At 47.1% G+C, this 58,056-nt stretch overlaps 1 protein-coding gene across 1 annotated transcript; it reads left to right on the top strand.

The window, feature by feature from the left end:
• Positions 1-32,048: 32,048 nt before the first annotated feature.
• TRIM45 (tripartite motif containing 45) lies at positions 32,049-57,848 on the top strand. Its single transcript, XM_073309954.1, has 7 exons — positions 32,049-32,137; positions 33,446-33,924; positions 37,220-37,953; positions 39,492-39,621; positions 45,930-46,044; positions 54,376-54,502; positions 57,515-57,848. The coding sequence occupies exons 2-7, from the start codon at positions 33,449-33,451 to the stop codon at positions 57,664-57,666; spliced, it is 1,734 nt and encodes a 577-aa protein (XP_073166055.1). The 5' UTR covers positions 32,049-32,137; positions 33,446-33,448; the 3' UTR covers positions 57,667-57,848.
• Positions 57,849-58,056: the final 208 nt, after the last annotated feature.

The raw sequence follows: 58,056 nt of genomic DNA, 5'->3' as shown, positions 1-58,056 counted from the left end.
CAGTGTGATTTGTGGATAAGATCTGATTTGTATATTGACCTGGGTCTGGGGCTTGGTCCTTTGGGGTCGGGAGAACCCTTTTTCTTTTACTGGGGCATTGGTTTTCATAACCATTTGTCCCCATAACGAGTGGCACTGGTGGTGATACTGGGAAACTGGAGTGTCTAAGGGAATTGCTTGTGTGACTTGTGGTTAGCTAGTGGGGTAAAACCAAAGTCTTCTCTGTTTGGCTGGTTTGGTTTGCCCTGGAGTGCATAGAAACCCCAGCCCTGGGCTGGAACTGCCCTGCTTTAATCAATTTGTCCTGAATTGGCACTCTCAGTTGTGTCCCGCCAGAGCCAGCATTGTTACGAGGTCAAATATTTTCCTGCAAACCTAGGGAGGGCTGCACCTGTTAACTCCTCAGGATCATGTCCCAGAGTGAAAACCCTTGGAGTTAATCCCCAGGGCACTTTCTGGGTGCCGGGAAGATCCCTCAGAAGTGGGATGGGGAATCGTCCCAGGTGTAAGCAGCATGAATCTGCTCATGGAAAATAGTGTCATTTAATTCCTTGGGTTGGAATTGCACCAGAAGAATCTGGCATCAACACTGGGTTTGCAGCGCACGATGTAGAGCCCTGGGCACCCAGTCGCAAACACAGCACATGGCCTTCAATGCCAGATACTCTGGCATGTGCATCTGACCTAGGGACCCCTCCCAGGACCCCAGCATGCTCACTCACCAGCAGGGGGTACAGCATGGCATATGTGTCCTGGCCCACCAAGGGAATCCTGCTCTTTTGGGGACAGCTTCACCCACCAGCACGAGGCTTCTCACAAAAGCAGATCTCACCAGTGGGTCCTGGGCTCACAGGCAGGAGTGGGAGAGAACAATGAGGAAACAGCCACAGGCAATGGAGAGCTGAGACACAAGGCTACAGGGCAAGCCTCTACAAGGGAGCTGCTGTCCTAGGCTGGATTGCCCTCATGCCCTAAGGGAAAGGATCTGGCTTGCCGAGTGGAATATCTTTGCATTCCCTAGGGGAACATCTCTGGAGATGGATGCAAGGAATGGGCTGATTTCCGGAGGTGCTGAGCACTTGCGGTTCCCAGAGCTGTCAATGGGCCCTGGGGCTGCTCAGCTCCCCTGACAATCAGGTCATAATTGTCTGATCTGGGACAGGAATCTGCTGCTCTCTGGAGCTGGCTGGGCTCTCCCTACCAAGGCGTCCATTCTCCAAGGAGAACATTCAGTTAAACCAAACTAGCATCCCCTCTCCTTTTTGCTGGGATGCGCATATGGGCATTGTAACCAGCATAGGACTGAACGTCGGCCTCAAACCTCTGACGGCAAGAAAACAACTGAGAGTTATCTCAAAAATCCCCTTCAGCACCAGAGCCTGTCAACCAGGCTAGGGGCCTGAATCACACAGTGCGCCTTTCGTGCCCAGCTACACCATCGACTGCAGTGTGTGGGGAAACAGGCCCTAAATCTTTATCTTCTGATCCCTGAATGCAGCACAAGCCTAGAGGTACCAAACAGGGTACAGTCGTCTCTGGGACAATAGCGCCAAGTGATGCTCAGTTACACTCTAACAAGGCCCGGATGGGAGTCCTTCCATTAGCTTCCATTGGCCTGGAATCAGAGATGAAGCTAATTGAGATGGGGGAGTCACGGCAAATAGTGCTCTGTTCCCATGTCTCCTGTCCCTCCTGGGGCAAAGGGCCAGCCCTCGGAGCCGAGTTTATGCAGAGACATAGCTCTGTGCTGCTGGGCACAGCCCAGGTAGGTGCTGCGTGGGCGGTCAGGGGAGGGCTCTGACTTACGTGTGGGCTCAGAAAATAGTGTTGCCCCATGGGAGACAGGATCTTGCAGCCTATGCTCTCTCAGATGAGATCCGTGGGGCCTGCGTGGACCACGTGCCCATAGGTGAGGAGCAGGAGGCTTCTCAGCTGCTCAATGGAAGCTGGCTCCTGAGAATTGCAAAGGAAAGAGTGAGGAGATAGGAGCAGCTGGGAGCCATCCTAACTCACAGATGGGACCAGGGGAGGATTTTTCACCCAGCTGGCTTAGCAATCAAAGGCTATTCTGCTGAGCTGAATTGCCTGGACTCGGAGGCCCTTCCCAGCTCCCCAGGATTGGGTGGTTGAGGTGACCCGGCAGCCAAAGGGGATGCACTAGCAGCTGCTTTAATTCAGCCTAGCTCCAGAGATGTCACTGGGACTACAGTGGATTGCACTGTCCCAGAGAGTTACTGGGAAGGTGGTGGTGGAGGGGCAGAATATCAGCCCTGGTGAGTCTGCCAGGAAGGTCTATGAAATAGCCCAGTTCAGGGGAAGACCAAGGGTCTGTTCTGCTGAGAAATGTGTCAGCTGGAGCTGATGGCATGGCAATGTCTTTTGGGCCCTCTCTGAGCCTTGTTTATGGGGCTGCGTGGAGCATGTCTGAGCTCCCCAGGAGATACCCTGAAGAGTTTATACAACAGGACCCACCTTCCCCCCTGGATCTACCCCATTGTGCTGTGATTGCAGCTCCATGGAGGAGTAAGGAAAGGGCTCGCTCCACGGAGGCTGAGCCACTGCTTGGAAATTCACCTCTTTGCTGAACAGGCTTCTGGGAAGCAGGGCCCTACCTGGCAGGTCCCTTTACCTGCAAAGGCTGGTGAAGGGATGGATGAAAGAGCAGAGATGCTAGGTGGGACCGTACCTCTAGAGAGCCACCGGCAGAAGGCTGGAGCTGCACCCTGCTGACGAACTCCTCCCAGTGCTCCAAGATGGTGAAAATCTCACCTAGGTGTTGCCTGGCACACAGCCCAAGCGTTCGGGCGAATCTCTGAGAGACAGAAAGATGGAGGTTGGGAATGCTGAGTAACAAGCCAAGGGGCCAGGATGGGCTCTAAAAGTCATTGCCATGGGCATGGGTATAAGGAAGATCTTTTCAATCCACTGGACCTTGTCCAAGGCAGAACATACACATGTAGCACCAGTGGATTGACAAGGAACGAGGGCTCTCTTGACAGTGGAGGAGCAAAGACCGCCCCTCTCTTTCCTCTTCTTCTCAGAAATCGACCATCTCCACCAAAAGCCATAGCTGGGGCTTGATGCTCTCTGCTGGAAAAAACATCAGCCTGGTGCCCCAGCACTTGTAGAGAAAGCTCTGCGAAAGAGACACCATCATGCTGGATGCATTGGGCACGGCCTGGCATGCACAGAGCCCACTGGGTATAGTTGTCTGCTTCACTGGCCCCAAGCTGCCCCTAGGTAGCAACTGCTGTTCTGAACTAGGCACTGAACCCCAATTCCTTCCAGGACACTGCACTTGTCATCAGGCTGCTTATCACTGTGAGCCAGCTGGCACCTGATACTAGCGATGAACCAGCCCAGCCAGGTATGGTCCGAGATGAAGAGAAGGTCTTCCAGGAACTGCCAGGGAAAGAAGAGCCAGTCAGAACCGAGAGGGGCCAAGAAACTGGTCCTCTCAATAGCTCCAGCCAGGAGCCCACCACAGCTGGGAGGGGAGGGGGAAGAGGGAGCGTGCGCTGTCACCCCCCACGTCTCTCCTAATGCTTGTGAATCCTTATGAGCTGCCCCTGGTGCTTCTCCAATTGTATCTGCTGGGCTCAGCCGCTTCCTCTGTCCCACAATGCAGTGCTGCTGAGGGGCCTCTTAATCCTGCCTCAGCGTGGGGGGGCTGGACTAGATGACCTCTTGAGTTCCTTTCCAGCTCTCCATTTCTCTGACTCTTAACTGCAGCAGCTGCTGCTCCCACTCCCTCTGGCAGAAGCAGGAATTGTGATCTGGAAGGGATGGGCAGGTCAGTTTCCTTTGTGTTTAGGCCCTTCTACTGGGGAGCAGCCTACAACATGGCTCTTGTTTGGTGGCGGGTGGGGAGGAGCTGCCGGCTCACGGGCCCCAAGGCTCTTTGCAAATCGCTGATGGACAACAAATGCTCCTCAGACCCAGACCCCTTGATGTGAAATACCCAGGAACTCTGCTTGCCAAGATCCTTCCCCAGGGTGTGAGGTGTCAGATGAAGGTTAGATACGGTTCTGGAAAGAATCCTTTCTGTCTAGGCATGGGGGGGCTGGGCTAGATGAACCAAGGGATATGATCCTGACGTGATCCTCTGATTCCAAGGTCACAGTTGTGGAAGTAGATAAAGGGAATTTGGATGCAGACCTCTGTATTGAGCAGGAGTCAGGCTAACTCTAGCTTCAATATTGCGAGATTTGTAGAAGCAGGTATAGTGCGAAGTGAGTGGGAAATAACTGTGAAAGAGGCTGTTGTGACCTTGCATTAGATAAGACCAGAATGCTGACTCTATGAGAAACGGTAAGAAAAATAAGATATCATGAAGGAATATGTATAAACAATATGCAGTTGTTGCTTATCATCATCATCTGTAATAAAGGTATAAATACTTGAGAGAGACCTGCCTAGGTGGGGGAAACGCTGTGTCCTAGGGCGCTCTCTCCCTCTGTGCAATTGCTTGAGGTAAGAAAGCGTATCTGATTTGCTGCACCCAACCTGAGAGCAAAAACTGTGTTTTTCTCCAACACAGCATCATATTATCCTGGATTCAGAGGGAGGCCCTGGCCTCTCCCTCTCTGAGCCCAGCACCACAGTGTCCCCTCCCTTCGCTCCTGCAAGGGGAGACACTCCCTCCTCACCTTCCACTTAGAGGAGCATATCCATCATGCAGTTATCCCAGAATCGGCCCGACCCAGCCTGGAACATGCTCATCAGCTGGAAGAGGAGGAACATGGCTGCCCTTCTGACTTGCACCATCATATACGAAAATGCACCGAGCACCTGGCAGACAGAGAGGCAGAGGTGGCTGTACCCCTCCCTTGCAAGGCAGTGTGAGAAGGGAGCTCCCTACAGGTGCAGGGGGAGAGCTCAGTGATGGAGGGAAGGAGACAGCAGGGAGGTGGAGCTGACAACCAGGACAAGGCTGCGATGGATATTTTAGTTGATCAGCAACACTCCATGGACCAGCTATTGCTCCTTCCATCCTCTCACTCCTGGGCTGACTCTAGCTCAGATGAAAGGAGACAGGATTATCCAGAGGTCATCAGGCAGCTGCTGGATCAGATCCTTGGCCTAGGTTAGAGCAGCACAAGGGGAGCTTGAAGCAGCCCAAAAGGGGCAGCTGGGCCATAAAGGGAATCCCCAGCTGCCCCTTGGTAAGGGAGGATGCTGGAGGCCAGGGGGCAGGAGGGGGCCTGCACAACAGTCCCTAAGGGCTCATTCCAGCTGGCTTATATTGGAGCTGTCCGAGGGCTGCACTAACTTGTGCTGGCTCAGAGAGCTTGCTGGTTCTGTTAAATGCCGAGAGGCGCTGGGTCGATGTGCAATGAACGTGAGGAATGTGACTAGTCAACTCCTCTAGGGGCTGCAGGAAGAAGAGCCACCACGCATTGCATGCCAGCTCCAGGAGTGGCCCCTTCCCACTGTGGATAAGGAAACCTCCTGGCTGTAGGTTACTCACCAGCAGCCAAGCCAGCAGCTCCTGTGGTAGAGTGGCCCTGGGGCTTGACCGACACCCTGTGAACAGAAAGGGGGGACATCCCATCAAGCTCTGAAGGGATCTTTGCATTCGTCTCTGAGCTTTACCTGTGCCCTTGACGGCTGGCTGTGTCCTTGCAGTGAGCCGGAACCAGAGCCAAGAGCTGATCCCCACCTCCACCTGGGGGCAGACGCCTCTCGCTACAGAAGGACTAAGGAAGGGTAGATAAAATACGGGGACTCGCCTCTGTTCTCCTTGCCAAACCTTCTGGCCAAGGGAAGCCTGCCTTCCTCCTGCATCCTCTTTACCACCCTAACCGATGCCTGCAGGAGGAGAGGCAGGGCTAGCCCATGGGCTGCTGGGCTCAGTTGAAGCAGCAGCCCAGGCCATAAAACCTGCAGAGCAGAGAAAAGCCATCTCAGTATGGAAATATCCTCTTCCTGCACCAGCTCTCTCTTTCCTACACTAGACAGGATCCCTGGCCTCGCCACCGCCAGCCAGACCTCTCTGCCCAGCCTGAGCCATGCAGCGATTCCCACCCCCTCCCCCTTCACACCTGTCAGTGTCTGCCTCCAGCACCAAATCAAGTGACACATGACTGACCCCCCACCTTTTGTTGAGTGTAGCATCATCATTGACAGCACAGTATTTCATAACTCCAGTCCCACTTGGAAAGGCTGTGTTCTCACAGCGTGAAAGCAACACACCAGCTTGATAAATAAAGAGGAGACTAGGAAAACCAATACTATCAAGTGAAACCATAACAGGCGCTCAGGGAGGTTTGAGCTCTGACCTTCACATCCACACATAGACCTGCGCCATTTGAACCACAGACGCAACTGCTGTGTGGACAGGAGGGGGACTTAACACACACTATGCCAGAGGGTTACATTGCTAGACAGTATAGAATAGTGGAGATCAGGAATCCCCGGGGGGTCTGTCCCCACCTGTAGTAACTAAAGCACGTATATTCGGCATGCTCAATCTGAAAGACAGTATAGCTGAGTGCACAATACTTGGGTCTGCCTTATTAGAAATGTGGCTTCTAGTCTCAGCTCTCCCTGAAGTGACCTTGCGCAATGTCACTTAATTTGTTCAGTGTGGGGAGGGGGCTGGTTAATACTTGACTGCTTAGGCTGCCGTTCTGAGGCCTGGGTCAGTAATGAGGTTTGTGCAGTGTGTGGAAACATAAGCAATAGTCAGCAGAGATGAGATTTGGATGTAGTGTCTCCCAGCTCAGTGCCTTAGGCACTAGGGTAGTGTGGGTGAGAGGCAGGAAATCCTGGGCTAGGGTTGGCTTTTGCAAAACAAGAATGTGATGGGCTGTATCAGCCCTGTAACAGCCAGGAAAAAGTTAACAGAGGGACCAGTGAAGAGGGACTGAGCTATGGAAGCTGCAGAACCAGCATGACTGACCACAGGGGATGCTGGAGCGGAAGAGCCCCTGTGACACCAAACCCTGGCATGCAGGGGCACTCAGCCGGTGAGTGTTCCCTGTTCCAAAGAACCAGGTCTGGCTCAGATCTGGGGTCCATTTTACCCAACCCCATGATGTTCTGGAGCGGGAAGGCTCAGATAAATAAGTCTGATTAGGGCCTGTCTCATCTAAAAGCTCAGACCCAGAGAGGCCTGCATCCAATGGAGAGGGGGAGGGTCACTTACATTGGCCATTCTGGGAGAGTCACCCAGGGACTGCAGGGTGTTGGAGCAGAGCTGGCGGACCTCGAGCTCCATGGTGCGCCTCCCATCTGCTTCCTCCTGATGGTGAGAAATAAGGGAGACACACTCGGGTGGCAGAGTGAAGGTGTGAGGGTGGAGAGGCAGATTCTAATTCGCATCTAAAGAACAGGCCAGCAAACTGGATCAGTCTATGAGTGATGCTGAGGCTTCGGGGGCCATGGCTCATGTAGAAGCAGAGTTTGATGGGTCAAGAACCGAAGATGTGGAGCGTTGGAACAAGGTGTGGGATGCTGATGTTCCCGGTCAAAGGGATTGGGGTGGATAGGAGGAAAAGAAACCAAAGGATCCATCACCCAATGGGAACAGGATGAGGCAGGGACAGCAGTTCCCACGGCCTACCCAGTTTAAGCCAACAGGCCCCGGCATTTTGCCTGAGCGAGCCCAGCATCTCTTACCATGGAGTGGAGTGCTGGGAAGCGGCTGCCAATGTCCTTCCTCAGGGCAGTCTCATCCATGTCCCTCACGCTTGCAAGGCTCTGTGCAAGAGAAGAGACACAGGACATGGCGATGACGTGTCAGGCAGACAAGCCCCAATGTGTAGAGTCTCCATCAGCAGCTAGGTTACCACAACCCAGACTTGGAAGGAATAAAGTTATGGCCCTTACGGAGAGCAGCTTCCAGCTGGTGCCGGACTCACCTGTCTCTGGGAGGGGCATTTGACCCCTTTGTTTGCACTAGGCTAGTGTCACTTATGGTTGATTCAACAGGATAGTTGTACCTGATGCCAGCTGGGGTGGTGTGTGCTGAGGGGATGGCGGGGCCTGGTTTGGAAGAGCGGGGCCTGCCCTGAGTACTTATCACTACTGATGTTATGGCAGTGCCCAGAGGCTCCAGTCAGGATCAGGCCCTGTTGCACTGAGTGCAGCACAGTGCAGACAGACAATCTCTGTCCTGAAGGGCTGACAGTCTAGAGACCCACACAGACAGGTCAGGGATAGGGAGACAGCATCCGAGGGCTCCTCCCTGCCCCCATGCTGGGGTGAGGAAACCACGGGGGAGCTTGGAAGGGAGAGCTTAATGTCCCTTCATGCGGCCTTACCAAGGGCCAAGGATCTGGCCCATTGTCTCTGCCTGCTCAGCTCCTACAATGGTCACTTCCAGAGTGTACCAGAGATGTATACTTCTGGTTTCTGGCCTTGGGCCAGCCACTTCCCCTCCCAAAGCCTTGCTCTCCGCAGGTATAGGCTGGGCTAAAAGCTAACCCTGCCCTGGGCCCAGGGAGAGGTGAATGCGCAGGACACTCTGGGGAGAGGTGAAGCTCATGACGATAGTTATTATTTCTCTCCCTGGTTCCCTAATGCAGCCCATTGCTGACTAGCCAGCAAAGAAGAAAGAAAACAGAGCCAGGTGCTGGGAATGGAGTAGCCTCTCTCCTCCCATCTGCAACACCTGCCCTGGCAAGGGTGGGGGGGGGGTCAGAGCATGTTCTCTAGGGCCAGAGAATGGCAGTGACTCTGGGAGCAAGCAGATGGGGAAAGGGGGTCAGAGCATTAGAGGGTCAGTGTGTCGTGGGGAAGGCAGTAGGGGGCAGGAGTCCAGGCTGAGTTGGTGATGGAGGGAACCTTGTACCATCTGTGCCATGGGCACTTCCCCAGTGTGCTGTGGATTTCCCGCTCTCTCCTCACTCACTCTGGTCTTCCTTGGCCTTTCCTCGTCCTCGCTGATTGGGGCGAGCTGTCCCCGGGTGACGAATAGGCCTTTCGTTTGGTGCCTAAAATGGACAGAAGGAAACTAAGTTTGCTCTTAAGCAAAGTAACCAGTCATGGGATTAGAGGGAAGGTCCTCATGGACTGTAGCTGGTTAAAAGACAGGTAAGAATATATTTTCAGTTTTCACAATGAGGTAAATAGTGGGGTCCCCAGAGATCTGTACTGGAGCCTTTGCTGTTCCGGGGTAAAATGGTGAGGTGGCAAAATCTGTGGATGATACAAAATTACTCACCATAGTTAAATCCAACGTTCCCTCTAATTTTTGACAGGCCATGTGTGCAAAAATTTTCTTCTGTGCAAATTTTTGAAGCAGAGTTCAAATTTGTGCATCATGAGGCAAATGCGCCCAAGCAAGTAAAATGCTTATACATTTAAAAAGTTTTAATTTGCAATTTGTGATAATAATAGTTTTACACCATGTTATTTTATAATGTCATTTTTAAATACTTAGAAAAGGGAAATTTAACCATTCTTCATGAAGCAGAAGTTAGTTTTAAGCATTACGTTTTAGGATCTTTTTTATAACCAATCATGAGCATATATCAAGCACATATTAATCATGATCATTATCAGTCCATAGGCTTCTGCCCGTTGGTGTCCACTTTCACCTTTCATTCTATACACGTCCGAAAAGATTTTGATAAACATATTAAATTGTCTTTATTATAAGTATGCCATTATGTCAATTTATATGGGCTTTCAGATAGAGACATCATAAGTAAAAAAAGAAAAACACGAGTTTGTTTTGAATTAACAATTTTCCTAAAAAATATCAATAAATGAGTATCAGCCAAGAATAAGATATGTAATTACAAATGCATTTTAATTTCCTTATTGGTTGAAATGTCAAAAACTGCTAAACTAACCTTACTGTTTTTCCCTGTGATCTTTTTCATTTGCCCATTCAGTATAAACTCTTTCCATATCTATCAGTCCTCCATCCAGCTGGTAACTCTTAATACACATCAGCATGTCCAAATGATCTACTTATAAACAATTCCGTAGTTTGTTTTTTAGCAAGTTCATTAAGCTAAAGCCATGCTCACAGACTGCACTTGATGCTAGGAATGTTCCTCCAATATCCATTAACTCCGCAAGATCCTGAAACTGTTCGCTCTGGTGAGCAAATTTCACCATATTCAGGAAACTTAAAACCAATTGGCTTTTGATTCTTTCGGCTACTGCAAACTTGAAGTCATTGTACTGACTGATAACAATATCTTCAGCAAGAAAGTCTTTGTATTTTGAACATAGGGATTTGACCTGATGAATTACAAATTGAAGTCACACTTAACTATTGCTGCACAATCAAAAGTGGACCACTCCTGGACTTCATCCTCTGGAAACCTGTCTGCTAAATGTGCACACAAGATGTTTATGGAAGTTATTATGGAACCGGTATCAATTTCATTATTTTCTTGAGAGCTCATATCTAAAAGAGCCTTAACTTTGTCACTCCATAAGACTGAATCTCCAAGGTACTGTCTTCTGATCTTGTTCAGTTTACCTCAGGCAAGGTGAAATGCCTCAAGAGGTGTAAGACACCATTTCTGGAGCAGTGTGGATAGTGAAGCCAGCTCCAACAAAACATCACTCAAGACTTCTAATATTATTTGGTATTCAGCTTTTTGTGGCACTATTTAGAAACTGAATCAGTATCTTTGTCTTGCTCAAAATATTCCAGAAGAGGATTATAGTTGCAAATAATTGCTCAAAAGTGCAAAGTGCCTAGATAACCAGCGCACTTCACTGAGTGGCCTGAAAGCCACTGACTCACATTCAGAAGCATCCACTATTTCCTAAAATTTGCATTTTCTCCTGGATGACTGACAGAACACTGTGTAGACAGTTCTCATTAAGGTTTTGATGTCTCTTATCAGTTTGACCTCTTTCCATGCATCAGAAATCCCCAAGTCTTCCTGGTGTGCAATGCAATGTTGCTGAACTAAGTGTGGAATAACACGTTTCAGCTGAGCCACCACGCCTTTGAGTTTGCCCAACATCATGGAGGCACCATCAGATGTGAACATCACCATTTTCATTAGATCAAGTTGGTGTTTTTTTTTATAAAACTCTTTGATTGCAGACACTATTGAAACGGCATCATATTCTTGCAATCATAATAGTTCACCAAACAAAGTTTTATAGTCTGCAGAATTTATGGATCTATATTTAAAGTAGAATATCAAGTATCTGTTAATGGATATAGCAGTGCTTTCATCAACAGCTAGAGTATGAAACATTGCCGATGCTATTTCATGCATGAGGTCATTTTGGAAAATGCAGCTGATAATTTCAAGAAATTCAAAAGCATAATTTTTACTTCTCCAGCTCACTGGTATGCACACATACTTTTCCATATGGTCATTAATATCCTGAACAGAAAACACTGAGTTGTTCATTTTAATAGCCAACAACACATTGTCAATAATTACTGTGACAAAGCTCTGTCCTTGCCTCCGTGGGTCCTGCATTTCCTGGTGGATTTCACTACCCTCAGAGGCTCACTGTGACCCTCCACGTAACCCTTCTCTCTCTAGAGACAAGGGTCACAGTCTACTGAGCCATTTTCATCATAAGCCAGCAAGGGAGGTGAGGAGAAGTTATCCTTCCTTGCACAGTCTCTGTTGTCTCCCAGTCTCAGTGATTAATCAGGGGGCAAAGCAGGGGGGGGGGGAGCCCAGGCCCACCCTCTTCTCCAGGCTCCAGCCCAGGGACCCTAATAGTATCAGCTATGGTAGCTGACCTTTTAGAAACATGACATATACAATTCCCTGGGCTACTTCCCCCACAGCAGCCCTCACTTCCTCAAGCTCCACTTCACCCTTACCTCAGGGCCTCCTTCCTTGTGCCTGATATGGTGTGGACTACTCAGTCTTCTAACAGCTCAACTTCCTCCCACAGGTCCTGACATACACACCCAACTGACTAAATGGGAGGCTTTTAACTAGTTTCAGCCAGCCCCTGATTGGCTTCAGGTGTCCCAATCAACCTAGCCTTTTCCCTGCCTTCTGGAAAGTTCTTAATTGGCCCCAGGTGTCTTAATTGACCTGGAGCAGCTGCCATTTCACTTATCCTGGTACCAGGGATTTGTTTAGCCTGGAGCTAATATATCTATCTCCCACTACTTTTCTATAGACAGCTGGCCTTGCCCCATCACAGTACATTGTCAATAAGTACCTTGATTTCTTCTGGGTTTGAGTGCTTGTGTTCAAGATTAATTTGCCTCCTCTGCTTTTCAACTGGACTTTCAAGAATCATGCTAAGCAATCCGCTCCGTGAGGAAGGGTTTTTGTTTCTAAGCCCGGTCTACCCTAGGAGTTTCGCAGCCACTGGGAATCGTCCCAGACCTGCAACACTATGCGATCCCACCAATCTGTGCTTGTTTCCCGGGCCCAGAATCGGCGTTCCACGGCATGAACCTGCCCCATTAGCACCATGATGCCCACATTGCCAGGGCCCATGCTTTCAGAGAAGTCTGTGTCCATGTCCTCATCACTCTTGTCACCACGCTGACATTGCCTACTCGCCCAGTTTCGCTTTGGCAGGTTCTGGTGCTGCATATACTGCTGGATAATGCACATGGTGTTTAATGTGCTCCTAATTGCCAAAGAGATCTGAGCGGGCTCCATGCTTGCCGTGGTGTGGCGTCTGCACGGAAATAGGCGTGGAACGATTGTCTGCCGTTGCTCTGACGGAGGGAGGGGCGACTGACAATATGGTTTACAGGGCTGGCTTATAGGGAATTAAAGTCAACAAAGGGGGTGGCTTTACATCAAGGAGAAACAAAAACAACTGCCACACAGAATGGCCCCCTCAAGGATTGAACTCAAAACCCTGGGTTTAGCAGGCTAATGCTCAACCCACTGAGCTGTCCCTCCCCCTGGTATTCCAGGTAGGACTTAATCTCCATTAAACTTTTCAAGGTGCCCCTGACACACTTCACCAAAATGATTGTCGGCTGTTGATTTCACAGAGGGAGGGAGGAAGGGAGGGAGGGAAGGGGGGAGCAAATGAATACAAAACAAATCTGGTCTATTTCTTGTTTTGATCCACTCCATCTATCTTTTACATCTTTGGCTGGCAGCAGACGGTGTAGTAGGACTGCTAGCCATCCTCATCTCCTGGCTGCTCGGCAGAAGATGGTGCAATAGGACTACTAGCCAGTCTCATCTCCTGGCTGCTCACCAGAAGACGGTACAATAGGACTGCCGGCAGGACTAAAGAGAATGACCTGGTCGAGTCACTCCTATTTTAGTCCCTGCGCCCATGCCTGCCCAGGTGCTCCTGACCAACCTTACCGAGGTGGCCAAGAGCACCTCGGACATGATGACGATGGTTATCAGGCCTATTGCACCGTCTGCTGCCACAAGGCAATGAGCTGCTGCTGTGTAGCAATGCAGTACCACGTCTGACAGCAGCCAGGAGACGTATGGTGACAGTGAGCTGAGCGGGCTACATGCTTGCCGTGGTATGGCGTCTGCACAGGTAACTCAGGAAAAAAGGCGTGAAATGATTGTCTGCTGTTGCTTTCACGGAGGGAGGGAGGGATGGAAGGAGGGCCTGAAGACATGTACCTAGAACCACCCGCGACAATGTTTTTGCCCCATTAGGCACTGGGATCTCAATCTAGAATTCCAATGGGTGGCGGAGACTGCGGGATAGCTACCCACAGTGCAACGCTCCGGAAGTCGATGCTAGCCTTGGTGCTGTGGAAGCACTCCACCGAGTTAATGCACTTAATGCACTTAGAGCATTTTGTGTGGGGACACACACAATCGACTATATAAAAACAATTTCTAAAAAAACCGACTTCTATAAATTCAACCTAATTTCGTAGTATAGACATAACCTTAGTCTTGTTACATCATCTACATGAGACTTACTTGACGGGTGACGCTTTAAGAAATCCAACTTCCATACATCGTTCCACATTCTTCCTGTTAAAAATTCTCCCGAAGCTCTGGCATCTCAACAAATTACACAAACCACTCCGTTGTCCTTATCATATGTGAATATTTCATGAAGTTTAACAAGCATTACACTATGTGACTTCGGTGTAACCGTGTCTATAGTCTCATCCAGCCATCCAGATTTAAATGAAGTCTCTGGTTTTTTACGCTTTAGACCTCTAGACAGTGACATTTTGGGATTGATTTTTTTACCAGATTGGTTTATTTAAAATTAATACTTTTATTACATGACTACTATTTCAATGCGCTTAACAGTGTGACTGGGCAAAAGGGAGATCATTCAGATCAGGATACCAGAAGTTTGTGTATAACAAAAAAAAGCGGTAAAATGGTAAAACATCACGAGTAAATGTATGAAGTCCAATGCCTTTGAAAGATTTCAGTCACGAAAACAACACTTACCTTTGTTCAGTTCTGGGAAATCTTTGCAGTCCTTAGCAACTACGGCCAGGCATTTTGACTTATTCGCACGTAATTGAGTTTGTACACAGCCAAATGAACAGACTACAAGGAGGTGTGTGGATCCCGACAGTCAGCATTTCGAACGTGGAACACTGATCACATCGGGACGGTCGGGACCCACACATCTCTTTGTAGTCTGTTCATTTGGCTGTGTACAAATTCAAGTACGTGCAAATAAGTCAAAATGCCTGGCCGTAGTTGCGAACAATGTCAAAAGTCACCCACAAATGATATTTCGGCCTGGCTCCTATGTAGTATTTCATTTTTTGTGCGTGCGGTGTTTCACCGTGTGCGTGGGGTTTAGGATCTGTGTGCGCGCTCACACGCGCACAGCTTAGAGGGAACAGTGCTTAAGTCCCAGGCAGACTGCAAAGAGTTACAAAGAGATCTCGCTAAACTGGGTGACTGGGCAACAAAATGGCAGATGAAATTCAGTGTTGATAACTGCAAAGTAATGCACATTGGAAAACATAATCCCACATACAAAATGGCGGGGTCTAAATTAGCTGTTATCGCTGAAGAACGAGATCTTGGAGTCCTTGTGGATAGTTCTCCGTAAACATCCACTCAATGTGCAGCGGCAGTCAAAAGAGCTAACAGAGTGTTGGGAATCATTAGGAAAGGCATAGATAATAAGACAGATAATATCATATTGCCTCTATATAAATCCATGGTACGCCCTCATCTTGAATACGAGTGCAGTTCTGGTCACCCTATCTCAGAAAAGATATAGTAGAATTGGAAAAGATACAGAGAAGGGCAACAAAAATGATTAGCGGGATGGAGCAGCTTCCATACAAGGAGAGATTAAAAAGACTGGGACTGTTCAGCTTAGACAAGAGACAACTAAGGGGAGGCATGATAGAGGTCTATAAAATCATGACTGGTGTGGAGAAAATGACTAGGGAAGTGTTATTTACCCCTTGACATAACACATGAACCAGGGGTCAACCAATGAAATTAATAGGCAGTGGGTTTAAAACAAACAAAGGGAAGTATTTCTTCACACAATGCACAATCAACCCGTGAAACTCATTGCCAGGGGATATTGTGAAGGCCAAAAGTATAATTGGGTTTAAAAGAACTAGATAAATTCAAGGAGGATAGGTCCATTAATGGCTATTAGCCAAGATGGTCAGGGATGCAATCCCATGCTCTGGGTGTCCCTAAACCTCTGACGACCAGAAGTTGGAACTGGATGACAGGGGATGGATCCCTTGATAATTGCTCTGTTCTGTTCATTCCTCTGAAGCACCTGGCATTGGCCACTGTCAGAAGACAGGGTACCAGGCTAGAGGGACCACTGGTCTGACCCAGCATGGCCATTCTTATGAAGAGCCACTGGGGAGCTAAGCTGGTAGAGGGAGCTGCCTGGTGGGTCAGTTCCCCCTTTACTGGCCCCCAGGCTGCCCGGTGGTGATTCCAGTGCTGCCCTATGGCAGCAGGCCTTTAGCCCAGCGTGGGGATGGCACGGAGGCGGGCGTGTAGGGTGGAGCACAGGGCAGTGGCTTATCTGCATGTGCAGAGCAGGGCACAGAGCCTGGGTGGAGTCACTTCTTGCCCTCTCAGCACGGGGGTTTTGCTGTCACTGTGACTACTTTCCCCCCTTTTATTCCTGGCACTCAGTACTGAGCATGGGCCTACCTGGATCAGGAGGCTCAGCACAGAAAGTGCTGCAGTGGCTGCCCACTCCTGCAGCTGGGGTTTGTGGTCCCGGGTCTTGTTTTTGGGCCTCCTTCTGCTCCTCCGTGTTTGTGGCTACAGGCAGAGAGTGGGTTAATTTCCTGCAATCACGGTCACTAATAGAACGCCCTGGGGGCTGTGTGGGAACTGTCTGCACCTTACAGAACCCCTGGCAAGGGATTTCCACCAATCACTGCCTGGAAAGTGTCATATTACTTAACACCGAGATTGGGCATTTCCTCTTCCAGTCCCTTTACAAACATTACCCACACCTTCCAGACCCCAGTGAAGATTGTGAGTCTTGTTAGCCCCGTTATGAAGCTAGGAAAACTGAGGCAGTGAATGACCCTTTGTGCACTGAGATGGAACTTCCTGCCGGGACAGAAATAGAAATGTGGTGACTTGTCACAGCGAAAGGCTGCTGACTCCCATGTGGGGCAGAAGAGTCCGTGGGGCCTGGCTGGCTGGAGTCCAGATTTGTCCTGTCCATTTGGAGAGGTGTCCATCCTGTCATTCAGAAGGGCAGTGGTGTGGTGAGGTGTCATGTGACTGATTCTATGTAAGGGCAATAGGAATCAGAGGGGAACTGGGATAAATCTGTATTGTGCAGGACTCTTCTGGGCAGAATTCCTACTCACCAATAGTCTGAGTCAGCCTTTGTCAGAGACGGTCCAAAAGCCCCATATTGACTCCTAAGACAAGAACCAATGTAAACAGATCACAGGAGTTTCTCTTCTACTGCACAGATCTCAGAACATTCACACCTCCCTCTTGGGAGGCCAAGCTAGCGCTCTGGTGCCCAGTGCCCTGCATTGCCACGTGGAATGAGACCCAGGCTCAATTCCCTGTGCTGGTCTGCGGCTCCCAAGATGGCTGGAATTGCTCCAAGTGGGGGAACCTCCATTTACATGGGGAGGCTCTCTGCTTGACTAGGGGCTCTGAAGGGGATTCCGTTGGGTTCCCCGAGCCAGAAGGACGTAACCCATGAGCTGGAGAGCCCCAAGGAGCCAGAGACATTGCGAGGCTCAGCTGGAGGTAGATGCAAAGAGCTGCAGCACTGAAACGTGGGATCCCCCTTCCTTGGGGATAAAACCTTTGTGGTACCTCTCCTCTTCCTTGGGATTCAGCACGGCGGCACTACCATCATTTGGTTCCATGAGGTATTTGAGTTTATGAGGTATGTTCTGACCAAGAAGTCACCTATTCTGGCCCACCGCATTGCACAGCCACCAAACCAGCAGTGCTTGAGACAGCATCTGATCATGACTCACAAAGCCATTTGTAATATAAATATGAAAAACTCGGGCATCTCAGTCATGAAAAATGCATTGGCGTCTGTTTCCAGCAATGGCGCGTGTGGGGCTCGGTAGCACCCACAGTTCCAGCCTCAGCCGTGGTCGCTTGACACACAGTCAGCCAGTTACAGATCACAATGATCATTTGCACAAGCAGTCACCGCAACTGCTTGGATCATTGCTGCAACCATGCACACAAGTTAAGAAGCAGTTGTGGACATCCTTCTGAATTTTGAGGCTGATGAGACATTTACTCTCATAATAACAGTAGTGATTCTCTAATATAGCACCCTGCGTTAATATACCACTGTTCACCCAGAAGGATCCCACAGGAATTATACTGACAGGTTTCAGAGTAACAGCCGTGTTAGCAAAAAGAAAAGGAGTACTTGTGGCACCTTAGAGACTAACCAATTTATTAGAGCATAAGCTTTCGTGAGCTACAGCTCACTTCCTCAGATGCATATCGTGGAAACTGCAGCAGGCTTTATATATACACAGAGAATATGAAACAATACCTACTCCCACCCCACTGTCCTGCTGGTAATAGCTTATCTAAAGTGGTCATCAGGTGGGCCATTTCCAGCACAAATCCAGGTTTTCTCACCCTCCACCCCCCCACACAAATTCACTCTCCTGCTGGTGATAGCCCATCCAAAGTGACAACTCTTTACACAATGTGCATGACAATCAAGTTGGCCTATTTCCTGCACAAATCCAGGTTTTCTCACATCCCCCCCCCCACCCCCATACACACACAAATTCACTCTCCTGCTGGTAATAGCTCATCCAAACTGACCACTCTTCAAGTTTAAATCCAAGTTAAACCAGAACATCTGGGGGGGGGGGGGTAGGAAAAAACAAGAGGAAACAGGCTACCTTGCATAATGACTTAGCCACTCCCAGTCTCTATTTAAGCCTAAATTAATAGTATCCAATTTGCAAATGAATTCCAATTCAGCAGTTTCTCGCTGGAGTCTGGATTTGAAGTAATGGCTGTTACTCTGAAGCCGTGTTAGTCTGTATTCACAAAAAGAAAAGGAGTTATACTGTTTGCACAAGCTAGAACTAAACATTATATTTGTTTATGTGTCATTATATAATGCCGGCATTCGTAATGTTCACTCCATGTGTCTGAAGCAGTGGTTTTTTACCCACGAAAGCTTATGCCCAAATAAATCTGTTAGTCTTTAAGGTGCCACCGGACTCGTTGTTTTTGTGGATACAGACTAACACGGCTACACCCTGATACTAAACATTATGTTGATTCTGTAAAAGACATTGCAGATGAACAGCAACTTTGGCCTTGGAAAGGAATTCTGGCTGTGTATCACGCCGCTTTCTGCCTACCTGGACCAGGAGACTCTGCGTCAGGTGGCTTGCCATCTCTGGCTGACACTGCAGTCTCTTGCACTGCTGTGTCTGTCAATAGAAGAGAAGGGTTCCATTTCTGGTTGAACCCCCAGGGGAATGCTCTGAATGATAGTGCTGAGGGGAGGGGACTTTTCTGTACCCAAAGCAGCAGGACTTCCCCAGCTCTGCTTGTCCCCGCTTCTCTAGTTAATAACAGATCTCCCTCAGGAGACAAGGAGAGTGCAGACAAGGCCGGGATGGCCCATCAGAGAATTCCCTGCCAGTCCAGAAGGGCTAGAAATGTCTTGTGACACTTCAATGAACCTGATTTCCCTGAATAACAAATACGTCACACCTGGGTCACCAAAGAACTTTCTCAGTTACAGAGAACACCTGTGTGACCCAGAAAGGAGCAATTCTCTAAACAGAGGCAAAGCCACCGCAGCTCTCCTTCTCACTGTCACAGGTTGGTGCCAACAATCACAGCCCCCGACTCCCACACAGACTGCGCAATGGGGTCTCAGCAGTGCAGGGGGTGGGGACTAGCTTGCAGCAAACACAGCTTGGAGGGTTTAGAAATCTACCGCATGCAGTGCCTGGGGAGGGAGAACTGCAGGGAGATGGAGACTCCAAGAGCCCTCCTCATTCAGGCAGTGCAGACCACAAGGCCTCTGGAAAAGTTGAATGCCAGGCAACGCAGAACCTCAGTAATGGGAAGGAGGGGGCTGACCCACTGGAGGGAGTTGGCAAAGGGCAGGTATAGCCTATAGGTAGCGCCCTACCAAATTTACGGTCCATTCTGATCAATTTCATGGTCATGGGATTTTAAAATCATTTTCCGGGTTTCAGATGTTTACATATGAAATGTCACAATGTTGTAGTTGGGGTTTAGCCCCAAAATGGAGTTGTGGAGGATTCGCAAAACTGTTGTAGGGGGGTTGTGGGATTGCCACCCTCACTTCTGCACTGCCTTCCAAGCAACCGGGGTATGTACCCGGAGGGGGGTCTGATCTCCCCCGCGAGGCTGGCCGTGCAGGGGAAGTGCAGGGGAAGTTCTGTCCCTCCCCAGCCCAGAGGGGACTAGCAGCTGGAGCCAGGGGCATGGTAGCCTGCCCTTCCCCGCCCCTCCAATAGCCAGATTTCATGGGGGAGGTCTGATTTCATGGTCCATGACTTTTTCATGGTTGTGAATTTGGCCTACCTATGGGATGGTTTAGGTTAAGAAATAAGTAGAAAATAGGTTTTTGGCCTAAGTTAACTTAAGTGTAGAAGAGTTTAGAAAACTGAAGTTGTTATTGTGAGGAAAGTTAGCAATAAGTTGGAGATCCTGTTATGGGAAAGTAAGAGTTAGCAAGGACATGGCCCGGGGTTATGCTACTGTTAGGTTTTGGTTATAACTGGCTTAAGCAGGGTTTTTAATGCGTGTTTTTGAGAATTGTAACTGTTTTATTAAAATGTTATCTATACTAATAGTATGGGAAGGATATTGGTGCAGATGTTAATGTAAACCACGTGTAATGTAAAGAGTCAATAAGGAGGCGATGGAAATATAATTAGTGTAAGGGGCAGTTGCACGTTCAATAGTATGAGAATGGCTTCTACTGGGAGTTGTTTTGTTAATTCGGTGAGCACTCCAATTAACACTCCAAGGATACCGTTATGTCCCAGGGTTCTAAGGCTATATTTCACGCTGTTGTCAGTGAACTGATCCCGCATTGATCCACAATACAACAGTTATACACACACTCAGTGATGACAGTGTAAATGGTAATTGTGCACCTGTTTGCTTGACTAATCATTTTCCTTTTGAATGAAGTTTGGTTTTATCATTCATAGTGTTGCCTAAATACATTTTCTGTAACCGACCTAGATGGTTGAACCTGGGTTTTGCTGCAGCCTTATCTGTAACAACTTACTATGAATTGGAAACATTTCAACATCAAGGTTACAGAAGGTTATGCAGGGAAAGGGGTGAATCTGAGGAGTCTGTACCCGTTTCCTACTTACCTGAAGCAGCAGGCCAGACAGGGAAGCGCTGCAACTCCCAGTGGCTGCTGTATCTTCCTTCCCCTGGTCTGTGGCTGTGGATAAGTGCAAAGGGGAGGGGGTCATTTCCTCCTTTCCTGGTCACTGATAGAAACCCCAGGGGGTGAGGTAGACAATACAGATGTGTGGGGAACTAATCACACTGCACCACACCTCTGGAGAGGGACTGCCACCAGTCACAGCCCAGAGCATTTATATTGCACACCCATCTCCAAGGCATTTGACAAACACCTAACCCCACAGGTAGGGAGCCAAGATAACATGGGCAGGGGCAATAGGGGCCAGGGGGAAATCTGGGGAGAATCTGCCCCAAATTCTTCCCAAACCAGCAGGATTCCATTAGAGATTTTAGCCCAAGAGGCCAGGACTTCCCCAGCTCTGCTTGTCCCCGCTTCTCTAGTTAATAACAGATCTCCCTCAGGAGACAAGGAGAGTGCAGACAAGGCCGGGATATGCAGTGCTCCATTGGGGTCCCATCAGAGAATTCCCTGCCAGTCCAGAAGGGCTAGAAATGTCTGGGGGTTTAAATAAAGCTAAAATGCTCCAAGGAACCTTGGAGAAAACAAACCTCCTCCATCAGGAGACCCTGACTCCCCAAGCACATGGAGATTCCATATAGATTCCCAGTAGTCCCCTGCAGGTACCTCTGGAGAGGACAGCAATGGGGGGAGAGGAGGGTCCATTTCTGGGGAGAATTCCTACTCACCTCCAGACTGGACCAGCAGTTGGCAGAGGTGGCCTTAAAGATCCATATCGGCTCCTAAAACAAGAACCAACATGAATGAGTCCCTGAGGCTTCCTTCCCATGACACAGACCCCACCCTACTCACACATGGTTCTAGATGGGCCAAGGAGATCCAGATTTAGTTTTTTTGCTGCCTGCCTGGCTGGAGAGGCAAGATCGCTATGGCGAGACCTCAATATTGATGTAAAATTTTTATTAATAGCATTATTATAACTTATTTTTATAATGTTAGGTCATTACAAATATGTTTGTGCCTTTACTGAACATTCAAATATACCTATAAGTATATTATCACCAGGATGCTTGAAAATATAAGAGTAGCCCAGTTTTAGTTAGCTAGGTTATAAAATGTTCATGCTAATCAAAGAAATTGCAGAAGGCTTCAGCTTTCTGTCATCCAGAAACAAGCAAATGTCCGGAAAATAACATCTCCTTGACCATAAAACTGTTTATGCCCCGCAAGAGTGTCTGTACAAACTTTAAAAGGCAGCTGTCCTCATTTTAATCTGCTTTAACTTTTATACTATTTTCTTTTTGTGCTATGTTTAAAATATGTGTTGATTATTGGCATTTGTGCTTTGTACAAAATATTTTAATAGAAGTTTAATTGCTATAGCAAACCACTTGTAACTCTAAGGAACTTGGATCATGAATCAAAGCACCTAAAAGAGTGTTTTATCTACACCAGAACACCTCCCTCTTCTATAAACTGCCAGTTTATTATAGATCTAATCCTTTACCTCAATAAAATAAATGTTATAAAGAAAAATGTTTTAGGAAAGATCTGGCCCCATAGGAGAATGTGAGGATGTTATTTATGTTGGATATTCCAAAATGAATTTAGGAATGTGTTAGAACAATAAATCTAGGCTGTAAAGTGGGCTCTACCAGCCCCTCTTTGCAAGAAAACCCTCTGTTTGTGTCCTTAAATTTTTTAGTGAAAATTGTGTGTAGTTGAGAAAAAGTTTTGTAGAAAACCTTAGTTGATTTCTAAAATATTGAAATGACAAACTGTTTTGGAGGGCATATTTGCAAAGTATTTTAACTGAATGCAAAGTATTTAATGTGGTTTTCTAATATCATTGCTACGTGTAGTAAAATGCATTATGTACTAACATGAAATCTAATGACCTTGCTCAGCTGATTACCAATATAAGAAGACATTTAAGTCTAGACCATTTATTATATTAATGGGGAAGTAATTAGTTACTGGCAGAGCTCTAGCCACTCCTTCCCCCAACTCAGAAAAATAGGAAGAATCATCATCAACAATTGTTCTAGAGAATCAACAACTTCTTCAATCACTATTTAAGCTAAAGACTCGTTAAGAATGATTTAATTTTAAAAGACTGCTTCAAGAACTAAAAATATTTACATAAACCACAGGTTTGGACTTTTTAAAAACAGAATTCCATTTCCTGTTGAACCCTAATGAAACTGAAGAAATATCTCAGAAAATGAACTGAATAAGTTAAGAGTTAAAGACTAAATTTGAAGATGTTCTGAGAATCTCTCCAACAAAAACAAAGGAACTATAACTGTCAAGAAAGACTTACAACCCTAACACATATACACATTAACAAACTACCTATCCATAAGATGAAGAGGCTCCATAAATGTACGGAGCCAATGAAAGGGCAAGAGAGGTGTGTTTTTCTAAACTTGCATAGAAATAGGGAAGAGACGAGCATAAAAACTCTAAGTGAGCATCCTGCACATGCTCTGCTACCCTCCTCAAACTCAACTCATCCTTTCCCTCTCTACAAGCAAGCTGACACAGACAGAAGAGAGAAGACTTGCGAAGAAACCAGCCTAAAGAAACCTCCCTAAATCTTCAGCATGTGTTGGTAAGAGAAGTTAACTAGAACCCTGCCAAGGGATTAGAGTTATAAACTCTTGTAACAGTTTTGTTCTGATATGGAAATGCTGTTGTAATTTAAGATGTTAACAGTTTCTCCTGTTAACCACTAAATAGTTAGACCATGCATTTGGGAAAGAGACAAAGGCCAAACATTGGGAAATGGAGAAATAGTGGGATTTAACTGAATTTAAGATTCTAAATATTTTGTTAATTGGCCAGTCTCAAGACAGGTCCTTAAATGGTTTCTTATAAGTAATTTAACTACTTTCTTCTTTTTCAGAGGATTTAGTTAAAATTGCTTACTTTGCCCATCTATATAAACAGTCTGGTTATTAATAGGATCCGCCTGCTCTTAAAATTAGTTTGCCCATCCATAAGCAGGTTTCAGAGTAACAGCCGTGTTAGTCTGTATTCGCAAAAAGAAAAGGAGTACTTGTGGCACCTTAGAGACTAACCAATTTATTTGAGCATGAGCAGTCTTAGTATCTATGACTCACAAAAATTTGGGGGAAATAAGACCTTGGTTTCAATTTACCAAAAGAAAAGTGTCCCATCAAAGGCAAGCCTGCTCACAAAGGTGTCATCTGTTAAAAGCTCTCCAGAGAGAAGCATACAGATGAGACTGATCAGAAATCAGCCTTTTATCATTTGTGTTCTGTCTTTTGTTGTTTTGTTTAGTGTTTTCTTTTCAATAATAATAAATAGTTAATAACTGTGATTATTTTGCTTGGCTTTAATCATGGTGTCCCCTAAGGTATGTAAAAGAACCCCTGTGACTAAAGTAGTGGAGTAACACCCTGAATTTTCAGAAAAAGAGATAGTAAGAGTTAGCCTAGCATTTCTTGTTTCTCTAAACGAAATATTTTTACTAAGTTGCAATTCTTCAACAAAAATCTTCAAATACAGACTCCAACGAGAGACTGCTGAATTGGAATTAATTTGCAAACTGGATACAATTAATTTAGGCCTGAATAGAGACTGGGAGTGGATGGGTCATTGCACAAAGTAAAACTATTCCCTCCCCCATTTCTCAAAGGTTTTTGTCAACTGCTGGAAATGGCCCACCTCAATTATCACTACAAAAGGTCCCCCGCACCCCTGCTCTCCTGCTGGTAATAGCTCACCTTAAGTGATCACTCTTGTTACAGTGTGTATGGTAACACACATTGTTTCATGTTCTCTATGTATATAAATCTCCCCACTGTATTTTCCACTGAATGCATCCGATGAAGTGAGCTGTAGCTCACGAAAGCTTATGCTCAAATAAATTTGTTAATCTCTAAGGTGCCACAAGTACTCCTTTTCCTTTTGAAATGAAGAAAATATTCTCTCTGAATCTGCAGAAGAGGCTACTGCCATCAAAAGAGGATTTAGCATTTCAGCAAACTCTGGTTCCTTCCAAGTGGTTAGTCAGTGACATCTACCAGATCAATGTTTTTGAATTTCTTTAAAACTCTGACAGCAAGCACAGACATCTAGAATATTTGCTTATTTAATTTCAGTTATGTTAACAAATTATATTAAATTTAAGCCTGAATATAGGTTGTCATACTTTTTACATTTAAATTTTAAATAGATTTATCTGTAAAAATGTATTTAATTTGAAGAAAAAAAATCTTTTTACAATAAAAATAGCCAATATTTTTGACTTTTTAATTGATTTTTTTTATCCACCCTCATTCATGGAGGAATCAGGAAGAGAGAGGAAGGGGGCACTGAGGGAGAAGAACGAGGGTGCAGGGAGATGGAAGAAGGAAGGGAAGAAGAGGAGAGCTCAGATTCCTTTTCCCAGCCCCTCACTGGAATGTTTCCTCCAGATCAGCCTGCGGGAAAACTGGAAGATCCCCCCTTCCCTGTGTAGTATCTGGAAAGGTCCCTCACCCCTGTGCTGGGATGGTCGAGCCACAGAAGAATTTTGATGTCTCACATATAATCGCAGATGACAGTGAGGATGTGGATTCCTCCGCGAGTTCTGTGTAAATAGGTGCTGTACACTCCAGAAAATGCTCCCAACTGACTGAAAAGCAGAGCCCAGACAGCCGTGTGCTCCCTCCTCCAGCTCCCAGAGCACACTGAGCCACAGGGCCTACCCCCTTTGTGGCACAGGGCCTACCCCCTTTGTGACACAAGGCCACTGCTGACATCACAGAGGCAAGGTGGGCTGGGGCTGTCTGGCTAGGGCTCTTGGGGTTTGCATCCCCCAGATTGGATTAAGGGAGGATTGCTCCTGGCTTTTGTTGGGAATTTTAATCCAAGGGAGCCCCAAGGCCTCCCCACAAACCCTGTCTGTATAATGTGTCATGAGAAAAGGAGATTCAACCACAAGGGATCTTGGGATTTTGGAACACACAGACATTGGTCTGCTCAGTAGCACAGCAAACACCCAGTTAAAAATCTTTGTAACCTTTTATTAAAGACACAGAACAAGAAGGAAACATTTCACACATTTGAAATGTAGCATATTGAGTGAGGCTTTTGTTTTAACAATATTCTTTTGCTATAGAGAGTTTTTAGAAGGGAAAAGCCCTGTCTGAAGGTCTCTTTGATGGTATTAAAGATGGTAATAACTGTCTTTTGTTTTTCCCTTTGTTATTTTGGGTTTTTGTTTGCTTTTGTTTGTTTGTTTTTTGGTAAAGAGAAGGGGTTAGCTAAGATGGGCTGGATCTGTTGTTGCAGACGGATGCTATTTCCGAAAAGATGGAACAAGCCAAAAAGACACAAAAGGGAAGATTGAAAAAGCAGCTTCAGTTTCTGGTGTTGACTTTCACTTGCAGCCTTACTGCTGGCGAACTAAAGGCACAGCACACAGTCCGATCAGCCACTCAGCCTTACTGCTGGTGAACTAAAGGCACAGCACGCAGTCCGATCAGCCACTCTGAGACCTGGCAAACTTGTACCAGCATTGGGCTGCTTAGAACATTGCTTTTTGCTGCCTCTTTAGTCACAGGATCACAGCAGTGTAGCAAAGTATGCAGTCTTGGCCAGCTCAGCCAGACTCTTACTAAACAGAAGGCAAAAGGAGATGGAGAGGAAAGAGGAGAAATAGGAGGGAAGGAAAATGACACACAAAGGTGGGGGCGGTGGTGACATCAGGAACCAAAGTCTTACATCCCAGGTGGTGTTTGGGATTTGGCCGGAGCCAGTGGAGGTGGCCGTGTCATCTGGGTCCCTCTCTCTCAGGCCTGGTCTGGACAGGACATTTCTCAGGATCATGAAGGCCCAACAGCATTACAATAGATCCTGAGGTCCCTAGGAGATTGTGGATGTGGCAGCCATGCGATGAAGCTCACTTCTTCCTGTCCACCCTTCTCCCAGCTAGTCAGAGCACTTCATTCTCCCTCGAAGGTTTTTTTTCTAATGGACCCCAAAGGGAGCGATGGGTGGAATAGTCCTTCCTCTTATTATTTTGTCCACCAATTAGACCTCATTTCCGACACACCAGTTTTCGTCCCTTGATTTCCAGCCCCACAGTTCTCTTGTTGACCAGGCATGATCTTAACACTGTCCTTGAGTTACTAGTTGGCCTTTCTGTTTGGGCTCATTTGGTCTGTCTCCCTTTCATCAACATTCCCTGTTATGAGTTATTGGAACATTTAATCAACTTTTTATCCACTTACCCAAAGTTAAGCTTACAATCGGGGTAGGCGTATGAGGCCCAAATTATTACAACAGGCTCCACTAGCCCGGCTGGATCATAACGTGGTGGCTTGTCTTGCTCTCTCCTCCCCTTGAGCCATTTCTTTATCCCTTCTTCTCTCTATGATTTTCATTCCCCCTTCATCTTCTCCCTCTCTCTCTCTCATTCTTTTCTATTCTCTTCCTCTGCACCTCCTCCAACCCCTTTCCCTGGGGCCTGTGAGCTCTTCCCCTGAGTTTGCCCAGCTCTCCTTCCCTCGAGGCCTCCCTGTTTTCTCTCTCTTCTCCCCCCACCTCTTTCTTTCCTTCTGTCCCTTTTTGACTCTTCCTCCCCTAAGCCACTTGCTCCCCATTCCCCATGGGTGTCTTTCCCTCGTGCATGTCTCAGCTCCCTGCCTCCTCTCCCTGATTTTTCCTACCCATATAGGTACACACCCATCTACTTTCTCTCTGTATCCACACACTCACACAGAGTGACTGAGGAAGAGTCTAATTTAGAATGAATCAAAGCTCTTGACTCTCTTAAGGAAAAGTCACCCAATTATAGAATGGTCCAGCTTTCTGATCATCTCAATGTTCCCTTGTAACAAGAGTATCTTGTCCTCCCAACCCCAGGCAGTATTGTCAGGGGCATCTGCTCTTCCAATGTGCCACTGAGGAGCAGTTTAATGGCCATGAGAGATGCAAAGGCAGTCTAGAATTGTTCAGTGGATGCATATTTTCACTGGGCATTCCAGGGACTCAGTCAAAGGGGTGGGAAGCAACATGGCTGCTGATAGGTCTCTTTGATCTGTGTGTGAGGAAATTTCCTCTCTCTCTACAATCTCTCCAAAAAGCACTACCAAGTGTTCATCATTCAAAGTGCTTTAGCAAGGTGGGTGAGGAATATTACCTCCATTTTACAGACAGGGAAATTGAGGCACCGAGACAGGGAGGTCAAAGTTCTCAAAAGCAGCTACTGATTTTTGGGTGCCCTCATTTCTTGTGCCCAACTGGGGGCTGATTTTCAGTGGGGCTGTGGAGCCAGTGCTCCCATTGCCTTCAACTGAATTTGGGGCTAGAGCAGGTCTGGAGGTAAAAGGCCTCTGCATGGAGAGCCCTGGCTTTCTGCAGTGCTCTGGGGATGTGCAGGGCTTGAGAGTGGGCCTTGTGGCTTTGTTCCCTCTTCGCCCACCACCAGGATGATGTGGAGGTATCTCAGCTAGGGTCTCCTCATGGAGATTTCCTCCCCCAGAGCCTTCCACCATGGGTTTCACCATGGGGGTGGGATGACTTAGCCCCAGAATCCCAAGAAACTGCATCCAGAAAACAATTCAGGCCAGATCAAAACCCTCATTGGACAAAGGATCACAGTACAGTATGAGTGAATGGAGAGAACAAGCAATGGCAGTGTGAAACTTTCCGTATTCTGCTACTTTCGGGAAGCCAAATTCTGCAACATGGGAAATTCACAGGGCCCAAATTCTTCTCTTACAGAGATGTGTCTTTAAATGACTCCCCTTGTCTGATTCTAGCCACATGATAGCCCATGCTTATTAAATTCTTAGGGAACAATGTGCATGCCTATTTAGCACATTTGCAGAAGTGCAAATAGAGAGTGTATATTTTAATACATGATTGAATTCAAGCTTCTCTGGCTGCTCGCATTTCTGGGAACAATTTCAGCAACTGTTTTGATCATCAGAGAAGTTGTCACAATGAAGGCCCCGATCTTACAAGCTGATCATTGTGGGTGGCTCACTGCACCTAGGATGAAGCTCACCGAAGACTCCGCAGGCATCCACCTACACGGAGCTGCTAGCAGGGTTTGAGCCTGAGTGTTTGAAATGGGGTCCCCTTTCTACCTATGATTCATTTACAATGCAGCTGATGTAACAGTGACAACATAGTGGTGTGAGTAAAAATATCTGAAGGTGTAAAATTGCCATACAGTGGGGTCAAACTCAGAAGAAGTCCCAGTGCTATCACTAATTAAAATGGATTAATCATCTCTCTTGCATGCAGTGGTGACTATAAAGTAGCACATTAAAGGGAGATGTTTGTAAATGCTGAGATGAAAAAGCTGTATTCTTTCAGAGGTCCCAGTTTTACAATGAGATGAGTGTGGGTGGACCCCTGTGGCTGTATGGAGCTCAGACAAGTTTGGGAGCCAAAGTCACTGATCCTCTAACTGATCCACATGGAAGGACTTTTGTGCATGTGCAGAGCCGCAGTGAAGTCAAATAGACTAGTCACATGAGCAAACTCATGCAGAAGTGACACAATCCTGCAAACGGGTCCACTTGGGTGGATCCCTGCATGCATGTGCAGACCCTCCTTGGCTTCCATGGAGCTCCTTGTAGGTGTAAGGACTCAAGTACATAGGGTAGCTTGTGGAATCCTGGCCAGAGTTTGCAGGGACAGGGCCTGATTTAAAACAAGATGCAACAAGTGAATTATCCATGCATACCTCATTCACACACCTGAACTAAGTTAATGAGGTTACAGCAGGATTTTGCAAATTGAGTAAGAATTTTAAAATGGGGTTTTAGTTACAATATGGAATCTTATTAAAACAAGTGTAATGAACAATTTAGAATGTGGGGAGGCAAACAGGAGTTACAATGTTAGAACAGTGAAGTTTGGTTTGTTCATTTGATACAAAATAAAGTCATATTAATAATAGTAATTAAAGAAAAGAAAATTTCATAAATTCAGCTCTACACTGACCTGCAAATGACCCGTCAATCCAGAGGTATTGAATGGGTCACACTTTATGTAATGATCTCAAGGCTATATAATTTTTTTTTAAACAATCTGAGCTGGTGGTTTCAGCATGCAACAGAACATACCACACATTACAATTAACATTAAATTTATCAGCATAAAGAAAAGAATAATTGGGTGTAACAATTTTTAAAGTTGAAGACCAAGAGGGGGCCCATCCTTTAAGAATATCATACCAATAGTGTGTTATAATTTGTTCTGCTGGTGCAGATACTCCTTATAGTTCAGATCCCTGATGTAAAATAGCCAAACTGCGTGTCTGAACCTGGGCCTGTGTGATTTCAGTCAGTTGGATAATTTGGTTATTTTTCTTCATTAGTTTGTACAGACTTGTCCAATTGACCCACAAAGAAAAGTTAAAAAGTTTATAATATTACTGGTATCCAGTGTGTTAGTTCTTTTATCCTCATGAGTTGGGAAGTAATAGGTTAAGGTGGGAGTTTTTAACATAGTTATATTACACATACATTGCTCTACTGGTGGTTCTTGCCACAAAAGCTCCTCTAATCCAATGGCACGGTAGCAAGGTTGAGACTCACCAGTACAGCACCTCCTGCTGGTCATCTAGGGAATTAGCTCTCCAGTGTACAGAGCGCCTCCTACTGGCTAGTGTCTCACCTGCTACTGGCGCCCATGTCACTGCTGGACCCTGGTGCCCTTTACCTTGGGGTGCTGCCCCCTCAGTAACCCCTTATTCTGGGTTTCCCCTCCCAGGGGATCCCCCCAACCCTCTAAACCCACCTTGCCTCAGTGGCTACTGCCACTCATCATCTAGTCCCCGCTCACTGGGGCAGACTGCACTGTAATGGCCACTCATCATTGGCAAGGTGTTAGGACCTGCTGCCTTTGCCTATCCCTGGGCTGCCCCTCTGCAGTGCCAGTACCTTTTCAAAGGCCTTCATCAAGGCCTGCAGCCTGGGGGTTTAACAGGCTGGAGCTCCCCAGCTCCCTTTCCCAGGACTGCTCCACTTCAGGTACCTTACTCCCCTTCCCACTCACTCCAGAGATAGAGTGAGACTTCTCCAGCTTCTGGCCCACAGCCCTCTTATCAGGGCCAGCTGGGCCCTAACTGAGCTGGCTACAGTTGTGTACCATCCAGAAACGTATGTAAGGAAAAGGTTATTTTCATGTTTTGTCAGCAGAGGAGTTAAGACTGTCATATCTTTAGCTTGTACCCAATCCATCTCACTCCGTTAGCATAATAGCTAATGTTGTTCAGAACACCACAAGGCTAAGAGGTACGGCCCTTCGCAGCACTCAGGAACTGCTAATGGTAAGAATTCACTAAGGCCATTTGATGTAGCTGATTCCTACAGATAGCAGTCTCACATCCTGCTGGTGCGAGAAAGTGCTGTCTGCAGGAATTCGCTTCATCACATTGCAGTGTCACAGGTAGCACATCCCTATAGTTTGCAGGAGCAACAGGTCCAACTTTGCTTAAAAAAGGTGTTTCAAGCAGTCTCACATGTAAAACCAATCTGATAGCTTTCTCTGACAGTGTAAAAAGCCTACAAGCAGTAGATGGGGTACATCTTGCCTTTAGCAAGGCTTTTGATACTGTCTCCCATGACCTTCTCATAAACAAACTATGGAAATGAAACCTAGATGGACATGAGGATAAATAAGATGGGCATGACGGTGGGGTTCTCCAGGGACCAGTTCTGGATATGTTTCTATTCAAAATCTTCATGATTGAGATAAGGACATAGAGAGTACACTTCTAAATTTAAGGTCTAGAAAACATGACCTAGGTAATGGCATAGAGAGTACACTTCACAGAATCTCAGGGTTGGAAGGGACCTCAGGAGATCGGCTAGTCCAACCCCCTGCTCAAACCAGGACCAATCCCCATTTTTTGTTCCCGATCAACTTAACAACCCCCCTCAGGGATTGAACTCACAACCCCGGGTTTACCAGGCCAATGCTCCAACCACTGAGCTATCCAAAACACGACCTATGAGAGAAGATTGAAATATGACAACAGTTTTCAAGCATGGACAAATAAAGTAGCATCTTCTGGCAAAAGCTGTTTCTTACAAGCTGGATGTGTCGCTAACTGCTACACGTAGCAATTTCACACCCGCTACCGTGCAAGAAACTGCGATCTGGAGGCACCTGCTACAGCAGGCAGCAGTTTAAGACAATAGCCGTTTCTGACCACGGGCACGTCTCGAGAAGTGCTACCGGTAGCACATTCCTACTCGCCGGGCCGGCCGCGCCGCTTCCCCCGGGAGGCTCCGCGCAGGTGCCGGCTTCCGGGAGAGCCCCCGGCCCGCCTCTTTGCTCGAGGTCCTGGCGCGGCGCGGCGCGGCGCGATTTCCCCCGGAGGCTGCTGGGGTGGAGAGTCTGAGGGGGCCCCAGGGGCTCCCGCTGCACCGAGGTAAAGGCGAGGCGGGGGGCGGCATTGCAAAATAGTCACCGTGCCCCCGGGGCCGGGGGCTGGGCAGCCCCTCAGAGAGCAGACACGGGGCTGGCGCTCCCCAGACCGGGCCGGGGCTGCGGGGTGGCTGAGCTGGGTTGCGCCGGGGCTGCGAGCGGGGACTGGGCCGGGCCCTGCTCACGCCGCGCGGCCTCGGCGCTCCTGGGTAAGTTGCGCTCTGGGGTTGGGGGCGGGCGGCCTGTGAGAGGGGCCGGACCCAGCCACTACCCCCCGCCAGTTCACAGCGCGGGGCAGGCAGGAGCAGAGCACCCCCGGCACCCCCCGAGAGTGTCCCAGTCACTGCCCCCCGGCAGCACCCCCTGTGCCCCCGAGAATGGCCCCTCTCCCCTGACAGCGCCTCGGGAGCCCCGCCCTCGGGAGCGCCCCTGTTCCCGCTCTGGGAGCGCCCCATACCCACTCCTGAGAGTGCGCCATACCCCCGCCCTAGGGTGCCCCCCCGCCCAACAGCGACACCGTGAGCGCGTCCCCTGTGCCTCCCCCAGGAAGGGTCCCGTACCCCATGCCCAACTGTGACCCCGGGAGATTCCCCCCACCCATACCGCCTTGCCTGACAGCACCCCACCCGACAGGAATGCCGCCAGACAGCCCTTGTACCCCTGCCATCCAATAACGATGCTGCGAGAGCAGCCTCATATCCCGGCTTGATAGTGCCCTGGCTGTACCCCCCATCCAAGAGCGCCTCCCATGCCCCCTTAGAGCATTTTCAACTCCCTTGCCGAGAACACCCCCCCCCCCCGTGCCTCCTGATAATGCTCCCCTAACCCCCACCTGGTAGTGATGGCAGAGGAGTGCCACTGTGCCCCCTGAGAGCACCTCCTGTGCACTTGAAAGCAACACCGTGAGAGCAACCCTGTATCCCGATAGTGATACCATGAGAGTGCTCCCCATAGCTCCCCCCAAAAAGTACCTCCCATACATCCTGCCCAAAAGTGCCCCATATACTCAGAGTACCCCATGTACCCCCACCCAACAGTGATGCTGCGAGAGTGACCCCCACATCCCCTACCTGACAGTGGCACCACGAGAGTGCCTGTCCTCCCCGAGAGCACCCCCATTTCCCCCACCTGGCGGAGATGCTGTTAAAATGTCCCCCACACTTGCCCTGGGATGCTTGGAGACGGTTGCTAGAGCAGGCTCTATCCATGCTGTGAGAGGGGTTCTCTCGGGGCCATGCTGGCAGCCGTGGCACTCTTTCTACATAAATTGCATGGATTGGATTTTATTTTCATTCCATAATCTGAATTTCAGAAGATGTCCAACCCACAGGAGCAGCAGCGACAGTTTGGAATTATGTCCGAAATCCCTGGTGAGGTCAGGGGCCTAGCCAGAACTAGGTGCCCATTGTGCACAGAGCTCTTCTTGGCCCCCAAAATCCTGCCCTGCCTACACACGTTTTGCATGGCCTGTCTTGAACAGCTGGAACCCTTTTCAGTGCTCGGCTTCCAGGCGGAGGATTCTGACTTAACCTCAGATGGATCATGGCTCCAAGATCATAATCAACCGCCGCTCAGCGTCCTTTGTCCTGTCTGTGACACAGAGGTGGATTTGCCACCCGGCGGCATTAATGACTTGACCACTGACCACCTGGCCATGAATGAGGTGCTACTGGAGACCCTGCAGGCGCAAGGCCCAGGAATGCTGTGTGACCTCTGTGTGGATGGGGAAGCTGTGAAGCACTGTCCTACCTGCAAAGCCAATCTCTGCCACTTCTGCTGCCACGCTCACAGGTATGGGAGGAAGCACCAGAGGCAGAGAGCAGACGTGTAATCAAGCCCTTCCAGACATGAAGACTCCATTGCTGTTTCTGGCCTTACACAACCATATGTAATATATATACGGTGCCATCTGTCCACCTATGCATGGTAACCCCTTAGGCCAGAAGTGTCCACTTAGGTGTTTGGTGTCTGATCTGAGCCTGATTTTTTGGAACCTGTTGAGCACCCACCACTCTAAAGGAAGTGAATGGGAGTTGTGGTTGCTCAGCATCCTTGGAGTCAGGCCCTGGATGTCTGAGGTGGGTTCCCAAATATCGAAACACCCAAATTAGTGAACAATTGTGAAAGTTGTACGGTGCCTCGCCCATTGTGGCCACGGCTGTCAGGAACCTGCCCACACATTCTCTTCCTCCTCATAGCCAAGGTGGGGACAAACAACAGAGTGGACCATGTGGGAGAGCTGTGCTCATCTACCTAGGCTGATCTGGTTCAGAGGCACCATCCGCCAGTCAATAAGTCCAAACTTTTGGGGGATGCTCCAACAGATATTGGTTTATTTTACATTTAAATGAATGTAGCACAGCAGAAAAATAAGAGATTGACAGCCCTGGAGACTGAAACCTGCTGTTCCCAGAGCAGGTATAGCCAGGGCAGGGGCAGTGCAAACTCCCTGCTTCTTATCCAGCCCTGTCCTGGAGAGACCCCAGCTCGAGAGGAGAGAGGGCAGTTCAGCCTCCATTGGGGCCTGTCTATTGAGGTTGCCTGCAAAGAGGCAATTTTTAAAGCAATAATTGTTTGTGTGTATGTTTTAAAGTTACTTCTGTGTGAATTTGAGAACTGGTGTGGAAAATTTCAGCCCCAGAGGAGAAAAGGGTAGTGTTGTGCAAGTCCTGATGTTAGCTTAACTACAGGGCTTACTTCCAGTCAACTCAGTCCATGTACCCTCTGGGTGCCCACAAACATTCATGAACATATCCTCACCGTGCCCTGCAAGCCAGGCAGCCAGTAGCTGTAACACAAGCAAATTTCCCTTTGCTTTGCAGCATTTAAGGCAGTTGTAGAATGAAGCTGCGGTAGAGTGAGCGAAAACTGAAGAGGTGTCAGCAGGGGGGAAGAGAGATGTTTCCAGGTGAGGTTTGAAAAGAGCCAAGAGGTGATGAGGCAGAAGTACAGGGTGGCTGCTACAGATGTAGGTGCTGCAGAGGAGGTTCTTGCATCAACAGTGGTGTGACTGTGTGAGGAGACAAAGAAGTGCAGTGCTAGGGGAGAAAAGAGATGAGATCTGTGAGGCCAGCTGGAACATGTATGTACATGGTTGGTGGGGACTGGAAAAGGACCAGTTTAGAGCCATTCTGGCAGCTCTAGACTGGCCAGGGAAGTCCACTGTGCTGGAGTAGCGCTCTGGGCCTGTTTCCTCCTTGTTTAGTGCCCTCCAACATTGCCAGAACGTTTCAAAGTGTCTTTTGCACTACCAAGAATCAGGCTAGATTCTCTACTGCGTCGCCAACATGTAGACACTTACACCTTTGCAACAGGATCTTGATTCCCAGTCGCCCTGCACTTTGTACAATCAGTTACACCAGGGCAAAATGTTACTATTTCTACATGGGTAACCTCTTACACCCAGTTTGTCTACACAAGATACTGGACAGCAAGGAATTGAGCTCCAGAACAGCAGCTTTTCATACTGATATAAATAGCCATCCAAGGTGCAAGGCAGTAGAGATTCTAGCCTAAGGGGCCTGACTCCAGTCTCATCTTCTGATATCACTTGTACACTGGGGTCACTCCATTAATATCAGTGAAGCTGCTCCCGATCTACACTGGTGTGAGATCAGGCCCAAGGAGGACCACTGGGAACTGGGTCATAGGGCGCCAATGGAGTTTTGTGAAGATGGGAGTGCTGTTGCCATGCTTCTTGGTATTACCGGTGAGGGATTTCAGCAGAGGTGACATCCAGGGGGTGTTACAGAAATGCACAAGGTAGCTGTGCAGACATAACACAAGTAAGAGGAAGAGAAGAGTTCAAAGAATGAGGCAAAAGGAGAAGTCTGAGAGCGCCCTGCTCTGCCCTGTGGTGGTTTTGTGGGGCTCGGGTGGTGCAAAGCAGCTCTCAAGCTATCCTATTGTCTCTTGCAGGATTTCCCCTGCATTGGAGAATCCTTGGCTGGTATAGAGCCACCTTAGCATCTCCTACCCCTCCTCAGACACTCACAGCCATTGGTGTAGGGGGTATGGCTAGGACTCCGTAATGCCCTATGGATCCCCCAGCTGCTAAATGTCCCCTGGGGGCTGTTGGCAGGCAGCGTAAAATAGAACAACATTGAGACTGCTTTGCCATGTGTTTGGTACTGGCCTGGCAGCTGGATAGCCCCGGGAGCTTTCTACCATGCCCCCACCTCAGCTGTGCTAAGCAGCCACAAACCCTGAGCCTAGAAGGGAGATGGCATTTGGATTTAAGAATATTTAGTATGTTACCATAGGTCCTTATTTGACTCTTGCCTGGTCCTGATCTCCCATCTCCCTGTCAAGGGTATACAAGTTTGTGTTTGAGTGAATAAAAGGCAGGTAAAAAGAGCCAGATTGACAGGTAAGGAGCCTGAGATCCCCTAGTCGTCCACGGAAGAGGCAGTGGCTGAGCAAACTTATCCATGCTGCTGCCCGCCAGCCCTCACCTGGTGGCACCCACCACCTTCCTGCTGCACTCATCACAGTGGGTTCTGGGGTCATTGCAGCTATCCTGCTTCTGTCAGGCTCTGTAAGGAGAGACTACCTGCACCAATGGTAAAAAGAAAAGGAGTACTTGTGGCACCTTAGAGACTAACCAATTTATTTGAGCATGAGCTTTCGTGAGCTACAGCTCACTTCTCACGAAAGCTCATGCTCAAATAAATTGGTTAGTCTCTAAGGTGCCACAAGTACTCCTTTTCTTTTTGCGAATACAGACTAACACGGCTGTTCCTCTGAAACCTGCACCAATGGTGTGACAGTTACCCCCCTGGTCCTCATATAACATTCTCCCATCTGAGAACAGCATTGCCAGCATGCAGGGAGCCAGAGAGCAGCTAATAATTAGCACAAAGTGAAGGCAGGTTGCAGATGATGTCATCTTTCATATGGAGGTGTGACTCAAGGAGATTAAAGATCTCATCATGTAACATCGCCATCTACTGAATCAGGCTGGAGTATCATATGTTGTGGCTTGTGGTCCATGAAGGTCACAATGTGAGGGGGTCATTGACTGCTCTGTAGGAATCTGCGAGTCACATGTTGCAAGCCCAGGTTTATCTCTTATACTTCCTTCTAGGAGACAGAAGAGAACAGCTTCCCATGCTGTGGTGGATCTAGAGGACCTGAAGGGCTACAGCCGGACTGAGAAGCCAATTCTGTGCCCTTCCCACCCTTCAGAGGACCTGACGCTGTTCTGTGAGCAGTGTGAGCAGCCTGTGTGCCGGGATTGTGTGGTGGGCAAGCACCGGCAGCATCCATATGCCTTTACTGCCAATGTCATCCACAAGCATGGAGATTCCATGCGGGACCTCCTCAAGAGCACCCAACTGCACGTGGACACCCTAGAAGGGGCCCTACGCCATATTGAAGGAGTCAGCAGTGCCATCTGCAATCGTGTGGAGGCAGTGGCTGGGGAGATCCGCACATTTGCAGATGGATACATAAGGGCTATTGAAGAACACCGGGACCAGCTGCTGAAGCAGCTGGAAGGCTTGAAGGTGCAGAAGGAGACCCTGTTGCACTTACAGAAGGCACAGCTGGAGCAGCTACTGATGGACATGAGGACTGGGGTGGAGTTCACTGAGCGCCTGCTGACCAGTGGCTCAGACTTGGAGATCCTTATCACCAAGGGGGTGGTGGCGAGCCGGCTGAGAAAGCTGAACAAAGTGGATTATAGCATCCACCCTGGAGTGGAAGATGGGATCCAGTTCTCTCCCCATGAGAAGGCTGGCCAGTGCTGTGGCTATGAGGTTTTTGGGACCATTCTCTATAAGGCAGTTGATCCAGCCAAGTGTGTCCTGCAAGGGGAAGGTATGGGGACAACTTGATTCTGATTGACCAATGATAAAAGTGGGGGGGATTAGGGTGAACCCTAAAAAACCCTATTATAGATGTCATTCCTTAACTGAAGGGCTGCATAACCACCCTGGGGGCAGCCCTGGAGACCAAAGACCATAGTTTATCTAGGATAGGTGCAGAGCATGCAATAGTAGGTCAAACTTCTTTACCATTGCTTCTTGTCATTGTCCCTCATCTCTGAACTGGATAGACCAACTCTGGCTGAGCAAGTAGTTCGGTCTCCAGGGTACAGATAGTCCTTGGCCTCTGCTGAAACTGACCACAAGTGGGGACCAGTTAGTACATATTGTAATGTAGACAACTGTCCACCAAGAACTTTGTGAGACTGTCAGATGCATTTCATACAGGCCACTGAGCATCTGTCAGATAGAACTAACTTTGGGTCACTCATAGCCTGGGCTAGATTTAAGAAGAAAGGTTCCGTGTCCCATTCAGCCACTTCCGTATTGACTGCAGATGGAAGTGTGGCCTGCCAGGATGACAGTTCCCAGTATGCAATGCTCTGTCTTGATCGGAGTAGAAGGTCACATTGCACAATGGGACATAACATCTGCAATCCCTGCCTCCATGTTAAAGATGGGGAAGGGGGCTGTACTCGGCCCTGGATAGCAGTTAAGCTATCACTATCCTATAGGTTTACTTCACTGTACATCTCTAGTGTCACTACTTTTTAAAAGAAGAAATAACCGCTATTACGTTTCCTGAAGGAAACTGGTGATCATTCTACACTGGTAAGTCTGGGGTTGTGTTCTTTAGTCTAGGATCCCCTGGCCTCTGAGCTGTAACAAGTGAACTCTTTCAGGGAAAGGGAGGGAAAGAACCATGGCTGTCCCAGCCCTTTGCAGTCAAAAAGCCACTCGTGTGCAAGGCCAGCATCCTATAGAGGCAGCTCACCCCAAAAGCCCTCGTCTCTGTTGCAGCCCCTTTACACCAACAATGGCCCTAAGGGACTGGAAAACCAATGGAACCGGCTCTTGGAGAATATCTCCATCTCAGGAGAAAATCCTGCTTCTGTAGAGCAGTGGAATGGCTCTGTATCCCGCCCTGCCATGCAGGGGCAGGGTGTATATTGGGGGTGTAGCTGGGTAAGGGGATGAGACTGGAGTGTCCTTGCACTCTGGCTCTTTTCAGCTGTCACAATGTTTGCTTCGGAGCTGAGCCTAAATTAGAGCAATGCTTGTTCTGAGGACTGAAACAATCGCCAGCCCAATTCACAAACCAAGGGACTGCAAAGGGGCATACAGCCCACTTCTGAGCTGCACCTTCCAATCAGGGCACGCTTGCCATCTGTGGGAGGGCTTGGCCAGCAGGACACTAAAAATGTGTTTGGTTTTACTTTTCATGGAAGGGGCTCAGCGAAGGGGAACCTTGTAAAATCCTGGTTAGACAGAGTGAAGTACAATGGGGAGGTTGGGAGTTGGAAAGCTGCTGGCTGATGTCAAGCCAGCAGCTGTATGGAACAGTAAGGGACAGTTTGCTCTATCTTTCAGATCTCCACAGTGCCCGTCAGAATCAGCTGGCCAGCTTTACTCTGCTGTGTAATGACACATCGGGAGAGCAGATGGGTAGAGGTGGAGAGCCCATCTGGGTCACTATCATCCACAAAGACAAGAAGGACTGGTTGGTACTTTCCGTGGGATGACCAGAATGGTTTTGTTTGCCTTCTGTCTTGCTTTAAAATCTCTGCTACACACTTTCTTAGCCCCTGTCTCTATGTACCTCCATGTTTGCATTCCCCTGTAAGTAAAGAGCTTCCATGGGCAGGCCAGGATTTACAGAGAGAATGACATAATGGTGCTTCACCCAAGAGCTGTGGGCCCAAGTACAGCCCTGGGGTTAAATATGACCTTATGGAGGTCTAAAACAGAGCTACCTCCTCATGATTTTATCACAATATATGGGCATTTTTAAAGGCATAGTGGGTGTAAATCACTCTGATCTGGCAGCATTTTACATCTACTGCACACTGGGTGTTTGCACATGATCCAAGGCAACAGAGAATGAGGACTTTTGTTTCTGTTAACACCTATTTAAATTAAATGAGTGATTAACATTTTGTATACAAGATGCCTTTGTTAAAGCATCAGTAATCTATGTCCTTCAGTTAAGGTGACTGAGCTCAAAGGAAGCTTGGAAGTCTTCCATGAAAATCAGGGAAGCCGAAACTTGCCATTCTAGGTATTACTAAGGCAAAAACACAAGCAAAAGAATTTCTTTTGAAAGATGCTTTGAGGCCATCTTTTGTATCAAAAAGCAGCAAGAAAGGACACAAGCCCAATTTAAAAAAAGCTTTTGCAGGTCACCTTTAAGAATGTAATCTGTTCCATTTTATGAAAGTTAGGTACAAGCAAGGGCAAGTTGCCAACATGGCCATTGTTTTGGTGCCCTGATGTAGAAGAGAACATAATGCTAAAGTTCTCTGTTATAAGGAAGAATAAAATAATTTAGCATTCAGGACTCCAGCTTTTGCCATATATAGTCTGATGTGGGGTTTATGCCTTGGTACAGAGCAACACCACAACAGTTGCAGCATAGTCAAAAATCAGATAAAGGATAGGGAAACAACACTATATACATAGCTATCTGTTGATCAAGGAGCATTGTCAGAGGACATGTCTCCAGTCCTTCCTCCTGCACTCTGCACCATTCAGGATGAATGAGATGTGTATGCCACAATGCTTAGAGGGGAGTAATTTTGTCTGGGGACAGAGATGGATGAAGTCACATTAGCTTGGTTTCTCATTTCTGTGTATATATGATCACTTCATCCACTGCTGAAATCCAGTCAGCCCTAGGGTGAGACGTAACAGCTATGTAGTAACATAAAGCAACACTTATAACACAGTTTATGACAGGAAGTGAGGTAGGCGACTGTATTCAGTTGAACCAATAGGGGAAAACCAAACCAAGATTTCAGAAAGATTATAAACGGTCATGCTTCAGGGCACAATCAATTCTAATTAATGGTGGTTAGGAAGAAATTTTCCCCCGGGCAGGCTGTTCCATAATTGTCTGCTGCTGGGTTTCTTGCACCTTCCTTTAAAGCAGAACAGTACTGGCCACTAGTAGAGACAGGCTACTGGACTAGTTGGAGCACAGGTGTGATTGCGTATCGCAGTTCCTATGTGACTACCTCGTGATTTCACTGGGATTTTCACCACCCTGGTTCCCTGTGAAACCGGAATTGGGTTAATTTCATAAAGGGACAGCCTGCCAGTAATGATCAAAAATAGGGTCACAATGTTAAAGATGAGAGTCATAGCCCACATCTTGATTCTTAAGTTAGGTGACTCAGCCCTCTGCCCTTCTTGTCCCTGCTGCTTCCTAACTGGCTTTTCTGCAAGCAGCTACTCTTTGAGACAGAGGCCTGGTCTATACTACAGAGTTAGGTCAATGTAAGGTGGCTTACAGCAACCTAATTATGTCAGTGAACACACTACAGTTTTGCTCCTGCCGATGTAAGTGCCCTACTATAATGACTCCATTTCCATGAGAGCCATAGGGCTTATGTCGGTGTAGTTGGGGTGATGGAGTGTCTGTGTAGACATTACCTTACTTACATCGGCTGTTGGCTAAACTTCTTGTCAATTCCGCGGCTCCATGCTAGTGCCATAAAATTGACAAGAAAACCGCTCACAGGGCTGTCACCCTGGGGCAGGTGGGGACTCCCCAGGCTCCCCACTACCAGCTGGGCTGCTGCCCAGGCTCCCTGTTTAGAGCCAGGCTGCCCCAGGGGTCCCAACTCCCTATTCCCAGCCAGGTTGCTGCCTGGCACCTCACTCCCCATTCCCCACTGGGAGCCCGAGTGCTGTCTAGGCTCCCTACTGGGAGCCCGGCAACCACCCAGGCTCTGCTTGTGGAGCTCCCCACTGAGGCAGCTGTCCCACTCCCAGCAGGGAGCCAAGAGCAGGGTGGGGACAGCCAGGCTCCTGGCAGGGAGTGGGAGCCGAGAGGGGGAGGAGCAGCTGGGTTCCTGACAAGGAGCTCCAAACAGAGCTGAGAGCCTGGGCTCTCAGCCCCGCACATTGCCTCTCTTAAGTCAGTGGAAGTGCTCTTGGTGAGGATGCGCACCACTGACAGAAGGAGGGCAGGGTGGACGTGACTCATCACAGTAAGTGGTGGCTGTAAGTCGAGCGAACATGAGTCCATTTATTTTGTAGTGTAGTTATGCCCTGAGAAGTGACACTGTGTCCAATGCGTCTTATCTTATGGGATAAGCTGCCTTTCCTTTTCTCTTGTATTTTTCCTCTTATCTCCTCTCTGTCTTTGTCCCCTCCCTTCCTTAGCTCCCTTCCCCAGTTCTTCTCCCACTCTCTCTCTTCTATGTTGAGATGGTAGTAGTAGTTGTAGGGTCTAATTCAAAGGTTTACTCTGGCTGCTTTGTGCCACTTCAGTGATTCAAAACAGCTGTAAACCAGATTAACTGCAGAGTGTCACAAAGCAGCAAGAGTGTACCAGTTTAACTGGGCCCATATGTCTCATGAATGATGCACTGCCAGCACTCAGACATCAGATGCAAATAGAGTTGCTAGCAATCCCACTGAGACAGCATGTGCCTTGCTGTCCCAGGTGCTGGGGGGCAGTTATGCAGAGTGAAATGATCCTTACAAGATCATGGTCTGAGAAAATTAATAGATTCAGAGTTTTCAAGACCAGAAAGGACCATTGTGATCATTTAGTCTGAGCTCCTGTACAATGCAGGCCATAGAACTTCCCTAAAATAATTCCTAGAGCATATCATTTGGAAAAGTATCCAATCTTGATTTAAAAATTGTCAGTGATAGAGACTCAACCACTATCCTTGTTAAATTGACTAATTAGTCTCACTTAAAAATTTGCACCTTATTTCCAGTCTGAATTTGTCTGCTTCAACTTCCAGCCATTGGATTGTGTTATATATTTCTCTGCGAGATTGAAGTGTTCTTTATTAAATATTTGTTGCCCATGTAGATTCTTACAGACTGTAATCGAATCACCCCTTAACCTTCTCTTTATTAAGATAAATAGATTGAGCTCTTTGAGTCTATCACTATCTGGCATGTTTTCTAATCCCCTAATCATTCTTGGGTCTCTTCTCTGAACCCTTTCCAGTTTAATCAACATCCTCCTTGAATTGGAGACATCAGAACTGGATATAGTATTCCAGCAGCAATTGCACCAGTGCCAAATATAGAGATAAAATAACCTCTACTCCTGCTCAATAATCCGTTGTTTAGGCATTCAAAGATTGCATTAGGCCTTTTTGCCACAGAGTCATACTGGGAGCTCACATTGAGCTAATTATCCACCACGACCTCCAAATCTTTTTCAGAGCCACTGCTTCCCCGGACAGAGTCCCCCATCCAGTAAGTATGGGCTACATTCTTTGTTCCTTAAGGTGTACATTTACATTTAGCTGTATTAAAACACATATTGTTTGCTTGTGCCAGTTTACTAAGCAATGCAGACCACTCTATATTAGTGACTTATCCTCTTCATTATTTACCCCTCCCCCAATTTTTGTGCCATCTGCAAACTTTATCAGTGATAATTTTATGTTTTCCTCCAGGTTATTAATAAAAATGTTACAGCGTAGGGTCAAGAACTGATCACGGCAGGACCTTGTTAGAAACACATCTGTTTGAGGGTGATTCCCTGTTTATAATTACATTTTGAGACCTATTAGTTAGCCTGTTTTTAATCCATTTAATGTGTGCCATGTTAATTTTACATCTTTCTCGTTTTTGTTCAAAATGTCATGTTGTACCAAGTCAAATGCCTTACAGAAGTCTAAATATATTACATCAATGCTATTACCTTTATCAAACTTGTAATTTCAACAAAAAAATGTCAAGTTAATTTGACAGAATCTGTTTTCCATAGATTCATGTTGGTTGGCATTAATTATATTACCCTCCTTTAATTCTTTATTAACCCAGTCCCATATCAGCTGCACCATTACCTTGCCTGAGATCACTGTCATATTGAAAAGCTTATAATCAACCATGTCATCCCATTTACAGTAACTTCTCGCTTAACGTTGTAGTTATGTTCCTGAAAAATGCGACTTTAAGCAAAAAGATGTTAAGCAAATCCAGTTTCCCCATAAGAATTAATGTAAATAGGGGGGATAGGTTCCAGGGAAATTTTTTTCACCAGACAAAAGACTATATATACACACACACAGTATAAGTTTTAAACAAACAATTTAATACTGGTACACAGCGATGATGATTGTGAAGCTTGGTTGAGGTGGTGAAGTCAGAGGGTGGGCTATTTCCCAGGGGATGCCTTACTGCTAAATGATGACCTAGCAGTTGGCTGAGCCTTCAAGGGTTAACTCGTTGTTAATGTAACCTCACACTCTACAAGGCAGCACAAATGGAGGGAGGGGAGACAGCATGGCAGACAGAGACACACACCCTGTGTGTGTGAGAGAGAGAGATGCACATTGCTCCTTTAAGTATGCTGACCCCACTCTTAAGTACACTGCCTTTTTAAGTTAATCAGCAAGCTGAGATGGCAGCTGCTGCCAGGAAGCTCCCTCCGTTCTGAGCCTTGTTGTGTGTCCCCCCTGCTCTATGGAAGATGGGGTAAGCGGGGTGGAGGAGCAGGGGGGAGGGGGACACCCTGATATTAGCCCCCCTCTTCCTCCACCCCCACAGCATGGAGGAGGCTCGGGGAGCAGCTCCAAGGCAGAGGGCAGGAGCAGCACATGGCAGTGGGGGGAGGGACAGCTGAACTGCCTGCAATATTGATAGCCTGCTGGGCAGCTGCTGCACAGGGAATTTAGGGGAGTGGGGAACTGATGGTGGGGCTGTGGGTCCACCCTGGTTCCAAGTCCCCACCAGCTCGCTGCAACGGGCTGCTCTTCCTGCAAGCAGTGGACAAAGCAGGCGGCTGCCAAACAACCTTATAAGGCACAACTTTAAACAAGCATGTTTCCTAATTGATCAGCAACGTAACAACATTAACTGGAACAACTTTAAGTGAGGAGTTACTGTACTCTTTTTTAAAATATTTAATATAATATTAAATATTAGCTTTCTTCCAGTCTTCTGGAACTTCCCTGATATTCCAAGACTTATTGAAAATCACCATTGATGGCCTAGCGAGCTCTTCGGCCAACTCTTTTAAACTCATGGATAGAGATTATCCAGACTTGCTGATTTAATGAGTAATGTCAGTGCTGATGTTCATTACATCCATGACTGAGTGGAACAGTGAATGCTTGTCAGGGAGAGGAGTGGTGTGGTGTCCTCGATGAAAGCTTCAGCTTTTCCATACTGGCTGTAGGTGATGTCTCCATCCCTGTTTTTGTCTCCTGTGTGGCCCATGTTGCCCATCACTGTTGTATCGAAGCACTGTGATGATACAGCTCTGAGCAGGGTTTTTTATTGTGAGAACTTGCAGTGGATACAGCTTGCAACATATGCACAATCTTTTGGACAGGCCCTGCTGCTTTCCAGGCTCACTAGTAAGAGTGAGAGCTGGCCTTTAGCCTTTGCTCGTAGGAACTGAAAAAGCTCAAGTTTTCCTTCTTAAGATCAAGAGCTTTGCCACTTCCTCTTGCATCCATGAAGTAAGAAAGAAGACTCCATCTGAAATCCAGATGATGCTCTGACATTGCACCTGTCTTCCTTCCTCTGCTACAGTATTTCTGCTTCTCCTCTTTCCATACTCACGGGGTTGTTGCAAATCATTGCAGTATAACTGATTTTCTTTGATCTTCTTGATATGGTACTGTGGCCTCTGATAGCAGGTATGTGTGTGAAATCTACAGCACATTCATCATCATTCAGGGGTCTTTTATACATGTACACTTTAGATCCCTGAACTGGGGCATGGGGTAAGAACCTTCCTATAAATCTAATTCACTAAATGATTACCTATTAGATCATTTTTTTACAAGTTACTGACCTTGCTTCCCTCTCTTTTTGTATTTATAGTATAATCAAGCCGAGCGTGTGTGATAAGAGGGATGGGACTTACCACATTTCCTACACCCCTGAGGAGCTGGGCACATATACTGTCTGCATCTGTGTTAAAGGGCAGCATGTACAGGTAGTCTTTCAACTTACTGTGATTGATGTAGCTCAGGGGTTCTCAAACTTCATTGCACCGCAACCCCCTTTTGACAAAAAAATTACTACACGACCCCAGGAGGGGAGACTAAAGCCTGAACCCGCCCGAGCCCCGCCGCCCCAGGCAGGGTGGCCAAACCCCAACCCCAAAGGCTTCTGTCTGGGTGGGGAGCCTGTAGCCTGAGCCCCGCTGCCCAGGGCTGAAGCCAAGGGCTGAAGCCAAAGCCTGAAGCCCCCAGGCGGCAGGTCTCGGGCTTGGGCTTACGCCCCAGGCAGTGGGGCTTGGGCTTTGGCTCTGGGCCCCAGCAAGTCTAACGCCAGCCCTGGCAACTCTATTAAAATGGGGTTGCAACCCACTTTGGGGCCCTGACCCACAGTCTGAGAACTGGCATAAGGGGCAAGGCAATAGTGAGTCAAGCCCAGTGAGCTATTCCCGTAGGTAATCCCTAAACCTCCTAACTCCCTCTGCCCTAACCACAGATGCTTTCTGCCTTCTCTATTATGTAATAGGCATTATTCCGTCAGTACTCCATCTGCATGCCCTGTTCTTCCCAGTGGAACTGAGGAACTTGACTCATCCCCTGCACCAGCTTCTTTCCCAATTCCCAGAGCACCTAGTTAAAATCATTCTCCCACTTGCTGGTCTCTCCCAATAAAGGAGCCTACTGGAGCCTCCTGGAAAGCACCCCAACTGTTATACCAATAAAATAATAACCAGCAGGATCTTATTAAAGGGGAAAAGGCAAAATGCCACATTGATTGTGAATACAGAAAGAATCATAGTAAGCAGTTAGTTATAGCTATAACATTCCATTCAATTTCATATTTATTCACACATTCATTCATACACACACACACACACACAGGTTCTGCAAGGTTGTTATCATAGTTACCAGCCTTAGAGTTGCTCATGCCAAGCCACTGTCCAGGTGGCCTGGACATGAGGAGGGAGCAGGGCCTTGTCAGATGCTCATCTGATGCTCCTGGAAGTTGGTTTGCAGAATCAGACCCCAAAGTTCTCACTTTCTAGAGTCCATTTTTAGAGGAATTTCTTTCTATGCCAGTCTATGGGAATTGCTTCATCATGCTGTTGCTGAATCAATCAGCAGATGGCATATTCCTGATGGCTCCATGCTGCCAGATGTTATCTTGTTCTTTGGTTCTCCCATTCCTGAGGCTGTTGGGTGGATTCCAGTCTGCCCCCCCCCCCGGGGGTCCTTTGGTTATTTCCACTTGACGCCTTCTTCAGCCGATGGACACTGGATTCTTAGGCTGGCACCTCCCTGATCATTCAATTATTATCCACACCAAGCATCCATCCACATACATCCTCTATCTCTATTTTAATCACAATTGTTAACAAACTGAGATGAATACAACAAAAGGGCGTGGAGTCTTTGGGTGCTGTTTCTGTTGTTACAGAGTATTGCTTTGAGAACAGACTCTGTCTTAGAATGTACTTTAACACAATTAGCAGCTTGCAAGGTTCACACATAGAGGGAGAGAAACAGTACCAAAAACCAAGAGACCTCTTAATTAGTAATACCCTAGAATTTAAACTATGGGGAATCAAACTCATTTGTGATTTTAGAACTTCTTTAATATGATCCAACATAATCCCCCTTTTGACACTAAGATTTATAATAGTCATTGTCACTTTCTATGTAGCCTATTCAAGAGAAGGTACTGTGAGGCAATTTGAGTTTGTGATTCCAGTTCATCCCACATACATGATCCAAGTGATGTATCTTTACTACAAGGTTCTGGGGCAACAGGCAAGGTGAGGCATACCCACTTTTGAGGAGTCCATTTGGTACAACCTCTAGTGTCCAATAGCTTCCCTCCCTCCCTCCCTCCCTCCCTAGCCCACTGGCTCAAGGTCCAGGGTAGTCAGAAGAATCCCATGTGTAATATGGGGAGTGGGCTAACCTTCAATACCTTTGCCTCCAAGGATTGTTGGTGTGCAATTTTGACAACAATTTCTCCCATTAACAACTCTGGTTTTACAATACTGGAAACGTATTGCATCCTTTCACATTGATAAGTGTCAAACAATGATCTCTTTCTTTGTTTTAACAAATGCATCAAACCCTTAATATTTCCCAATATGACCCAGAACATTTCCTGTTCCAAAGTAGCTAGGGCAAGTATCTGCATTTCAGTGCATCCCATAGCTATAGCTGTGTAGTTTCCTATTTCTAAATTTTTTCTTATGCATAAGCCATGTGGTAGTATTAAGCCACTGCCAAAGATTCCATCGGGCTTTTAGGTTACCCAGACCAATTTGGACCAAGTCTACATTGGCATGTACTTGTTTTTGTATCAGGCTGTCCTGTAGCTGGGACAGAGAGCTTAATTTATTTTTAATTACCTGCAGGTCTTCAGTATTTTTTTTATTTTGTTTTTAAACACACAACAGTGCTAGCAACAAGACAAAACATAGAACACAAAACACAATTTCTATTGTGACAGTAGATTCATGGTATTGGGTTGCTCTTCAGCTGGCATCAGCTCTTCCTGATTTTCTGAAAGACAAAAAGAACATGTTTCTACCCCTTTTTGGGGTGTCAGATTATTGCTTAAAATGTTTCTTTTGCAAATACCCTTGCTGATTGCAGGCAAAACAGAGGAATTACCCCCATATTTTCCTGTTTTTTGTTCTACAGGTGGGCCAGGTTTCAATGGCTTCTATCTTTTAAGGGTTATGGGGAAATTATCCCACTGTTTAGTCATTAGATCCATGAGGTGTGGTACCTCAGTTTTCCTTCTTATATAGCAGACCAAGTTTATAATGTTTTTCCTGCTGTGTTAAGCTTTAAGTTTATTTACAGGTAATAGCTGCGAAGCATCATTATCATATGACCTTAAAGGATTTTTTCAAAAATCATACACACTATACATTGCTACAGGGGTACTTATCATTAAATTTATTAAAGTTATCTTGTTATCCCATGCCTTTTATTTAGACAATTTATTTGCTGACCAGGTGTGTCCTTTATCTGCAGCTCCTTTGTGCTGCTAGTTCTTTCCTTCCTTTATCATTTAGGTAATTTGCATTTTCACAGAAGCTTCCTGCTTTTGCATTTAAAGCCATCAGCAGCTCAGAGACTCTATCTTAAAAGGGACACAATCAACTTTCACCAGAGTTTTGATCACTTTTAACTTCTGCTTCCAAAACACACAGCAATCTGAAAAAGAAAACCCAACCTATTGTGGCTCCCTTTGGAGCCCTAATAGCATTTTAATGAAGTAGCATGGTATATTTGCATTTCTTTTGCCCCTTCTACAATATACCCTGCACATGTTCTGGGGCAAATGCACATTCCTTCCATAGTTTAACTTCTATAACATTATCCATATCAATTTTTACATAAGGTGTAACTATTTCTTTTTTTTTTTTTTTTGCTTACAGAGTTTTCATGTACCTTTATCAAAGTGACAGTCTGATTACTCAGAGCCATTTTAAGGCTCAGTGTTTGTAACATTGCTTCTTTTTGTTTTCTGCACCTCACTCCTGCTGTTGCTTCAGAGGGGCACTGTCTTTTTAAATTATTATTATTTATTTATTTACTACAGCTCTCATCTGCTAATTTGTTACAAAACCAAACAAACAAAAACCAAACAAACGAACAAAAAGAATCCAGAATTTTTTTTTCTATTCTCCTGATTTTGACTGCCCTGCTGCAGCCACAACTTAAAAACATTTTAAATTTTGTAAAGCGTTGAGTTACCTTTTAAGGGTTAATGCCAAATCCCAAAGCCAAACAACACTAATTACCTGTGTCTAGCAAAAAGGTCGGTCAGTTTTGCAACTTTGAATTAAAGAGTCAAATGGATTTTTAGTGGCATTATTGAAAACAAAAACAATTGATCCTTAGAACTTTACATATTTACACACGCACAGATAGATACATACACATTTTCTTTTCCTTAACATCCCTTCCACACTGCTCTGTTTTTTACATCTTACATTCCCTTTATACATTTGAGGCAATTAAGTTCCAATAGAACTCACTTCTGTTCTTTTAGCAAATTTGACTAAATTGTCCAGTCAAATTATTTTAATCAGAGAGTTTATTTTTGCCTGGCTAATTTACAGACATTCCTTTGGCAAAGGGCCCATTTTTCCTTCAGAATGGCTGCAAAGAAACCAAGAATGCTCTTTCTCCAACACTTTTCCTTTTTAACATTTTCACAAAGTTTAGCTGCTTAATTCCCTCCAGCCTCTGTAGAGTTAACTTTTTCACTCTCTTTTCACTATTCGACATTGGTGAGGCCTCATCTGGAGTACTGTGTCCAGTTTTGGGCCCCACACTACAAGAAGGATGTGGATAAATTGGAGAGAGTCCAGCGAAGGGCAACAAAAATGATTAGGGATCTGGAACACATGACTTATGAGGAGAGACTGAGGGAACTGGGATTGTTTAGTCTGCAGAAGAGAAGAATGAGGGGGGATTTGATAGCTGCTTTCAACCACCTGAGAGGTGGTTCCAGAGATGATGGTTCTAGACTATTCTTAGTGGTAGAAGAGGACAGGACAAGGAGTAATGGTCTCAAGTTGCAGTGGGGGAGGTTTAGGTTGGATATTAGGAAAAACTTTTTCACTAAGAGGGTGGTGAAACACTGGAATGCGTTACCTAGGGAGGTGGTAGAATCTCCTTCCTTAGAAGTTTTTAAGGTCAGGCTTGACAAAGCCCTGGCTGGGATGATTTAATTGGGGATTGGTCCTGCTTTGAGCAGGGGGTTGGACTAGATGACCTCCTGAGGTCCCTTCCAACCCTGATATTCTATGATTCTGTGATTCTCTTTGTAATTATGCCTGGGGGTGCCGTACATAGGACCTTCTCCCCCTTCACCTGCTGTAATGGCTGCTACCTGTTTAGAGGCAAAGCCCAATTTTTGTCTCAGACTCTTAATTAGTGATTCACAATTACTATGATTTGCAGGTGCTCTGCCCTACTTCAAGGTTAATTTCTTTACCATACCTTGGAGCACACGATTCTCTCTTTCACTTTTCTCAGAGGCTTTAGCTTGGTCTGCCAGGAATCTTTCTCTCTTTTTTGTATTCCTGGAGTGCCTCTTTCACTATTTTCAGCTGACTTTGGGTATTTGTAGCCAGCACCTTCCAATTGTCTGCTCCCTTTTCTGTTTGTGCCTTTTCCTCTTTACATGAAGACAAGCGGAGGTAAGAATCCTTACATGCCTCCCACAACAACCAAATTGCTGCTGCATCTCTTTTGGCAGCACTAGAAGGTTTGTATATGAGGATATACTGAGCCAATCTATCCTCTAGGTCCAAAATAGTGCAGACATCAGCTAGGGCTTGTTTAGTCCAAGGACTGTGCCCAAATTTTTGAAGGATTTGTTTAAAAGGTGTAATTTTTTTTTAACGAAAGGCGAGGCTGGAGCGCCTTTTGGCTTCATTCCTCCCTCTCCACCTGCTTTACCCTGTGTTTTCTTTAACATTCTAACAAATTTTTAACTTCTCTGTCACTCCTGATTTTATTCAGCGAGTGGCTTCTTTGTCTCCCCTGGTTTTACTCAGCGGGTGACACAGCTTAGATTCCCTGAACCTGCTACTCTTTATTTCAGTGAGTAGCTTAGCCTGGCCCGTGGACCTTCTTGCTGCCCCTGATACCTCAGTGAACAATAGGACTTAGGTTTAGCTTAATCGTAGCTTAATCATACAATCATAGATTTTAAGGTCAGAAGGGACCATTATGATCATCTAGTCTGACCTCCTGCACAATGCAGGCCACAGAATCTCACCCAACAACTCTATATTCTTTCCCCTCCTACCTTCCCGGAGGCCAGCAGGTCTGGTCAGCCTGCTTTCCCCTCCTACCTTCCCGGAGGCCAGCAGGTCTGGTCAGCCTGCTTTCCCCTGCTACCTTCCCGGAGGCCAGCAGGTCTGGTCAGCCTGCTTTCCCCTGCTACCTTCCCGGAGGCCAGCAGGTCTGGTCAGCCTGCTTTCCCCTGCTACCTTCCCGGAGGCCAGCAGGTCTGGTTAACCTAATAGAAATGCCTAGCTCAATAGAGCTGGCGGTGTGCACACCAATATTTACAATAACTGAGGTTTTTTACCAATATTCCCCCTTTCGCAATTCTCCATCAAAATGTTATACCAAAAAAATAATAACCAGCAGGATCTTATTAAAGGGGAAAAGGCAAAATGCCACATTTATTGTAAATACAGAAAGAATCATAGTAAGCAGTTAGTTATAGCTATAACATTCCATTCAATTTCATATTTATTCACACATTCATTCATACAAACACACACACACAGGTTCTGCAAGGTTGTTATCATAGTTACCAGCCTTAGAGTTGCTCATGCCAAGCCACTGTCCAGGTGGCCTGGACATGAGGAGGGAGCAGGGCCTTGTCAGATGCTCATCTGATGCTCCTGGAAGTTGGTTTGCAGAGTCAGACCCCAAAGTTCTCACTTTCTAGAGTCCATTTTTATAGGAATTTCTTCCTATGCCAGTCTATGGGAATTGCTTCATCATGCTGTTGCTGAATCAGTCAGCAGATGGCACATTCCTGACGGCTCCGTGCTGCCAGATGTTATCTTGTTCTTTGGTTCTCCCATTCTTGAGGCTGTTGGGTGGATTCCAGTCTGCCCCCCCGGGGGTCCTCTGGTTATTTCCACTTGACGCCTTCTTCAGCCGATGGACACTGGATCTTAGGCTGGCACCTCCCTGATCATTCAGTTATTATCCACACCAAGCATCCATCCACATACATCCTCTATCTCTCTTTTAATCACAATTGTTAACAAAGCGAGATGAATACAACAAAAGGGCGGGGAATCTCTGGGTGCTGTTTCTGGTGTTACAGAGTATTGCTTTGAGTCTCTTTCTGTGTGAATTGCTTTGAGAACAGACTCTGTCTTAGAATGTACTAACAAAATTAGCAGCGTGCAAGTTTCACACATAGAGGGAGAGAAACAGTACCAAAAACCAAGAGACCTCTTAATTAGTAATACCCTGGAATTTAAACTATGGGGAATCAAACTCATTTGTGATTTTAGAACTTCTCTATGATCCAACACAACCCTGGCCCTTCCAACTTTGCTGCAGCCTGCTTTGACCCCTCTCAGAACTCCCATGATACTCAAGCTCCCCGCTGATCTATTGCACCTCCCCGCTGCTGATTCCCTGGTCTGCCTCCTGCTGCCCACTCAGCCCTGGCTGATTCGCTTTATAATTATCTACCCATTATCACTACCAAGTTTTTAATTGCCTTTTGTGAGGGATTTTGTCAAAGGGATTTTGAAAGCCCAAACAAAAGGGTTATCAGTTCTCCTTTATCTGCTATTTTGGCTTGCTCAAAACATTCTACTAGATTGCAGAAGCTGGGTTTTCGTTTGTGGAAGTCATGCTGGTTTTTCCCTTTCACATCTTGTTCCTCTAGCACAGTGGTTCTCAAACTTTTTTTTTCGCAGACCACTTGAAAATTGCTGAGGGTCTCAGCGGACCACTTAATGATCTTTCCAAATGTTCTTTGTACTGTTAGCTAACTATTGTAAAGTGCTTTGGATAAAAGCGCTATATAAAAAAATTAAGTTTTTTTGTTCTAAAAATAAAAGCATACAACTCATATACATAATCTTATCTTTCTAATGCGATGGATGTGCCCTCTCTTGCCCACCACCGCAGCTCCTGAGCTGGGGTTGGGAAGGGGAGGGGTCTCTCCCTTTCTCCTCCACCACAGCAGCCCCTGAGCTGGGTCTGGGAAGAAGGGGGGGTCTCTCCCCTGCCATAGCAGCTACAGAGCTGAGGCTGGGAAGGAGGGTCATCTCTCCCCAGCAGCCACAGCCCTAGAGCTCGGGAAAGTTGCCTCTTTCTCTGGCTGCCACATCCCTGCACATTCCAAATTCCCCCCACCCCCTCTTCTCACCCCACTACCCTCTACCAGCTACCCCCTATTTCCCCAAGGCCACCACCTCACCTTACATGTGCATCTTCTCCAGGATCCAGGCACCTAATTAGTGGAGCCACGCCTGCGCGGCTCCACTAATTGGATGGGTGGTCCTTCATTCTCTTGTGTGCAGCCACCCATGCACACACCTTAGAGGGAACTATCCGCGGACCACCTGAATGGAGCTCATGACCACTGGTGGTCCGCGGACCACAGTTTGAGAACCTCTGCTCTAGCAGATTTGGTATTAAAGTCAGGTTCACTAGTCTGTAATTGCTAGCATCACCCTAGTTAAAATTTTGCTACTTTTGACACCCTCCAGTGCCCTACTACGGTAGCAGGGTATGCTGGGCACACAATTGCCTCTCTGTTCTCTTCTGCTCTGCAGGGATCACCATTTACTCTGACTGTGAAGAACAAATTCCGCAGACACCAGGGTGTGTTTCATTGCTGCACGTTCTGCTCCAGCGGAGGCCAGAAAGCCGCTCGCTGCGCTTGCAGTGGGACCATGCCAGGTGAGCTTTTACTAAGGCCCAGATCCTCATAGATTCCAAGGCCAGAAGGGACCATTGTGATCATCTAGTCTGACTTCCTGTGTAACACAGGCCACAGAGCAGATCTTTTAGAAATAATTCCTAGAGCAGATCTTTGAGAAAAACATCCAGTCTCGATTTAAAAATGGCCAATGATGGAGAATCCACCATGACCCTTGGTAAACTGTTGTCAGGGACCACAGGTCTTGAACATTGGTCCACAGGGCTCTTAGGCACCAGTAAGTTCAGACATGCCACCCAGTGACTGCTAACAGTCACCAGAACTAGAAGCTGAACTCTGACAGAGGACTCCAGGCCTGGGATGTGACTGGTGGAACTCTGGGGGTCCTGACTGGGTCCTTGCTTGTATTTAAACTGCACAGGAACAGGAAGTTGTCCATGCAACTGGGTTGGCTCTGCTTAAGATTATTTTTCTTGTACTACCTGCTTCTATTGCCTGACTCTGATCTCCTGGTAACCTGACCCTGCCTGTCTCCTGGCACCTAACTGTCAGTTTGCCCTGTGGCCTATCTCGGACTCTTATCTCCTAGTATCTGACCTTGCCTGGCTCCCAACTCCCGCTCTGACCATTAGGTCAGACCGCCCATCTCCTGGTCATGACAGTTGTCCCAAATGTGTGCTTATATTTTCTGTCTGAATTTGTCTAGCTTCAACTTCCAGCCACTGGATCATGTTATACTTTTCTCTGCTAGGCTGAAGAGCCCATTTTTGAATATTTGTTCCCCATGTAGATACTCAAAGGTATTCTGGTACCTAACTCCGACTGAAATCGAAGCAGGTCTCCCAAAACTGTTTGAGCCAAGAGCATTTGCCACATCCCCTCCCCTCTCACGTAGCACTGTGTTTATAATCACTATGGGCCCACTTCAGCCACGGCATACACGTCAGAGTGCCACTGGTCAGCAGGAGCGTGAGTACATATTGTCTGGTAGAATCGTGCCATGACCAAGGGATGGAGAAAGTGCAAACAGCTCTGTTCAGACAGAATTTTCAAAATATTCAGCTTCTCTTGACCTTGTGGGGCTGGAACGCTCTGAGCTCTGGCTCTATCCATGATCCCTGGGGCCTCTTGAGAACATTCTTTCAAAGTTCAGCTTGGTCACTCATTTCATCAGAGCTGGTTTCCATGGCCCTGCACAAGACTCATGCTTGTCTTTGTACGGTTTGCCTGTTGTCAAAGTAGAAATGACTTCTTCCATCCCCCATACCTGACCTGTAGCCAGCTCTGGCAGGAGCACACTTCCTATCCGTGAGGTCCAGGGGGTGGTACAGGCTGGCACGGTGGGATTCAGCAGAGCTAAGGTTCATGATACATCACAGGCAGTGCGAAGAGTATGAACAAGAAGGCGCACGTTTCTTAACAGTGGGGGTTGTCACAGTTCTACAGGATATGTGCTACCCCCCAGTCTCTTGGAGGAACCCTATCAGTGTGCCAGATCCCCAAGGGTCCCCACTCTTCCTGAAGAGTAGGCCCTGCAGTCTCACCGCCTCTTAGGCTGAGCCTCTGGGCTCCAGCGCTCCCTCTTCTCACCGTAAGCTCTGCTCAGCAAGTCCAGCTGAGATAGACTCCTGGTACAGACTGGTACACACATTAGGGACTAATGTACCACAGCCAGTATTTGCAGTCACACCCCAAACAGCGTTTTCAAAGCAGAATAGGATTTATTAGCCAGCTGGAACAAAGCAGGGGAAGTCCTTAGGTTAGCACGACGCAATAAAGGTTAAAGCATAATCCATTTTGGTCAAGCCAGAGCAATTGACCAGCCAAGCTGTAGAGAGTTCCATTTCCAGGCTCGCTCTCTCTCTCTCTCTCACTTCCTCAGTCAGTTCCAGTAGAGAGCTCCCAGCTTCTTCCAGAAACTACCTCTTTATTCCTGCTGGACTCATCTGTCCTTTGTTCTCCAGGCAGGGCCGCACACAGTTCACAGCACTCCTGGCTGGAGCTTCCTGCTATTGAGTTTCAAATCATGAGTCACTGGAGCTTGCATTTTCTCTCTAGACCCCTTGTTGATCTGAGTCAGTTTCAGCCACTGCGTTAATAACTATTCCAGCAGTTCTCAAACTGTGGGTTGGGACCCTGTTTTAATGGGGTCACCAAGGCTGGCATTAGACTTGCTAGGGCCCAGGGCTGAAGCCTGAGCCCTACCACGCTGCGCCAAAGCCCACAGCCCCCTGCCCAGAGCGGTGGGGCTCAGATTATAGGCCCCCCCCGCCCGGGGCTGCAACCCCTGGGCTTTGGCTTTGGCCTCCTTGCCTGGGGCGATGGGGCTCGGGTGGGCTCCTGGGGTCGTGTAGTAATTTTTGTTGTCAGAAGGGGATCGCAGTGCAGTGAAGTTTGAGAACCGCTGCTCTATTCATTCCACCGGGGGTGGGGGACACACACCTTTGTCTCTTAATCTGCCCTGAGAACAAACTTAATCCTCTCTTTTCCCCTCCCCCTCAGTGGATAGCAATGCAACATATGGGGGGAAACTGAGGCACCCATAGGACTCATAAAAATATTTTTAAAATTTCCATTTAATCACAGGAGTAATATAAACCACTGGAACAGTTTACATGGGCCGTGGTGGATTCTCCATCAATAGCAATTTTTGATGTTTGTTTAAAAAATCTTCTCTAGGAATTATTTTGGGGCAGTTCCTTGGCCTGTGTTATACAGGAGGTCAGACTAGATTATCACAATGGTCCCTTCTGGCCTTAGACTCTATTAATCTATTAATAGCTTTTTGTTGGGGATTACTAGGGTGGTCACCCCGTGTTTTGTCCCTATTTGTTTGAAGGATTCTGGCCCTGCCAGCCCAAAGCAGGAATACCTCATTGTGTGTGCCATGCCCTCTCAACAGGGCTCTCTCTGGCTGTCAGCCAGCTGTGAGTCGGGAGCACACTCAGGAAGTCACTAGCAGCTGGAACTGTCTCTATATGCTATTTTCAGCAATGCTAATGTTGTTTCTCCTCTATCCTTGTGACGGGTAGGTGGGTACCAAGGCTGTGGTCATGGTCACAAAGGTCACCCCGGCTGTCCCCACTGGTCCTGCTGTGGCAGAGCAATTGAAAACTCTGAATGCTCAGCTGTGCCGCCTGGTGAAAACTTGCAGAGAAGCTTGCTCAAAACGGTGGCTCTCTGACTGGTGGGTAGAGTCTCCTAGAGCTGCGGGGTCTCCGCTGGCTGGGACTCAGGCCTAAACCAACAGAAGTGCAGGGACTGTCACGTGGTCCTCATTGCCAGGGAGCACCTTACCGAGATACAGAGCTGCTGTGTGGGCTGGGAAGGGAGACATGTTAAAATAAAAATGTGCCTTATATTCCATCCTGGGGCTGTGTGAGACCAGTTATTTCATGTACGGTCGGGGGAGCCCTGGGAGTCATGTCACTGACTTCTGCACAGTGAGGAGAGACTGAGGAATTCCACAGTCAGTCTCTAAACTCCATGCCTGGGAGAACAGGCTCAGAGAGGAGATAGCACAAACAGCCACCTCCTAGAGGGTCAAGACACATCTTGTTCCATGGGGTCAATG

This window comes from Lepidochelys kempii, chromosome 1, assembly GCF_965140265.1.
Source record: "Lepidochelys kempii isolate rLepKem1 chromosome 1, rLepKem1.hap2, whole genome shotgun sequence".
NCBI lineage: Eukaryota > Metazoa > Chordata > Testudines > Cheloniidae > Lepidochelys > Lepidochelys kempii.
The sequence above is the reverse complement of the archived record's forward strand: the minus strand, read 5'-3'. Positions and strand labels throughout refer to the sequence as shown.

Coding starts and splice junctions, on each gene's coding strand:
- TRIM45 (XM_073309954.1), top strand. CDS start 33,449: ATGTCCAACCCACAGGAGCAGCAGCGACAGTTTGGAATTATGTCCGAA. Junction 37,954..39,491: donor GTGTGTCCTGCAAGGGGAAG/GTATGGGGACAA, acceptor TCTATCTTTCAG/ATCTCCACAGTGCCCGTCAG. Junction 54,503..57,514: donor TTGCAGTGGGACCATGCCAG/GTGAGCTTTTAC, acceptor TGTGACGGGTAG/GTGGGTACCAAGGCTGTGGT.